The sequence below is a fragment of the Platalea leucorodia genome (genome assembly GCF_965183815.1).
Source record: "Platalea leucorodia genome assembly, chromosome: 3".
Taxonomy (NCBI): Eukaryota; Metazoa; Chordata; class Aves; order Pelecaniformes; family Threskiornithidae; genus Platalea; species Platalea leucorodia.
Window position 1 is genome coordinate 63,838,569 of NC_138825.1, and position 55,676 is coordinate 63,894,244.

General features: G+C 44.0%; 1 protein-coding gene across 2 annotated transcripts; it reads left to right on the forward strand.

Moving 5' to 3' along the window:
• Positions 1-576: 576 nt before the first annotated feature.
• IL20RA (interleukin 20 receptor subunit alpha) lies at positions 577-27,131 on the forward strand (the record flags this gene model as incomplete). Of its 2 annotated transcripts, XM_082305601.1 has the most annotated exons (7): positions 577-661; positions 15,378-15,507; positions 17,380-17,558; positions 18,230-18,405; positions 20,012-20,156; positions 20,705-20,844; positions 26,141-27,131. In XM_082305601.1, 7 exons carry the CDS (start codon positions 577-579, stop codon positions 27,077-27,079), a joined length of 1,794 nt encoding a protein of 597 aa, XP_082161727.1. In that variant the 3' UTR covers positions 27,080-27,131. The 2 variants fall into 2 exon arrangements, with proteins under 2 accessions (XP_082161727.1, XP_082161728.1); XM_082305602.1 differs by lacking the exon at positions 577-661 and having other exon boundaries at positions 15,474-15,493.
• Positions 27,132-55,676: the final 28,545 nt, after the last annotated feature.

The window sequence follows — 55,676 nt, forward strand, 5'->3', positions numbered from 1 at the left end:
GCGCTGCATGCTCCCTTGTGGGCTCCCTCACCTCCTGCTCTCACTGACAGTTGCACTGAGCAGCTCCACACAAACGCAACGAGAGCTCTGTTCACAACAAAACCATGTTATTTCTCGTTGTCCCAGAGTCGCTGAGGTGGGAACGCACCTCTGCAGACCCTCTAGTCCAACCAGGGTCAGGTGAAGCAGGCTGCTCAGCTCCGTGACCAACTGAATATCTCCAAGGATGGAGACTCCATAACCTCTTCCCCTGTCCAGATGTGCTATTTAATGCAAAGCAATGGGAAAAATCGGACATCTGCACACCCAAAGCAGAGGTGTGCTTCAGCTCCCTCTGCAAAAAAAGGGGTATAACAACACCACGCAGCCCGCCGCCTGCCCCCACGGCCCCCGCGGGAGCGCCTCGGCCCCCGCACAGCGCAGCGCTGCCCGCCCGGCTCCGGCTCCGGCTCCGGCTCCTCCTCCCCTCCCGGCGCGCCCCGCCCGCCGCCCGCCGCCTCCTTCCACCTGCGCGGCGGCGGCAGCGGCGCCGGGGAGCCGGGCCGTCCCGTCCCGGGCCGGGAGATGTGAGCCCCCATGGGCGCCGGCCAGCCGCGGCGGGGGCCGGCCTGGCTGCTGGTGCTGCCGCTGCTCCTGCCGCCGCCCCCCGCCGCCCATACAGGTAGGTGGCGGCTCTGCCCAGCCCTGGCCCCACGGGGGATGCGCATCCTTCCCCAAGCCGGGGGTGGGAGCCGGGCCCTCCGCGCCGCGGGTCCCCGGGGCAATGGCGCTCGGTTATCCTGGCACGCCGGCAGGCAGAGCTGGCCCGGCCCCGCGGGGTCATCGTGCCGATCCGTCCCGTCCCGTCCCGCCCCGTCCCGTCCCGCCGTGCTCCCTCAGCCCGCGGCCGGCCGGAGCCCGCGCCGGCGGCCCGGGAGACGCGCGGCTCCGCAGCCCGGCCCGACAGCTTCTGCCGCCGCCGGTCGGGGCAGGGCCAGGGCTGGGGCGCTGTGTGTCGTTCGTGTTAGACAGCAGTGCCTTTATTTCATGTTCGTGTTTCTGGCCTCCGGTACCTCACTGGAAGAGGACTGGATATTTCTGTAATGTTGCCTCGTCTTTTCCTTTTCTCCATCGTTACGCTGGAATTAGGTTTTACAAGCTGTATGTTAATTCTCTTTCGTGCTCTTGAGATGGGCCTTGTTATACGCATCGGGGTAATTCTCCGAATATCTTCGGTGTTTGTATCTTCCTCTGTGCTTGACAGTCACCAAACCCAGGAGTCCTACCTGAGCGGTCAAGAGACAGATTAAAACAAAAGGCAGGGTGGGTTTTTGGCAGAGAGATTCAGCTCATATGGCAGTGCCCTGAGTGGCTCCCATTCCCTTCTCCCACTTGTAGACCAGAGCACTCCTCCGGTAACAGCCACGCAGAAGGAGACGGAGCAGAAAAGGTGGCCACGGGCTGTGGGAGCAGCTCGGATAGCAGGCGGTCTAGGGCACGAGCAGTGGTGTTACCAAGCTGGAATGAGCTTGTAAACCGTAGCTGTTGGATGTGTGTGCATGGTGGGTCCCCTGCTGCTGTTAAAAGCATCATACACGATTTCTTTTTTTATATCAGATCTTCTGAGAAACCTACTCTGTCTTCGTGCTCTTGTTCTCTGCTGCAAATGTCACCTCTGAAACAAAATACATAAGGACAGAGTCTGCTCCCATTTAAATCCACAGCAAAAATTTCGGATCCTGTGAGAGCTGGATGGTAGGAAGGACTGTTCTTCATATCCTGAATGCTCTTGCGTAGCACTAAGTACTGGGTCTCAGTTAACTCTTTTGATAAACTACTCCATTATGCATCAGTGATTTTGCGTGGCTTTCAGAGGTTCCAATGCCAGTTTCTTTTTAGGTAACTGACCACGTCGTTTTCATCTGATTTAAGTCCACTGATCATCAGTGCAAGTGTTCTGAAAAATCTGTATAACTGGCATTCAGTTGCCCTTTATAAAAAAAAAAAAACTTAAAATTTGATTAATACTGGTTTGGCTTCCAAAGAAGGTTTAGAAGAATGTCAAGGGAGTTACGGTGGTTTTGTCTAGCGGTTGTTCAAGGGAGAAGGGAATCTGTTTGCACATTCCTGAGGTTTTAGCTGGACCTAATTTCAGGTTTTTGTTGACAGCAATACCAGCACGGAAGGGAGAGCCGTGCCTTTCAGTAAAGGCTTCGAGCTTCCCTTTTCACCTTTTCAGTGTGAGACAGTAAAAGTTGTTTTAATTCAGCCTATCAGTATTTTGCTAATAATGGAAAAAATTATATGAGGTGCAGAACTGTCATAGCAGTGTTCCTCCTCTTTCTCCAAAGTGAAGTGATAGGTAGAGGAGTCTCTTTTGGCTACTTTCTTCCAACAGAAGCAGCCTGGGTTGCCAGCTGCAAGCAGATGCAGTCCTGAAAATACTGTAGTTGTCCTGAGGGCTTGATCTGGTGCTGGAATAGGAACAGGCTGTACAGGAGCCCAAGTGCCATGGAAAGCAGTTTTACAGCAGGACTTCACAGACTCGAGCTCTTGCATCTTACGGGATCTGTGCTGTGCCCGTCCTTTTGGGTTCTCTTGTCGAGTTCCTTTCTGAACTCTCTGGCAGCAGCATTTAAATACTAACTGATAGTTGGACCTTTGCGAAACACCTTTCGTCTTTGCTCTGGTGTGCCAGTGGGTACAGTCTTACTCTTACAGGCTATCTGAGCATTACCTGGTTTTGCACAGGACAAAAATTTGACTTGCCACTGCACTCCAGTGGGATTTTTGTAAATTGGTGTTTCACTCCCTGTTTAAAAATCTGTACCCTAGAACAAATGAAAAAGCACGGAAAATGCAAAACGGAAAAGCAAATGGGAAGAAATGAAAATTCCTTGTTTAATCAACAGGATCAAGAAATGTAGCATATTCTTCTTTACCACATGAGAGAACTTAGCACTTTTGCATGCAACTCATAAGGATAGGAAGGAACATCCTGAATTTTGGAAGTAGTAGAATCTCAATCTATTAATTTACCAAGCTCCATCCTAAATCCTTCCCCATACTCCTGATGGAGATTGCCCTAACCTCATTATTCTGAAATTAGAGAAACCTTTAAATTTCTAGCCCATAGAGTTCAGCCTCTGTCTTGTAGATCTATACAGAAAAAAAGAATGCAACAGATGATAGTACAATATATACTTATTCTGAGGAAAGGGAAATGAGCCCGAATGTTGTACTGTAAAAACAGAAGCTTTTTGAGATATTTAAGGCGTGCTTCCTATTTTTGTTCAGGTAAGGCATGTGATTTTTGAAGCCAATCTCTCAATTAGTGCGCTTACTGTGCTTTTGTCGGTATTGTGACGCAGTCTTGGAATTGGATTTCTTCTGGATGAGGCTGCCCTGGAAGATGTGCTCCATCAGCATAGCTAATGCAAGTAGAGCTAGTCCAATGTTAAAAAGAAAAAAACTGAAACATATATAGTGTAGACAAGATTTTCTCAATACCAACATTTTCATGTAACAAACCTGCTCATATTGGGTCTCATTACTCACTAACGTAGACATAGCCTTAGATCCCACTGGCGTTGGTATGTGGCTATACCAACTACGTTTCTTATGATGAGACCTTGAAAGCTTCCCCCTTTTGATGTTTTCTAATAGTTGCATAAGTTGCTTGGTCTGCATTGACGCACCTGATTTAATTTACTTGTCTTTCATCTTCCACTTTATCATATTTTTACTAATAAATAGACCTACATTTTGAGAAGCAGCTTGAGGCTTCCTTTAAGCAAATTTTGGTATATGTTTTCTTTCACAGTGACTAGAGCGCTGAAATGTACAAACCATCCCTTTTGATCAAGATGTTGTTCTGGGAAATACAGAGTAAAAGGATAAAAGGGGTCACGGTATGGGCTTTGAAGTTACGCCATTGAGCTGGATTTCAGGGACCACACTGATGCCCAGACATACTTTGTCATGTTAAAACCATCCATAAGGCAGGCAGCATTCCAGTGCTAATAATGCACATCCTTTCCTTCTCGCGTACCCACAGTGAATCCTTGAGAAGGTTTCCTGATGACAGCGTACACGCAGTGCTTTAAAAACTTAAAGTCCCTGTGTGGATGCTGCTCCTGGATTCGAGAGGAGGGGAGAGACTGCGGTTTGCAATGCACTCCCTCCAAAGACTGCGACAGCAGAAGCGACTTGCTCAGCTTACGCTGATAGAAACAAAGCCTGAATGACCACTTCTATTCCTGCATGAATAACACCTCTGAGCACCAGTCATCATTTGTGAAGGACAGAAGTGAAATGCTTGGCTCCAAGTTGAACAGTGCTGAGGTGTTTAGGTATTGACACAAGGTGATTTAAAGTACATTTTGGATCTGAGAAGAGGCTACGCTGTTGCGTTGACACAGCCAGTAAGTATTGGCTAAAGCATTAAATAGTGTACTGAAACGTCAGCTTATTTCATATATAAGGCATGCAGTGTGCCCATAATAAATACGCTAATCGCCCTGTGAATATACTCTGTGATGTTTATGTCCTGGGAAGTTTATAGATTACACTTGGAGTGATGGCTGTACATTACCCAAATGCAGTAAGACCTCACAGAAAATTGTCTTCTTTGATTAGCTAAATGATTCAAAGAAGAAAAAATATGTTCATGCAACAGTAGAGATGAGAAAAGCAGTGGGGAAAGATGTTGTAAAATATTATTATTTTTGAACCCTCAGAAAACTTGACTATTTTGTGCATGTAGTATTTTGTATTACCTAGTGTATGTCTACGTACTCAGCAGGATTGAACTGCATTTGTGATGGTGATAATCTGTGTGTTTACTGGAGAGGGTATTAAGCTTCAGTAATAAGAGTGGAACTATATGGCAGGGCTGAGCTTGTGTTTTTATATGGTATTTCCCATCTCTCTGCCAGCGTGAAGGAGAGAAGAATAAATGTAACATGGTAATAAATAAAAATGGATATTGGCATAAGGAGAACTACGGTATATGAAGAAGGAGTGTCATGTTCATGTAGTTGAAAGGTTTATCCTTATCTTCTCATCTCCAACTTCTAATCTCACGCCAGGCTGTTTCAGGCAATGCTGTGATCTGTGCCCTGCTGGTTGGCTTTGCTTATGATTTCCACAACTTGACAAATTCTTATTGCCTGTTAATTAGGAATGGGAATGGTTAAAGGGGGTAGTTCATCCTATAGAGAAACTTGGAATGCCATTGGGATTTGTGATTAAAGTCCAAAATTTAGATGTGCATTGCGGTTCCCCATGCGAACATTTAGGTTCACCATTCTAGCTGATGACCTTAGCCTTCCGCGGCTGCTGTTCTCTAGTGGCCTCTCTAGTCTTAATTCCAAGAGAAACAAGTGGTTAGGATTACTCAAGTCATTTGTGCGTGTGTGGTTCCAGTTTATGTTTGTTTTTATAGTTGTGGCTTGTACAGATTGATTTCTGCTGATTGATTTCTCTCCGAGAAGTGGTGTTGATTATCTAGAACTACAGGATTAATAGCTAAGAGAGAGAAAATGAGCCAAACAAGAGCTCCCATATTTTAAGAAGTTGAGCTCTGTAAGAGCCTGAATTCTGGAAGCCAGGCCCATCTCTAGACAGAAAAGAGGTTTTGTTAGAGAGCTGTGTATAAAAGATGTACAGATCTGTTTGTGCTTTATACTTGGTGTACCATTAATTTGCAGGTTTTTATCCACTGCTCATCCTATGTTGAAAAAAGTACAGTAAAACTAGATAAATCAGAAAGAAATGGAAACAAGTTGTAGGACTGGAGGTGTAGGATAGTTTACATATGAAGAGATTAGATAAACTGTACCTCTTTCTCATGGAAAAAAGATGACTTTTCCTGTCTGCCTGGCTACTGCAAGAGTATTTTAAGGTCAATGAAGGGGCAGGAGGAAGACTGTAGTTCCTTCTTTCCTTCTTTATACTCCAGCACCTTGAGTTACATTTCACCTGATAGCTTAGCTATTTTTCAGCCTTCCATTTTCTGCTCCCATTTCAGTGATGGGAACAGCCATGTGTCCAAAGAGAAGTAAGAGAAGATGACTGTTGCTTCAGGAAGTGCAAGGATCTTGCACGCTGTTACCAAGATTTATGCCTTTGAGCTTCATCACGCTCCTTGCATAAAAACCCACAGGACTGGGTATTACAGTTCTTAGATGATAGGAGTTAATTTATTTCCTACTGGTTTCTTAAAGGCTGGAGGGAGCAGTTGAGTTGCACAAGACTTCACTTCTCTTGGCTTTCCTTGTCTTTTCTGAAAGTACATCAATATCCTGCTCTTAGGAGGTACTGCAGTCAAAATAGTAAAGTACAGGATGTGGCTCAGAAGCACTGAAAACTAACTGAGGCACATGTAGTTGCTGACAGGGCTTTTCCCCACTGCAAGAAGGTAGCAGACAGACACAGAAGTAGACTTGTTCAGCTCTCTGAGTCTAAATCAACTTGCAGTAGCTCAAACATGACTGAGAGCTAGCTTCTCTCTCAGCCCAGGCGACGGTCAGGCTCCTCCTGAGCTCATCAAAGTGCGTTGGCTGTTCCCTTGATCGTCAGCGACGCCGCTCTGTCCCTTGGATCCAGCTGTGCACGTTACCACCTTTAACGCCATTTCTGAGGCAGTCTTTCATAACTTCCGTCTAAAAGGCGTAGGTGATTATGCTGAATAACTTCCTCTGTACAGCAAAATGACTTTAAATCTGTAGGCAGGTAAATGAGTCTAAAAATCATGACTGGTGGTTTTAACAAAAAATGTTGAGTACAGGAAAGATAGTAAAAATACTACTATACCTATAATTAGATACTGACTTGTTCACAACTGAAATTACTGTGGGACACTCTGAACACTCATACAGTGCCTCAAAATACACCAGCCCGCACCTGACAGGAGACCAACAGAAATGGGTGGGTAGCCCAGGAAACCTTCATTTCGTGTGAGTTCTTTACAGGCAGTTGCTTCCCAAAGGCACTTACGTCCTTGATTGTCTGTGGGGAGAAGCGTAAATGTGGGGCACAAGAGGGAAGAATAATTCTGTGAGTGCTTTGAGTAGCAGAGGTGCTCAGCAGGCCGCCTCATGTCTGCTGGGGCATCTCCAGCTCTTCTCCAGCACCGTGCAAGAGATCAAAGATAGATCCATGCTGGCTGTTCCACAGGGTGAACTTGAAATTGCCTCTTGCTGTTTGCAAGCACTGGCTGGGGACTGGAAATAGGCCGTTTATGGTCATTCGGACAGGGGTGGCTGTGTGCCCCATCAGCCTGATGGCCTGCGAGAGATGAGGCATTGCAAGCTTGCTACGAGTGTTGGTCCTTCCTCTCAGATCTTGGATGCAGAAGGTGGTGTTTGACTTGCATCTTTTGAGGATTGCCTTTCCTTCATCCTCCATTGACACCACGCTTGATCTCCTGCCCAAGGGAAAATGTGGATTCAGAAGAGAGGATTTCACTAATTAAATTAATTTGGGCTCCAAGAAAATCAAAATCCCTTCTCTAGACAAGCCATCAGCAGGTCAGAGAGCAAGAATCAACACCTGTTAGGCAATAAATATAATGCTGGTAGTTCTAACTGGACTGCTGTTGCCTAATAGATATTAGCAAGCACTAAATGATGAAAGCCAAAACTAATTTTTGCTTGGTTTAGGTGTAAAAATTAGATATTTTATGTAAGGATGGATTAGGAGTGTTCCAAAATGTGGTGTATCAGAATTCGGCCGATAACTGTCACACAGCATAATTTTTACAATATTTCAAGCAGAAAGCTTACTTAACCCTTGTGTATTTCGAAAAAACAAATGTAAGATGTCAGAGGCATTCTAATTAAGCTTTAATTTTCTTGGCTATTGGGTTGTGGAAAATCCTCAAAATGAAATGCTGGAGAGTTGGGCTATTTTAGTATTTTATATAACTTCAAAGCATCTGTTTTAAAAAGCAGCTATTGTGTCATGAAATTGTGTCAACAGTGGGCTTTTAAACTTAATTTTGTGCTTTTTGACAAAAAATGTTTTTGCATTCCAAACTTAACAAAAACTCATTCGATTTGATAATTAAAAAAAACCCCAAACACAAAGCACCTCTGATGGATTATGACTCTGAAAGCCTTGAAGGGCTTGTAAGTAATTTTAGACAAGCACACCTTGAATTTCACTCACCTTGCTTCAGGCCAGTATTGATCACTCAGAATTAATAGAAAACACACCTGCCATAACTTTCTCCTGTTGGAGTGCATCAAGGAAAGGTTTTTGCAGCAGGGCATGGTTAGGTAGTACAAGCTCTGCTCTTGCACTTGCAAACCTTCAACACAGTGGAAAGAAAATTCACTTTATTTCATTTCTGTCATACAAGTTAGCAAAAAGGAATGGATGTCAGCTGCCACAGCCCTCTCCAGCTGTCTCCTAGCAAGCCTTCAATGGACTGGGAAGAGTTTCTCCTCCTTTCTGAAGCTGGATCTTTCTGGACTGAGCCTGGAATGTTCTTTGACCAATATGCTCTGTATAGGTGTTTTTATAAGTTAGGACATGGTTTGGATAAATAAACGCAAGGCTTCACATGGAGGAGGGGGGCATGTCAGGGCAAGCCGCAGCTTCAGTCCCCCTTCTGCATCTCTCCCATTCTTTGCGCTGTATTTCCACTCGCACTCTTTCCCCACATGACCTCCAGGGGTTCACCTGTTTCCAATGGCAGCCTGCCTGTTTCTTCAAAAACAAACCCCACGTGCCCCAGTCTCGTCCTTCTCTCACGTTTCCCCACCTCTTCTCTCACGCTTTTCTGTCTGCTCCATCACCTGGTTTACATTTGGTCCCTCGACTCCATTTCTGTCCCCATCTTTCTTTCCCCTGTGCCCCTTCTGAACAGGGAGTGGCGGGCTCCTGTGCTGGGAGGGCAAGAGGGTGCTTTGTGGTTAGCTCTCGCGTGCTGTTATGACTCGAACAGGAAATCACCTCCGTGCTCCTCCCCACATTCCCACCAGCGCTGCTCGAGTCAAAGGGTTTCGCTAGCCCCGCTTCGTACCCAGCGGTCCCAGAGCTCCAGCAACCCACCAGGAGTAAGGCAGCTAAGCTGTAATGACAGTGACGACGATGACGACGACTCCTCCTCGTTATCCAGCCTGTTGAGTTTGAGTCTAAAAGAATCAGCACAGAGGAAAAACTTTCAAGCCCACTTAACTATAAAAAAGTTAACTCATTTGTTTAAATTGTTGCTAAGATGACTAATAGTAGGTAATGACATTTGCTAACGTGTATTCCTGGCTTTGCTGGGTTTCCCTTCCTCTCTGTAAGTTCTGATCTCTAATTTTGGCTCCGTTGCCCTGTGGTAACCTGTTCCCCTTGGTGTACTCCCTCGCATTCCTGCATGGCCAGTGCCATCTTGCTTGAGGCTGCAGATGTGCCACAAAAGACAGCCCCAGCCCTTTGCTAGTGAGTGCCACTAAACATGATGCTGAATGGACACTTGTTCTGACTGAGTATGACTATTTTTATATTATGCTTAGGTATGCGTTTAAGGGAATGTTTTTCACTGAGAGCAAGGTAACCGTTGAAACAGATGAGCTGGAGAAAGAAAAGAGAGCAAAAATTCCTTAAAAAATGAAGAGCAGCAGCAACATAGAAGGAGCAAGCAAGATTTCACAGGAGTTTGGTGGAAGTCACCCAAAGCTGAACAGAAAGACTAAAGAAAGGACAGTGGCTTACAGCATCGCCAGAAGTGAATGTTTGGTGTCCTAGATTGCTCCGAAATTGCTTGATGCTTCACTGGTGGGTCTAAACTCCCAGTGGGGAAAGGTGAATCAGGGACTCGGCCTGTTTGAGAGGCTGCCCTCTCACCGAGGTGTGTGAGCATGGATTACATCTGTGGCCTTGAAATGGCACCTGCAAATGGTGAGGCACAGGGATTGCCTGCAGCAGTGCCTGTAAATTCGGCGCCCAGCACAAAGGAGCCGCTTCCATCAGAGGTTTTCCCAAGGGCCTCTTTCATATAAGAAAATACAACAGTAATTGAAGCCAAAGTCTCTGTCATTGTCAGAAAAGGAGTTCCTCATTTAAATTCTGAGACGATCACAGGGGAGGAGTCCCCAGAGTTTACTGCTGTGACTATTTGGAAAAGCTGTGTGGCAGCAAGGCTCACCTTTCTGTCTTAATGCTTTCTACATCACTCACGGTCTTAAATTATACCTTACAGTTGTCTAGAGAAGCCCTGTGACCTTCTTTGTTGTTTTATTTTATTGGATAATTGGGTGTTTGCACCCTTGTAGCCGTGCCACAGTAAAATACAGCAGATGATTGCTCTGCTTGAGAGCGGTGCAGTCAGCAACAGTACTTATACAGGAGGCATTTCGGAGCGAACAGGTCAGTTTTCAGTGGGTCCTCTGCCTTCTCCCCACCCCAGAGCTATAGCCAGTGTACAGGAAAAAAATATATATATATATTTTTATGTATTTGTGTATTTTTACACTTTGCAGGTGCTAGGGTACCTAACTCAAGTGCAAAGTTAACAAATCTCTTCATAGTGAGAGGGCACAGGTAGTTGCAGCTGTATTTCTTCTGTAGCATTGAGATTAAACACAGCTGTTTGTCACTGAGTTAGGCAGCAGTGTCTCCTAGCAGATAAAAAGCAGGTACACTGAACGAATAATAGTTGTAACGTGGAAATTATGTGTGTTTATATTTGTGTATATGTGTGTATATGCATGTGTGGGTAGATAGATAGATACAGACAACTGAGTTTTGAATAGCACTGACTTGAGCAAGGCATGTACCTGGCAGGGAGCTGTACGCAATTAAAACTGACCACGTTTTTAAACCCAGCCGACACCGAGGAGATGAGGCACCTGCCATGCAGTCTTTTACTCATGTGAATAATCTCACTGACGTCAGTGGGTTTTTTTGCTCACATGTGAAGGTGTTTTCAGGCTAAGTCATGCCTATTTAATGGTTGGACTGAATGATCTTAAACATGCTTTCCAACCTAAACGATTCTATGATTCTGTTTCGGAGAGTCTTGCAATAGCCTATTGTAAGATCAGAACTTGGCTCTTTGTGGTGGTGGTGAAGTTTGCAAGCCTTTATTATTACCTTCTTTCCAGTCCAGGTGTGCAGAGTCATGAAGACATAAGGAATGATATTTCTCAAGGTTTCATTTACAGCGTTTCCAAAGACAGTAATAAGGGCTTCAGGTTTTTCCATGCAAGAAATAAATAAAGCGACTTGGTTATACTGGGAAGTAATGACAGCCATTGCAGAATATCAGTGAGACGGACTAAACCTAGCAAAGGAACGTGTATGGTTGATTTCTACTGTCATGTAGGCCAGTACAAACTGAAAATACTCCATGTGACACCCATGCCATTAATCCCAGTTAATGGAAATAAAATCAGAATATAACTGGATATATTGTGTTTAAAGACAAGATTCTGAAATAAGCAGCTGATGGACATACTTGAGTCCTTTCCTGACTGATAACCATGGAACATACAAGGTCTATGTATGATCTATTTTCTACGCATGCCTCCTGATAGTATTGAGCGTCGAATAGACATGAAGGTGTTTATTCTTAACTCTTCCTGGAGAAATAGGGGAGTATGGTAGTTTTATTCTTGTTTTACAGATGCAGAATTGAGGAATAAAAAAAAACTTGCATGATTTGTTGTAAGGGCAAACAGAAGCCTTTATTAAAGGGGCAAGACCAGAAATGGAAACCAAATCTCTGCTTTCACAGCAAATGGAAAGTTAACGGTCTGAGTCCCTCTGCCTTCCAAATCGCACTGAGCCGGGGGCAGGTGGGAGCACGCCGGCAGTGTTGTAATGCTTTAGATCTTGTAAAGATAGTGTCTGTGGCTTCTGCATGCTGAGATTGGCTCATCTGCTGCAGTCAGTGTTTCTGTTTTGAAACTTCATTTACCACAGCAGAAACCACACTGGGAGGAGGGAAATTTTTAAAAAAAAAAAAAAGACAAAAAACCACCTTCACATGTTACTAGTTTAAAAGTATCTTAATGTAACAGACAAATGCATGACTCTGGCTACTTTAAAATATGCTCGAGGAATATAAATGTTTTTATGCAAGGAAGGACAAATGTCAAAAGGTACAGGCAAACAAAAACTTCAGAAAACCAATTGAAGTAATTTCCCTTGTCTGTGATTGAGCTGGCTGCCTCTGGTCAGTTCAATTTGGTGACTATGGATCAGCCTGATAATCAGTACACATTTTAAAAACTTTTAAAGGAAAAAAAGGTGTGAAAAGTGAGCTGTTTGTTAGGGATGCTGTTGGCTGTCCTGTACCTGATTCAGCAGTACCCCTACCAAATTTATTACTACACAGTGCGAAGCCAGACTTATCAGGTAGTATAAGAAGGCCTATCAAAATGGAGCCAGCAGTGACCTTAAGAGGTTGCCCAGTCCTTCCCACTACCCCTAGCTAGAATCAGCTAAACTAGTTTAATTTCTGGCAGATGTTTCTCTAATCTGCCCTTCGAAGGATCCAGCAGCCCTCCCAGGTGACCCATCCTCGCGTGTTGCTCCTCTTCCCACAAGGGGTTACTCCCAGTGCCTCCTTTCTTGTTGAAACTGAACTCCGTTCCTTCTCTTCCGTGTTCGTGGTGGACATGGAGCATAGATTATCCTTCTCATGTAAAGACTTACAGTGTTCCCCGCCACTCCTCCCTGGACAAGGTGCATCTCTGTTAACTTCTGAGGAAGCAGAGATCAAGGCTGATGGGCTTGACCGCCATCTCCACTGGAGGGAAAGAGATGCACCCAGTCTGGTCCATCCTTGCTAGGGAGATGAACGAACCTATGGAAGAGTTTATCTTCTTCTGCTCTTTGTGACCACTGCAAAGTAGATGCCTCACTCAGAGCCCAAGTTACCAGAGACAAATCTTCTCCTCATCTGCTGCTGTTTAAGGGCTAGAATTCTTTTAATCTTTCCTCTGGAGGTTTTTGGAGTGTTCAGTATATACTGTATTCTTTTCCAGACTCTGTTTTATTCTTAAATCTCTCCTTGCTGGGCTTTTTAGTTTTTCCTCATTGTTTTTTAATGAGAAGCCTTTTACAGCTTTGATTCCCAGCAATCTGGAAAATACCTACATTGTATTTCCTCCTACTTGGGAATTGCAGCAGAAAGTTTGTTTGTGCCTCAGTCCCTCCCTCCCTTTCTACGTGGATTGCCTGGTTGCCTTTTTCAGGGCTTAGGCAGGATTGCGTGGCTTGTGATTGGTTTTGTTTTGGTTTTGTTTCTTTTTTTTTTAAAATCTCTTATTCCCAGTTGTTGATTATGCAATTGATGGGTTTCCCAAAGTCTCCTACACTTTAATGTTGGGATGCGGTACAGTGAATGAAACTTGATGCATGGATGATTTCTCGTAGTCTATGTAATGCTGGTTTTGGTTTGTTAGTAGCTTAGTAGCATGCACATTAATTATTTAGGAGCTTCTCTATTTTACTGAGCAGGTGTTGCAAATTTTAGGCGGTTTTCTTCACTCTCTTGGGCACCTTCATCTTTACGTTTGGATTAGTTTCACCTAAAGCAGTTGCAGAGGACATTTATTTTGGGGTAAATCAAAACTTTTTATTTTCTAGGTTCTGTATCTCCCACTTGGAAGCAAATGTTAGAGTAAGGCAGATTCCTGGAGGTCTTTTTCTGCTGCTTTCACATTCCCTGACATCCTGAAACTTTCTTTATTTCATTATAACTGAGTCTGTAGTTTGAGCTCTTGCAAGATGACTGTCACTGGGCATTTCTGTGTCCAAATGTTCAAAGAAATGGGACTTTCCACATACTTTTTGTAAATAAATAAGCTTGCCCTGAGGACTATACCTGACAAAACTTGTTCTCCGACTAGAAAAAATTTGAAAGCCACTGAACACTAGCTAGCTGCTAGAGATAAAAGAAAGCAACATTAGAAATACCCTCCATAAACAGCTTTATGATCTGAAGATACAGATGCAGGCATATACCATAGTTTGTTTTGAACCTTAACGTACAGCTAGAGGCTTGGAAAGCCCAGAGTTTCCACTGAGACAGTTTAAAGTAATTGGTCTTTACAGAATTGCAAGGAGATTGTCTTAATAAATGTATGGAAGAGAAAAGCTTTTACTGTTTGGCTCAAAGACAGCTAGAAGTCAGCAAGGTAATCAGGAAAATGGCGTGACTTTTACTTACAAAAGCAACTACATGTTACGTACACAGGAGGATGAACACTATTACTCTAGTAATAGTGAAATATACTACAAAAACCCCTTAAGGTCTGCTTAAGGAAGTAACAAAGGTCAAGGACTGTTAATTCAGACAGGTTCTCACTGCTTGTGTTAATATGCTTTGTTTCCCCCTTTCTTTGTCTCTTTCTTATCTTAAGATTGCATCCCTTATCTTAAGATTGCATCCCTGGAGGAAGAGCTTAAAGAGTTTTGAAAAGTCCCGAAGAACCACAGATCCACTTTTTCTCTTCCCCATTATGCTCCGGTGGCCACTCGCAAGGAGAAGCTCCTTCCCAGCAGCTGCAGCTTCAGGGCTGGTCTCAGGGTTGCTCCCATGGGCACAGCTCTCATGGCAGGAGGTGCTGGGGATTGAGTCACAACTTGGAGCTTGGGATTCTGCCCCTGGGCCCACGGGCCTCCGTTTTGCAAGCAGTTTAGCAATGTGAGCATCTCCATTAAATTTATTAGATTAGGAGTGTGTATTAGGAAGTCATGAAACTGGGTTCTTAAGAGCCCCAGATTTCCTTGCTTATTCATTTCAAAGCTGGTGCAGTGAACAGCAACTTAGATGAGTGACCTAACAGTAGGTGTTCACTTTTGACTTTCTGGAGAATCAATGTGGTAGATTAAATGATGCTGGGGCTATGGTGATCAACCAGTCTCATTCTCCAGTGTGAATTCATACTTCTGTTCGTAAAGCTGTGCTTGTGGTAGATTCCATGTGTCTTTTTAAAAATACCTGGTTTGATTTTTAAAAGTCCACTCAGCTACAATAAGAATTCTACTGAAGCATCAAGGATATTTGTACAATTTCCAGTGCTAAGTTGTTCTGATACTCAAATACCTTTACAATTTTAAAAATGCGTGTCTCTTCTAGGCCGAACTTTTCTAGCTTTAGCTTCCAGTCCCTGGATATTTCCATGCCAATGTCTGTCATGAATGGCAAAGCCATTTTTGCTAGAGAAAAACACATTCATACAGATGGAATTTGGGATTGCACTAGCTAGGGACGCTTTTGAAAAAAATGAATTTCCATGGCCAACAACCTTGTGATTTTAATGATAAGAAAGGCAGTATGTAGAATTTTATGGCTTACTTAAAAATAAGTATCTTTTTTGATTAACTTGGAAGCATATGTATTTCCAGATTCTTAGTGTATGTTGTTCCTTTCTTATTTTCTTTCTCAGGAGAGTTGTATTGTTCTTTGCCCAACCCTAGGAATGTCCATTTTGAATCTATAAACATGAAGAATGTCCTTCACTGGTCAGCACCAGAAGGTACAGGAGATGGAGTACTCTACAAGGTGAAGTATTCAGTGTAAGTTGGCTTGTTTATTTTATCCCCCACTGACTTTTATTTTAGCATTTGAAGTAATAATTTAAAAAATCTTTATGCAAGACAGGGCTGCTAAAAAATAAAGAAAGGAGAACTAAAATGTGGGTTAGACTTGAGCAATGTGTTTTTTAACTTTTACTTCTGGTACTGCTTACTTCAGATCCAGTTAAAAAAATATACAAGGAGAGTTTCTTGCTATTAAAGAAGTGTAGGATGCAACATGGAAGCTTTCAGGGTGAGAAATGAGACAGAAGGACGAAGGAGGACTGTGCTGTGGATTGGCATCTGTACACATTAGCCTTCTGTACACATTTAAACAGATCTGGAGATGTAGTATTTAATAGAATATTAACAGCACCCAGTGTTTTGTTGGTCTTTTCTAACAGACCCAACTCCTACAGATTCCTTCTGATCCTACAAGCCTTTCTAGTCTAGGAGAAAATACACTGAAGTTACCAAGTATTATAGAAAACCAAGTAACGTGATTGGAATCAGGCCCTTCTGTTTTCAAGGTCTGTACCTTTGTAGGACATCAAGGAATGTGAGTGAGGATCAGAATCCATTTCCTTTATTCCCACCGAGAGAACACTGGGTCATTCTGCAGGACAGTGCTGGAAGTTTAGGTTATAAATAGGCATAGCAGTGTAGTCATGGATGATGTAACGCTCCCAATCTTTACCCCTGATATGAAAGCTTCCCTCAGTCTAGTAATTTTTTCATGACACTAAAACAAATTGAGATCTCCAGAAGTTTCCCATAACTCATACTGGCTACTAAAAAAAGCAAGAAGTTGCTTCTACAGTCAGAGACCGCAACCACTTTTGCCCAGATCTTGCTCGCTGTGCTAAGAGAGGAGTGACATAGTCCACCTCCTAGAAAAGGGGAGAGTGCTCAGTAATTACGGAATGAACGATAATTGTGTAGAACGTAAAATGCTCAGCAAGCACTAGCTACGCTGACTCTGCAGGGTCAGCTGGTCCACAGAAGAGTCTAGTCATAGGTACGGCCATCTCTCACACTGAAGACAAAAATATTCATATGTGCTTCTACCTGCTTAGGAGAGCAAGGCCTTGAGCTAGGTGGAAAATGCTGGTGAGTGATACTGTCCTGCAGTCATGTAGAAGCTGCTACATGCCCTTACTAATTAGCAGCCAAAGGGGAATTCTTTTCAGCATAATGTGAATTTGAGGAGCAGGAACTTCTGAGTAAATCCAGGCAGGAATTTTCCAAGGAAACCTTGATTTCTTTATAAGAGTTGGTCAGTCCTGAGGCATTCTTGGTAGCATGTATATGCCCCTTTTTCAACTAGAAGGGTTTTGAAGTTCGTTATATTCCAATGGAGTCTTCTTTTAAACAAGAAAAAGAAGTAAAATTCAGCAACGAGTAGTCTCCTGTCCACTAATCTTGGAGACCCTGAGCATCATTTGTCTCCATACACCAGGATAAGCCACCGACCATTCTGACAGAACGCTTTGTCTCTACATAAAGAGTTATCCTGAGTCTGTTATCCTGTGCTTAGAGTTTAAACTAAAGCTGTGGAGACTGAAGTTGAGAGATAATTGGTCTGTGTAAGCAAAACTGGACTTAGATTGGTATCAGTAACATCCCAGTTAGTAACATCCCATATAGCCTCTTCTGGATAGGGCCTACTCTGATTTATTTTTCATGAAAAACTTGTGGAAATCTTGTGTTTTATCTCAGCTGAAGTTGGGAATTCCTTGAAATCGCAGATTTCTGCAAAACAAGCAAATTGTTTTATCAGCTGTAATATCAGTTTCTGTGCTGTATTATCAGGTGACTAATATCATGGCAATAGCTTTTGTACAGCTCCTTTCTCGTTCTTTTTCAATATAGATACGGTGTTGGCAAATGGATTAGAAAGCCAGAATGCAGGAATATCAACAGAACATGGTGTGACCTCTCCAGTGAGACCTCTGACTATGAAGAACAATACTACGCAAGCGTTAAAGCCTTCCTAAATGGGATGTGCTCTGACTGGATGGAGACCACACGATTCAACCCTCTTACAGACAGTAAGGAAAGCTAATCACACAGCCAGATGTTCAATGGCCTTGTTTAATACTGTGTGCTCAGACTGCATGTGCTTTCATAGTGTACGATACTTTAATTTTAACATGAGGTTAGATTTTTTTGCAGTTGTTTCACATTTATGCTTTTGGCAGAAGTAATTGAAATAATCATATTAGAATTTGGATATATGTGTGTTATATATATGGTCTTATATATACTGAATACTCTTTTATGCTATGGTAAAGCTTTACTCAAGGTAAATAAAAGCTGTGGCACATCCACAGTATAAAGAACACTGATTTTGAAAAGGCTCTCTTGAACCAAGCAGTAATCATACTCTAGAGCACAATATCTCTTATCTGTGCCAGATAATCTGAGAACATACTGGTAATTTAGCTTGTTTTAGCAAATTGAGTTTCAAGGTTGTTTATCCTGTGAAGTCACAGGAATTCCTAGGCAAAATTCCAAGTCAGTGTTCACCTTCTCACTGTAAAGGTCTTCTTAGTTATCTGATAAAATAATTTTCTACCAATATAAATGAATTGTTCAAGTCCTACTTAGACTCTCCAAAACATTACAAAAATTTAATATCATCCATTTCAAGAAACTGCATGGTCAAATCAGTGTGCCTCTGCTGCATTTGACTGCTTTTTGTACATGTTCATTTTTCCAGCTAAAATTGATCCACCCATGGTAAGTGTATCTTCTACTGAGAAATCTATTTTAATCGTTCTGACTGCTCCTGAGAAGTGGAAGAGAAGTCCTGAGGAAGAATCCGTATCTCTGCTTCAAGTGTATCCTGGCCTGCAATACAACGTGTCTGTCCTCAACAAAAAAACAAAGAAGCGGGTAAGCTTTGATAAGGCTGTAGAACTGCACCAGTTAAATCTGTGCTCTGTGCTTCCAGAAATGTGCTTGGTCTGTAACAGCAAGAATCGAAATAGGATTCACAGCCTTAGAGGAATTGTAGGATCATTCAGGTTGGAAGGGAGGTCTCTAATCCAAAGTCCTGTTCAAAGGAGGATCGGCTGTGAGCTCAGACCAGGTTGCTCAGGGTTTGTCCAGTTGCATCCTGGAAACCTCCAAGGACGGAGACCTGTTCCACTGCTCGACCGTCCTCTCGGGGCAAAAAGCGTTTCTTTATATCCAATCTGAAACTCCCTTTTTCAACTTAGGTCCATTGTCTCTCATCCTCCCACCATTCAGCACTGTGAAGAGCCTGGCTCCATCTTCTTAATGATTTCCCTGGGTCATCCTGGGGGCTGCTCTTAGGTCCCCCTGAAGCCATCTCTTCTCTCTCAGGTGGAAGAAGCTCCAGTTCCTCAGCCTCTCCTCACAGGGCAGTGCTCCAGCTCCAGCCATCTTGATGATCCTCTACTAAATCCACTCCAGTTTGTCAGTCTTTTCTGTATCAGAGGGAACAAAACTGGACAAAGTATTCTAGATGTGGTCTGACGAGCCCTGGTGGACGGGGATAATCCTTCCTCTCCATCTGCTGCCTCTTCTTCTGTTAACACAGCCCAGGATGCTGTGTGCCTCCTTTTCTGCAAGGGCACATTGCTGGCTCACATTCAACTTGCTGCCTGTCCCCAGTCCTCTTCGAGCTGCTCCCTAGCCAGTCAGTCTGCTGGCAATACTCGCGATACATCGTGACAAAGTGCATCCTTTGCCACCACATCTAAACATCTTTATTCATCTGTCTCTGCAGATTTATGTTTCATTAGCAAGTTCCCAGCATAAACACAGTAGATGAGGATCAGTTCAGTGATCAGTTACAAAACCATTCATTCTTCTGTTCCCATGCTCCAGGCACAATCTCTGTCTGGCAGAGCTCTGAATTTCCTGAAAAGAGGCAGAAACTTTACACCAAAAAAGATCACCTTCTGTCAAAGGGGATATTAAAATGCCAAGATTAGCAATTAGAGGTATACAAAAGGGTTTTTTTGGTTTTCGTTTGTTTTTTTAATAAAGACGCTTGACGTAGACCAATTACCTTGAACTCCAAGATCTACAAAACACCCGTTATTCTACGGCTCCTATCTTTACCAGAACATCCCAATTTGAAAGATTTTGTGGAACTGTACCATGTGCTTTTCATTGGCCTATGCATCAGGACAGGGCTGGAGTGATGGCTTAGCTCTATTGCAACATGAGCATGAAAATGTGGGCTAGTGGTGGCACACAGTCCTACTTCATATAAAGCATGAAATTGTTCGGTAGTGGTAGAAGAATGATTGAATGGAAGATAAAACATTCAGAGAGGATGTGACCTAATAAATAACTTGAGTTTTGATTGCATTTGGGGAAAAAAGGATGCAGCTGGCAGTTCTTGCAGTACCATTATTCTTTCCAGAAAATTTGTGTGCTTCTGACACATTTTGTGTATAAGATCTTTACTTTTCTGTAAGCGAGGAGGTAAAGGGGAAAGAAAACCCACTTTTTTTGTGTCTTCCAGTGGTTCTTCTCCGTCAGCAACAACACCTTGGTTGTGCCCTGGTTAGAACCTGGAACAGCGTATTGTGTCAGCGCACAGATACATGTCACCACACCACTTTTGCACAGTGGGTTCTCCAAAGAATATTGCATTGCTACTTTGAAAGGTATGTGTAAGCTGGCAAATGACAAAAAGAAGATGCAAGTTAGAAAAAATCATGGTGATTGAGTTTAAGTTTTTTATGTATCCGTTCCGAGAGTGAAAAGCTAGCATTATTTCTCCCCTCTCTGTGCATTTGTACTGATGAAAAAATCTTTGCCTTTAACAAAACATATCTGGGGTCTACTGTCTGGAAGGTGTGACAGTACCTCTGAACAAAAGGTTCCGCATTCTTTGACTCTTAGTGAATGGAGAATACTTTTTCTCCTTGAATGAGGTTTGGGAGTGGCAGAGCTGGGTCAGTCTGAAGTTAGCAACAGGAGAACCTGAGGGAGGGGTTGTTACTACTTTTTAGAATTTAATTTATAATTATTTAGATAATAATAAAAATTTGTCGTGTAGCTCAAATGTAATTTTTTAAAATTTCCTGCAAATTCCTTGTTTATCTAAAACGTTTGTATCCCATATCCAAAAAGCAATGTGATGAATGCACATTGCTATCTGAATACATTAAAAAGTTGCTCAGTACAATGAAAACTTTTGTTTTGTTAACAGATAAAACAGCAGATGAGACTATAACAATCGTATTTGGATATGTTCTGCCTATCATGCTGGCTGTCCTTTTTATTTCAATGACATGCTATTGTGTGCACAAGTACATTCACGTCAGCAAACAGAAACATCCAACAAACCTGGTAAGTGTCCTTTGTTGCTGGATGATGCTGCCAGCCTTGGCGCTCCCAGCAGAGCTGTGCGTTTTCCAGGGCTCCGAGTCAGCTGGGAGAAAACCATGGCTAGCTGCAAATAAAAGCTCTCTTTGCCACTCAGATCAAGAAAAGAACACCACATTGAGGGTTATTAAATGCAAGAAAAACAGAGTAATAACTCAGGGTAGCAACTGTGTCTAAAAACATGACCAGATCTGAAAAGATGGCCAGAGCAGAGTTGTTCGTTTGGGAAGAGTCATTGCCATAAACAAGGTCCAAGGTGCACTGAGGCAAGTTCTGTTAGCCAGTCAGCACTCCCTAAATTTATCTAGGAAGAAGCACAGTAGAGATTCAGTGAAAAAAGTTATTAATTGGTTGAAATCAGAAACAAGAAGAGAAGAAAATTAAGCAGGGCAGAAACCCCATGATGTTTTCTTGCACCATTACTGGGTATTACATTTTACCATTTAATTGTGGTTGTGAAGGATTTCGCACATGTGCATCATACAGATAATCTAATCTGGATTTCAAGAATACTTTCAAATACTGCTCTATTTCCTAACACCCAAAAATGTACCAACAAACGTATTCTGTTATTTAGACAGCCTAAATACGCTTCCTACGTAAAAATGTTTGCAAGTTTCTTAGAAGTGCGAAGTTTGTTAATTTTTAGAAAGAACTCATAAAGTCTAAGAAACACTGTTGGTTTCCAGCTCGGAGCTTTCTCACAGCTACCTCTAAACAAGTTGCTCAAGCATAAACATGCAATTACAATAATGAAGGAACGCTTTGATGTTAATCCAATCTGCATGACATGGGAGGTATAAAAAAGTTGGTTTCAACACACTGATCTTTCTGAAGAAATCTAGAGCAGCGCAGAGGTGATAGGAGAAATATTCACAGAGGGACCGAATGCTTCATGAAGGGTTCAGAAGGAGCAGAGCAGCTACTGCTGCAGTGTGTTCAGATGGGCACAGAGACACCTCCTGCACCTGACGAGGCACCAGCTTTATAACAGAATCATGGAAACACAGAGTGGTTTGGGTTGGAAGGGACCTTCAAAGATCACCTAGTCCAACTACCTTGCCATGGGCAGGGACATCTGTCACTAGGTCATGTTGCTCAAAGCTCCATCCAGCCTGACTTTGAACACTTGCAGTGATGGGGCACCCACAACTTCTCTGGGCAGCCTGTTCCAGTGCCTCACCACCCTCATAGTAAAGAGTTTCTTCCTTATGTCCAATCTAAATCTACCCTCTTTCAGTTTAAACCATTGTCCCTTGTCACTACAAGCCCTGGTAAAAAGTCTTTCTCTGTCTGTCTTTTCTTTATTCTTCATCCTGCGACGCAGGGCATGGTAGGGGTGGATAGCTTCGTATCCCTGGGAGAGCTAGCAGGACAGAGCTCTTTACAGCCAGAGAACATAAAGGGCTACTTAGTGAAGAATTTCCACTCAACAGCAGACTAAACTCCAACTCCGGGAGTCTCTTCTTTTATAAATGTATTATTTATATGTTGGGGGATTTTTAATGTCCATTGCACTTTTTTGTGACCACCTTGAAAACTTTAGGGTTTTTTTTTTCCAACTCTGGGTTCAGTTCATGTTAATGTAACACATAAATATATACCTGGTATTTTAGTGATGCTCACTGCTTTTCCCAACCTCCAGGCTATTCCACATGGGTACTCCGTGTGGTCAGGGCGAGGTGGAATAAGCAGTTTGTTTTGGTCCAGCACTTCTGACCTGGGAGAACTTTCAGACTACCTGGTACATAGATTAGTGATCTTAGTCTTCTATTCAAGCTTGAAAACACTGAAGTGCAGCTTCTGGTTGTTTTTGTATTGCACTTTCCGTTACTGACTGCTCATACAGTATTTATTTCTGTTAGAAATACTACTTATTTCAGAAAGATTCCTGTTGTTTAACTAGATGATTTATCATAGAGTCACAAAAGCAGCCTGTGACAGACTGCACAATGCAGGCTCCATACACTGCACTTCAACCTTATGTATAGCTTCCTCTCTGAAAGGAAACCTGATATTATTTAATTCTCTGTAAGCTATGCCTTAACATGGTGCCTGACTCTGTGCTTGTGGGATGTGGTTTTGACTGCACTTCCTCTTCACTGGTTAAAAAGAATGGAATCGATTCTGTAATCTGTGACCCAAGGACAACTCTGATGTTTTCTCCAAAGTCACTTGAGTTTGTGCTGGTGGAAACAAAAAAAGACTTTGACAGAATTGTTTTAACCATTATTTTGACATGGGGAGGATGAGAAAAGGGAAATTAGAGCTGGTCATAATAGTTTCATGTTGGATAGGATTAAAAAAGTGGCGCATGTTAACACTTCTGGAGGTTTATATGATGAACTTTCTTCTTCCCTAAATTGACATATTGAATCCTAACAAGGTCTAGCCTAGCCTTACATTTTAAAAATCTGTAACAGTATAATAGAACAGAATAGACTATTTCAGTTGGAAGGGACCTACAATGATCATCTAGTCCAACTGCCTGACCAATTCAGGGTTGACCAAAAGTTAAAGCATGTTGTTAAGGGCATTCTCCAAATGCCTCTTAAACACTGACAGGCTTGGGGCATCGAGCACCTCCCTAGGAAGCCTGTTCCAGTGTTTGACCACCCTCTCGGTAAAGAAGTACTTCCTAATATCCAGTCTGAACCTCCCCTGGCACAGCTTTGAACCATTCCCAGGTGTCCTGTCACTGGATCCCAGGGAGAAGAGCTCAGCACCTCCCTCTCCCCATCCCTTCCTCAGGAAGCTGTAGAGAGCAGTGAGGGCGCCCCTCAGCCTCCTTTTCTCCAAACTAGAGAAGCCCCAAGTCCTTAGCCGCTCCTCATAGGACATGCCTTCCAGCCCTTTCACCAGCTTTGTTGCCCTCCTCTGGACAAATTCAAGGACCTTCACAGCCTTCTTAAATTGTGGGGCCCAGAACTACAGGCAGTATTCAAGGTGAGGCTGCACCAGCGCTGAATACAGCAGGACAATCGCCTCTTCTGACCGGCTGGCTGTGCTGTGATTGATGCACCCCAGGGTGCGGTTTGCCCTCCTGGCTGCCAGGGCACGCTGCTGACTCCTATTGAGCCTGCTGCCAACCAGCACCCCCAGATCCCTTTCTGCAGGGCTGCTCTCCAGCCACTCCTCTCCCAATTTATACTTGTGCCCAGCATTACTCCATCCTAGGTGCAGGATCTGGCATTTCAACTTGTTAAATAATCATTGCCCAGTGCTCCAATCTAGATCCCTCTGCAAGGCCTCTTGTCCCTCAAGAGAGTCAACAGCACCTCCCAGTTTGGTATCATCAGCAAAGTTGCTAATGGTGCATTCAACTCCCGCATCCAGATTGTTGGTAAATATATTGAACACAACAGGCCCTAGAATTGAGCCCTGAGAAACACTGCTGGTGACCGATCACCACCCTTTGAGCCCTGCCATTCAGCCAAGTTCTTCACCCAGCGCACTGTGTACCCACTCATCCCACAGTTGGACAACTTGCCCATAAGGATGCTGTGAGGGAAAGAATCAAAAGCCTTACTAAAATCCAGAAAAACTACATCCACCACTTTCCTTCATCCACGAGGCAGGTGACCTTGTCATAGGAGGATATTCAATTAGTTAAACAGGACTTCTCCTTTGTGAACCCATGTTGACTGTGCCTGATGATTGCATTATTCTTTAAATGCCTTTCAATAGCACCCAGTATAATCCTCTCCATGATTTTTCCAGGTACTGAGCTTAGACTAACAGGTCTGTAGTTCCCTGGGTCTTTCCTCATGCCCTTCTTGTAAATTGAAATAGTGTTGGCTAGCTTCCAGTCAGCAGGGACCTCCCCAGACTCCCAAGACCTTTGGTAGATGATCGAGAGGGGTCCTGCCATAACATCTGCTAGCTGCTTCAGTACTCTGGGATGAATCCCATCAGGCCCCGTGGACTTGTGAACATTCAGCTGATACAGCTGGCCCCTTCGTCCACAATTGGAAAGTCACTGTTCCTGCACTTGTGGCCCTCCAACTCACGAGGACTGGGCATCCTAAGGTCTATCAGTATTATAAAAGACTGAGACAAAAAAACCCAACATTGAATGCCTCTGCTTTCTCTTCATCCCTATTAGTCAGATGACCATCTTCAACAAGTACTGGTCCAGTGTTTTCCTCTTCTTGCTGTTAACACACTTGAAAAAGCCCTTCTTGTTATCTGAAACAACATTGGCCAGTTTCAACTCTAGTTCAGCTTTGGCCTTGTCTTCTCCCTGCATATACGAGCCATGACTCTGTAAGCGTCCTGTGAAGCCTGACCTTGCTTCCAGAGATCATACAGTTTCTTTATCCTCTTGAGCCCCACAAGGAGTTAGTTCCCTGTTCAGCCAAGCTGGTCTTCTGCCCTGCTTGCTTGACTTATGACACAGTGGAATTGCCTGCTCCTTTGCTTTTAAAAGGTGATTCCTAAAGACTGACCAGCACTCGTGGGCCCCTAAGCCCTCAAAAGCAGATTCCCAGGATACTTTGCTAAGTAGCTCCCTGAATAGCTTAAATTTTACTCTCCTGAAGTCCAGGGTAGCAACTCTGCTGCCCTTTTTTCTCATTACACTGAAAATTTTGAACTCAACCATTTCATGATCACTGTGGCCAAGACAGCCGCCTACCATCACATCCCCCATGAGTCCTCTGTTCACAAATAGCAAGTCTAGGAGGGCATCTTTCCTAGTTGGCTCACTGAGTACCTGTGACAATAATTTATCTCCTACAAACTTCAAGTATTTCCAAGACCTGCTCATCACAGCAGTATGATATTCCCAGTTAATGTCTAGGAAGTTGAAATCTCCCATAAGGACAAGGGCTACAGATCCTGAAATTTGTCCTGATTGCCTATAGAATAACTCATCAGTGCTTACATCCTGGGCGATCGGTAGTAGACACCCACTACAACATCTCCTTTGTTTTCCATCCCCGTAATCCTTACCCAGAGGCTCTCCACCACATCATCACTAACTGTAAGGGCTGCACAATCAAACAGCTCCCTTATATACAGTGCGACACCTCCACCCCGCCTGCCCTGCCTATCTCTCCTGAACAGCCTGTAGCCCTCCATCCCAGCACTCCAGTCATGGGACTCATTCCACCAAGTCTCACTAATACCAATGACATCATAGCTCTGGGAGTTGACCAACGCTTCCAGTTCATCCTATTTGTTTCCCATACTGCGTGCAAGCAGCAAGATAGTATTTTTATTACACTTTGCTCAAATAAAAATATTTTTTGCTTTCCAGGTATGGCGCTACACTGACAAATGCAAGGAAAGGGTTTTCATACCATGTGAAAAAATAGTGGTCAACCTTATCACTGTTAACATGGATGAGTACAAGCCATCTCAGGAATCCAGTCGTCTATCAGAAAGGAAAAGTCCCTGCTATTACACTGTTTACAGTGGCACTGAAGGGAAGGATTTGCCTTCAAAAGCAATGCTGGAAACAAAACACTTGCTTGATATTTCACACGAAGAGATTTCACACAAAGAGAATATTTTAGCAGAAGGGGACCAAACTGGGAACTGGCCATCTTATGGCCAGACTGGAACAAAGAATACTTTGAGACAGAAAAATGCAGGGATTGTAGAGTATGAAAACGATATAAGGGCTGAAGACTTCAGTTCTGGTCAGAAACTAGAAGACCTCAGCTTGAAAGAGAAGACCTCTGCCCCTGGGGGACTACTAGGTGAGCCACAGATTGGTTTGGGGGACTTGGTTAATATGAAAACAGGACAGCTGTATTGTCCCCAACTAGAGGTGAGGGCACCAGACCCTTGTTTGGGACAGAAAATGGAGGAACTTAATTTGAAGATGGTTGATGCAGGAGATGAATTGCCAGGTGAGACCTGTATCAACTTGGTGGACTTGGATACTGACAAATCTGGGCAGACATCCTATCCTCAGCTGGAAAAAATAGCACAGGGCCTCACAGAGAAAGAGGGTCAACAGACCATATTAGTAGATTGGGATCCTCACACTGGAAGACTGTATATTCCTACCTTGTCCAGTATTGAAAATCAGGTGTGTGAAGGCGTATTCAAGTGTGATGATCCTGACAAAGAGGGGATTTTGTCCAGACTGTATGAGAAAGAGGTATGTGATGAATCATCAGAGGACCAAGAAATGTACCTCCTGCAATTCAAGGAACAATGGGGACTGCATGTAGAAATGGAAGACTGAACAGTAATTTTCTAAAATATTCTAAAATGCGAAGTCTTGTTTCCTTTGCCAAAGAGAGCGATGGACTCAGTGGAGAAAACACATCTTAATGTATTGAAGTTTTTGGAACCATCACAGTCGAATAACTTATTCATGATAGTTACTTATAACAGTTTTCAGATGTGATATAAGTGTTTTCAACTCCCATCATAAACCCCTCAGGTAAAATATGATGGTTATGAGATTCTCTGCTTTTAAAAAATATATATATTTTTACAGAGGATGCTGTTAGGATTTTCACATTGTAATTCCTACCAAAACAAATGATCAGTGTTTGAAAGCAGTTACTTTTAGCAAATAAAAAGCAACAGTATGACATTTTGCTGGGCTATTTCATGTATCTTGACACAATGCAGTCTTTTCTAGGTCTCACTCCTGCTATGTGTAATGGTTTAGCTGACTTCCGCGGAAGTTAAGGGCATTCCAGTATCTATTTTGTTTCTGTTTTATAAACATTGTTCTACTTAATGAAGTTCTTAGGTGTTTCTTTTGAAAGACTTGCCTGAGGTGTGGGGTCCTGCCTGTACTGTGCCTTGCAGATATGCAGCCATTAACAGTTCTTTTAGCAGGTGTACCTACAGGCTCAACAGACATAAGGGAGAAGAAAGCAAGCATTAGTCTTATTTTCAATTGGGGGAAAATGTAGCATGGAGGGATTTGGTGAAACAACCTTACTGGACAGACCGTGTGTCACTCAGCCTTAGACACTCACAGTATGGCATCTGCATGGCTCATGTCCTGCAAGTGCCTGTTGCTCTCCGATGACTTTAACAGCAGGCTGGCGTGACTACCTCAGATGGAGAAGTCTGCCCCAGGCACACCGCTGCTTCTTCAGACACATCCCACTTGCCGTGGCAGACCCAGAAAGTGTACCTGTGGGCTTGCTTTTCTTATCTGGTGTCCTGACCGGGACTTCTGATACAAGTTCACTTTTTTCCATATCATGTGATATTTATTTAGGATAGTAAAATTACACGATATTCTAGAAATCACTTAATAGGGCAGGTGGTACTTTTCTTTTCAAAGCCTGTCTGTCACTTTTCTACTTAATGGACCTTTTTTTAACACCAAAAAAAAATCACAGTAATGATTTGTTTGGTTTTGAAGAGGAGAAGCGAAAAAAGAGAAAAAAACTTGTACCCTCCAAACTAGGTACATGGTTAGGTGTATTTTTGAAGGAAGACCTTTATCAATATCTTTTCTCTCAGGTAATGTTTTTGTTGCATGACTTGGCATTTTCTGTGACAGTAAAATATTTCACACTGATGACTCCTTATCTATCTGATGTAAAAAATGTCCTCAACTGTTTTTATAATAAAGATATAGATCATGTAGCAATGTTACACCTAAATACTTATATCAATACATTTGTGCATCGGGAGGTTCACAGAGGAGGGTTATAGCTCAATGTGAAAGAAGAAAATAGTTGGAGAGGGTCACCTGAACAGATGCGAAAAGGGCAAAATTTCTACTATTATAGACCAGCCTCATTTAAGCCACCTGAAATCATTCCCAGTATTTCCTGAAGTTTTCTTAACTAACCTCTTTGCACATAGTCTCTTAATTGTCATTTGCAATGTGGGGGCTCTAACCCAATGGTAGGAAACAATTATTTACTTTTTTTCTGTATTCTGTTGAATTGTATACAGTTACTGCTGCCCTAAGATCAATCGCTTGTGTTTAGGATCTGTCTTCCACAGGGAAGGATGAGGATGCTCCAGCTCCCTCAATAGTTTGCTCCAGCTGCCAACCAACCTTCCTTGAAGAGGAAAGTATCCCTTATGTTTGGTTTGTATTTCCTCTGGCCTTATTTGCCAGCTGCTGGTGTCTGCTGCTGCTTATTTTGTTAGATAAACAAGTCCTGCCCCAACAGTTACTACGTGCAAGGACACTGACGTGCCGTAATCAAGTCATTGCTGATTACAATTTGAAAACTTGGTAACTAAACCATAGAATCTCACTTCATTCAGTTCTATGGTCACTGTGATCTCCTTTCTCGGCATCTTACCCCATTTTTTTTTACTTTTCAGTTACAATTAAGTTATACAGCATTTATTTCCTCTCTTGTACTTGAAAAGGCATTGCCCTCTTGATTAGCATTACTTGTGGTCAGGGCACAAGATAGATACTGAGATTCTTGCAGTCACAGATGCATTTTCATGATAAATTTATGCTTTGAAATAGTAGTTAATTTTTGGACCAAAATATTTGTAATAGAAGTTTGCAGCACTTTCAGTGTTGCTTGCTTTTGATCTGAATTTGCATTGAATTCAGAACTGATACTAGATTATGCAAACAGTCCTTCTTCGTATTTATAAGATATACTTTCAAAGTGTTCTCAGGATAATCACAGCAAAAAAAGCTGGGGGGGGGGGGGAAGTAAATTAAGCTAAGAACTTTCTTTTATATGCAAAAGAATGTTTTGGGTTAGCTAGTCAAGTTCTGGAACTGATGAGGCAGAAAAAATGGTGCCAATTTCCATCAATATAATACCAGTAAATTGTTGATGGCTTTTTTTAATATCTTCAGAGTTACTCCTATTTTGCCGTAAAATCTTCTAATTATATTAAACAAATTAAAGTGATTAGGTGTGGTACTTTCAGCAAGCCAAACAGTCAGCAAGGAGCAAAATACTTCCATGTAAAATTGTAATTCTACCTACAAGATTTCAGACAAGAGGCAACTATTAATTACATAGAAATCCAAGCAATAAGGGAGCTGACATGTTCCTAGTCTTTATTACATTTTACTAAACTTTGGTTAGCCACATCTAATAGACTTAATGAAGCCAAAAGCGAGGTCATATATCTCAAAGCAAAGACTACACTCAAACATAAAGCTACTTGCAGACTTAAAATCAATGATTTTGAAAATTATGTGGGAGATTAATAGAACTAAGTAGCGGTATGTTGAGGACAAAAGGTTGTCTATTTCTTGACTACAATGGCAATGAAAACAGAATTTCACCTGTGTCTGCAGGGCTGATATGACCACTACTAGAAAAACTGCATCCAGTTTACAAAATAAGCCAAGCCATGAAGATAGAAGGCAAATACTACTACAAAAGGCTAAGGCAATGCTCTTTCAAGCTTGAAAACAGGAAGTCTAGCTATCAAAATGAGATCTAATGGTGATGAAACTGATAGCTAGGTGTGGGCACACACAGTTTTAGAAAAGGAACTATCATTTCTAAGTGTGGTTTTGCTGCCTACAACTTAGAGAGAGTGACAGGGTTCTTGAAGGAGAGACCGAAACAGGCAGCTGAGTGCAGGATACCTGCGGTCTGATGTACAGCAGCCCTGGAAAAAATACCACACAGTGAGAACGAGCAGATGGAAAAGTCCAAATACGACAGGCAAAAATGCAGTATGAGTTGTGTGCCTGGCACGATAAGGACTGCAGCCAGAGTGCCTGCCCAGTGCATGAAGTTAGCCAGCTGAGGAATACCTGATGACTGCCTAATACTTGACACAGGATCACCTGTAATGCGAAGCATAGGGAAATGATCAAATTGTTAGAAGGAAAACCAAATTGCACAGCCATTTGATGCAAGCAGCTGGATTGCCTGGACTTCACGGGGCTCTCTGATCACCCCACCAGAGGACCACTAGAGGAGCATGTGTGGCTGGACAAGGCTGCGATGAGGATGCTCTCTGCAAAAGTGGGATCAGAAAGAGTTCTTGGAGTGGCCTGCTGTGGGTAGAGGGTAAGCAGGTGCATTTTGGAGATGCCAGCAGTGCATTAGCATCTGTGATGGTCCAGTAATTTGCAACACACTGGTACTGCAGTGGTTAGAAGGAGAGGTGGGCTCTGGAAAGCGTAGCTAACGCTGTTAATCAGATAGCACAGATTTTCCTATGGATACTAAGGCAGGTCCAGCAGGAGCTCTGAAAAACATTCTCAGGGTCTAGAAAACACACAATATGAAAACATCCTGAGCAAGGAAATACTTCAAATGACATTATTAATAAATGACTGCACAGAAACATGCTCAATTTCTACTGATTTCAAATTAGATTTTAAGCTTATGCTTTAGCACTTCTCTAAAGAGGAATAAATTCCTGAATTTGGGACTGACAAAATCTATCAAAGTTTATCAGAAGAGAGTTAAGTCAAGACTTCCATAAGGTCTAACCTGCAAATACAGGCTTAACCAGACGAAATGATTGGAATGTGAAGCAAACGAAAGTTAAAAATAGAACAGCAGCATGGTTCAAACATTTTAAAACAAGGACAACGGACCATTTACTGTGAAAATTCTCCAATGCCTGTCGCTCTTTCAAACAAGCGTGTCTTTCTTCAACAATAATGCTAACAGATGGGTGACATTTCTTGCCTGGAATATGCTGAATGATATAATGATGCTCATATGCTGTCAAGTCTTAAAACTGATTAATCATTTTTTTTGCCCTTTAAATAAGAAATGTTGGCTCATCTGTACAATGGAGTTAAAAAACAGTTATTCCAAGCACCATATTTTTAAACAATTGCAGTTTCTATGTCTGATGTGATTCATTCTTGCAAAGTCAAAGATTTAAACCTGTTCAGCTATCTATCTCCCATTGTCCATTCAAAATACCAGTGCTCTCCATAAAAGGAAGACACAGCAACAAATCAAGATTTTTCTGCTTTGATTTTGCATATAGGTTTCAAGCTTCATCAGCCCAGGATCACATAGCAGTAAGTGTAGGAAGTTGTTTTCATGTTTAGTGTCACCTAGAAACCATAAAGTTTTTTGGTAATTTGTACCAGCAATAAGACTAAGCTGGTCTCCTTAATTTCTCACTGTCTTTTCCCTTTCTGGTACAAAAAAAAAGAGAACAAAAAGTACAGACTTCCGTTTTTTTAAACCTCTAGAATCAGTTTAGCTGAGACAGATTTTCCTGGACTAAGTTAGGTTTTAAGAAGACGACTTGCTCCTTAGCACCACATAGCTATGAAAACCCTCGCTCGCCAAGAGAAGACACACATTCCAGTAGTGCTTCTTCAGCTCTCGGCTTTTACATCCATTCTGCTGGGGGGATAATATCCTGCATTACAGCAATGGTTTTTAATCACACTGTTCCTGCTCTGAATGCATGTTGCTTGCCACTGCTCTTTACAACACTGTAAGGTCTCTGCAGGCGGAGAAACCTGCAGAAAGGGAACAGTCCTAATTCTGTGTGACTTGCAAGATAGCCTCCTAGGTCTCACTCTGCCTTACTCATTGCCTTGTCAAAGTTACAAGGAGTTAATCATCCAAGTAGAAAACTAGCACTGCTCCTCATCTCTGACACCAGCTTCAGCAAATGCTGTCTGCTAGCATCCAAAATTACTGCAGTGGCTCCCTTAGTGCCAAAACCATTCTCATTTCACAGAAACTCACCCAGGTACTGGCTTTAGCAGCAGCAGCCCGTGCCATAAACATGCATCATCAGCTCTGCCTTCCAAAAAAGTGGCATTAAGAAACAACGTCTCACAGCTGTTCAAAGTAAGTCAGCATGCTGACAGCAGCGTGGCCCAGCACCAGGGCAGAAAATTGCTTTGGGTTTCTAAATTCTCAATGATCATGTCATTGCGGGCAGCTGGGAGTGGAGGAAAGTGTTCAGCAGGACCCTGTACTGAAATCAGCAAGGAACTCTAAAAAAGTACCCAGACACCTTCAGTGTGACAGAAATCAAAAGATTTAAGCATTTTTGACTGTTACGGATTAGGAAAGTTAGCACTTCAATACATCATTTGTGTATTTTAATTTTGGCCTTGATTTTTATTTCTGTTCATATTTCAGGCCCTCCAAGCATTTTACAGTCATTAAATAAAGAGGAGTTGCTATTCCAGTTTTACAGACAGGGAAACTGAGACATGGAAAGGCTAACATGGCTTGAAAACCATCCTACAGTAAGTGTGGGGTGCAGGGCAGAAGGGGACAAAACACAGATCCCCCTTCCCCAATGTCACGCATTAACCACTAAGGCCACAGGTCCCCTCGCCAGTATGTTACCACAGTGCAGATGATTGCTCTGAATTGTTCAAGTATAAGGGCTATACACATACACAGTTTGGCTTGAATTAAAAGAGTGAAATTTTAAGGTGAAAATTTAGTATTTGAACCAGCTGCAGAGTCCAAAGACGACCAACAAGAAGATCAGAGGTCTGGCAAACCCGACCTCTAGGCAAAGTCAGCCAAACTGATCTAGGAAAACTACTCTCTAGGGAAGACACCATAACAAGCCATGCCATGCAGCCATCTTAATGTGGCATTAATCTCTGCTGTGCTGAGTGGAGTGAGCTCCCCATTGCCCTCATGCTGGCCCATTCTGTCCCACCACCTCATTAATGCTGACATTAATGGTGTTTTGCTGGATGTGGTTTGTTTGCTTTTTTATTTTGTAGCACAGCTTTCTTCCAAGGAGACCGGTGGAGTAGATAGCCTGGGAAGAGTGGACAGTCTTTAAGAATTAAAAAAAAAATAGATAAACATCAGTCAGGGGTGATTTAGATAGAGTTGATCTTGCCCAGGAGCAGGATAAGAATCAAATGAACTGCTCCTGTTTTGTATCAGTGAGTGTTGCCAGCCAATGCTACTCTACAGCAAGCTGCACCAACCCAAACAGCAAAGAAAAATCCCACTATGCAGTCAAGCTGTCGGTGGGACTGCTTCTACACCGCTCCTTTGCTCTTGGCCTCAGATGAGGCATGCGTTGAGGGAAGCGGTTCTGCTCTTGCAAACCCTCTGTATGGGCTGAGATGGGGGCCTCTCCACCAGTGTTCAGGTTTCTCAGTCATGCCCTTCACTACCTGTGCCAGCTTCCAGGCTTCTGGTCTTTTAAGCTCTGGATAGCCATTTCACACTTAGCCCAGTGCTCCTCCTGAATGAGCTCTGCTCTGCAAGCTCTCAAAGATAAAACTTCTTTCACCAATACTCTAACTGTTGGAAAATGGTTTTATGTGTTTCTAAGTTTGCTTAATTATTCTCTGTGCAAAATAAGCAGTTGTTAGCATATTTCAGTACATCTGTTTCTCATCCTGTCTCTGGGAAAATCATGTTCCTTAGACTACCCCTTGCTCTTTGTAATGTAAGCACCGTTACACCTACAACAAGATCACAGGGTCTCAGCTTGTGCAACATAATTTAGAGACTGTTTACTCGTCTCCCACTGAACTTAAAACCAGTGTGCTCTATTTATCTCCTGCTAAACTCACTAACAGAAACACCCCAAAATAATTGTCCTTCTAAAATGAATGTGCTTATGTTTTCCTGTGTGGTGACAGAGACGGTTTACTCTTTAAGCAGTTACCACAGATTATATGCATCCTAACAGAAAACAAAACTTTAATTGTTTTTACAATTAAATAGGTTTTAAAGATAAATCTTAAAAACTCTTGGGGTGAACTTTTCGCTGGTATGCACAATTGATGTTGCATAGCTCACAGATGATGGAATCAGGTGTTTATTATTTACCCAGCTCCATAAAGACATAAATACAAATTTTAGTAAACTTCACAGAGCTTTCATGGTCAATCAGAAATTTTAAACGCCCCCTCCCCATGTTTTTTACCTGTGGGAGAACATGGTTAACAGTCTGTTCTGCTGCTCAATGCTATTCTCTATCTTCTTCCCACACTCTGTTTTGCCATAGAATCATAGAATAGTTTGGGATGGAAGAGACCTCTAAAGGTCATCTAGTCCAACCCCCCTGCAATGAGCAGGGACATCTTCAACTAGATCAGGTTGCTCAGAGCCCTATCCAACCTGACCTTGAATGTTTCCATGGATGGGGCATCTACCACCTCTCTGAGAAACCTGTTCCAGTGTTTCACCACCCTCATTATAAAAAAATTCTTCTTTATATCTAGTCTAAATCTACCCTCTTTTAGTTTAAAACCATTACCCCTTGTCCAGTAGTTCCCAGGGTCCTCCTTTCTACCCTTTTGGAAAACGGGCACAATGTTTCCCCTTTTCCAGTCACCAGGGGCTTCACCTGACTGCCATGACTTTTCAAATATCACAGAGAGTGGCTTGGCAACTACATCAGCCAATTCCCTCAGGACTCTGGGTTGCATCTCGTTAGGTCCCATAGGCTTATGTATGTTCAGGTTCCTCAGGTGTTCATGAACATGATCTCTTACAGTTGCAGAGACTTTGTTCCCCCAGTCCCCGTATTACAGTCCATCCACTCAAGAGGTGTGGGAAGAGAGGTTGCTAGTGAAGACTGAGGCAAAAAAGTTGTTGAATACCTCAGCTTTCTCCTCATCCGTTGCTAACAGTTTGCCAGTCTTGCTCATCGGGGTGGGGGGGTACACTTTCTTTGACCTTCCTTTTCTGGCTGACATACCTGTAGAAGCCCTTCTTATTATTCTTTGTGTCCCTTGCCAAGTTCAGCTCCAGCCACGCCTTGGCCTTCCTGACCCCATCCCTACACAACCGGGCAGCATCCCTATGCTCTTCCCAGGATACCTGTCCCTGCTTGCACTGCCTGTGCATTGCCTTCTTGCTCTTTAGTTTGATCAGCAGGTCTTGGCTCATCCATGCTGGTCTCTTGCCTTCCTTTCCTGATTTCTTACACCTGGGTATCAAGAGTTCTTGCACTCTATGGAAAACGTCCTTAAAGATCTGCCAGTTTTTCTGGGCCTCACATTTTTAAGCTGTAGCTAAAAAGCAGCCTGAGAGTAGGGCAGCAGTTATCAGTCAGGAAGGGATAGTCAGCAATTGTTCAGGGATAACCAGCAAAATTAATGTCAGCCAGTGCAGTTGGTTGTGGTAAAGATGGGATGTGTTGCCAAAGAGCAAAGGAAAATAGTAAAAGCTGTTTAAGGGTTGTTTTCTGTTCTACTGAATCAGGGATTTAATCATCATGGAGATGAGCAGAGATGCCCTGTGCCTGCTAGGCCTCCCTGCTAGGAGCTTTCTACCCTCTTCTTTTTGGCAGGAACTTGTTGCAACCTGGAAATAGGAGTGCCTACATCCCAGAGCTGACCCACCAGGATTCTCAACATGCAGTAACAAAAGCATTTGGCAAAGGGCTCCAAATTAATTACAGCTACAAGTTTAGCCTCTGCCTGAAGCTGGCACTCAAATGGTTTCTGTAAGGATTACAAGCACAGATACTTCTAGGGAACACTAGGGCCAGTGATAGGAAATCTGTCTCCTTCTTCTTTCTCTCAGTCTCCTGCTCACTAAGGGACTTTATTGCAGCTGCTGAGAAAGGGCCTGAAGCAATGTCACCTGCAGCAATGTCACCTGCAGCAATGTCACCTGCTTTGCTGAGCCTCTGGAACCAGCAATGAGCTGGTCTGTATGCTCCTCTCCTGCCGAGGAAGCAGAGGTTTGTCAGCAAACTGATGCCATGGCTTTTAAAACATGAATGTGAGCATGAACCTAAAAAAACCCAAATGTTTTTGAACATGCTCTCCAAACCATCTCCTGTATTCATCATTTGATGGGTAGTCCACAATACTTTTGGGGCACCTTATGCCACTGGTTAAACATTAGTTTACTTGCATTTGTGTCCTTCCTATATTTGCAACATCCTTAACTCCTCATTGCCATCACAAATATTTCATCATAATCTTTTGGGACAATTGTACTTCTAGTTTATGAAAAACGCAGGTGTTAGAACTACCCAGTCTCCGGGCCCTTGTCAAAACAGTCCCAGGTTTCTGTAAACACATTCCAGTCTCACACAATGAGGTGCAGCAAGACGATCACCTTTTACCCAATTAGTAAACACAATTGATTTGTGAGGCAAAGAGAAAAGACTCTTACTTCCCTTATGCCAACTAATAAATTTCTCATAAACAGGTCTCTCAGGAGGGACTAGCTCTAGCCCGCTTACACCATTATCTTTAACAGAAACCTTTCCGTAATCAACACAAGTTTGATCTAAGCCTGCTTCTAAAGAGAAATCAAAACCTTTTCTTTTTCAAAATGCAGGGTATGCTTATGGAGTAAAAAAATACTCCTGTTTTTCAAGATTCTGTCAATACCATTAATAAAAAGAAGCTGACCCAAGATTAAGTGACACAGGGCAGCCAGCCCACAACCTCCCTCTAGAGCAGAACAGCTGTGCAACATTGCATCACAGCTGGCCTTAGGTCTGAATACTACATGCTCTATTTTTTCCTTTCTTCTGGCAGTGGTACATTATTATAGCAGTAGATGTTTTACCCTGTTGCTTGTGCCATGCTATGTTCCCTCAAGTCTCTTAAGGTTAACACCAGTTTTCTTGTCCTAGTTAACCTCAAAGGAAATCTCAGCAAAATCTTGACATTTTAGTGCTTCTCTCAGATCCAACGTGCATCCTGGCCAACTGAGCAAGCAGGACATTTAGAAGCCCTTGCCAAATTGCCAGCTTCCTTCTCAACACCACGTGAAAAAGAAGAGAGAGAGAGAGATCCATTGCTTTTGCCAGGGCTGGAGAGTCTGAAAAGCAGCATGGTCAGCACCCGAGATCCTCAGTGATTGCACTGAGTGCTGGACACTTCTGCCAGGGATTCCAGCATTTGGAAGAGAAACTCCACCTTCTCCCATGAAAGGAGGCTCAGTCCTATGTTTGATGGAAGATGCAATGAAGACGGAAAATGGGAACTGAAGATTTTGTTCTGAATGCCTGGAGCAGTCTCTAACACCAGATAATTTCCTGACATTTCTGTGGCATTCGGCAATGCAGAATCTCCCATTACTAGGTGTCTTCTTAATACCTGTAATTGTTTGGAAGTCCATCCTGTAAAAGCAAAGCCATCCCACCTATCATCTGGAGTTTGTGCAGTGATCAGGTCATGTTACTACTGGCTGCCTTAAAAATTAGTGTTTTAAGGCCCAACAGAGATGAAACATGCGTCTTCAAGGCTCCTGACTGATCCAAAGCCAAATATTCCAGTAAATGGCAATAATCAAAATCCATTAAGTGGATGGACCAGTTGTGGCTTGTTTTCCCTAGCTTTTTACTGTTATGTTTTTCATTAGTAGGAAGGCAGATCTGTTCCTCATAACTTCATTAGCATTTATCAGAAAGCTGTCTGCTATTGTGAGGCCATCAGAGTTCCTGGGAAATATGTATAAAGACCAAAACAAGCAACCTCATTGAGACTAGGTTTGTAAATTTGCTTATCTTCTAACTTCTGGTCACCATGACACAGGGCAGATGGCTAGATTTCTTACAGTCTGATTTGATTACTACTTGTTTTTATGTCTTCTGCCAGAGAGAACATGAGACTCCACACTGAGTTAGCTGGGAAGGACCTCATCCTAACAGTCTCACCAAGGTAATCTTGTTACTCCATAATCCAGTGCTTTCTCCAGTGCTCCTAGTAGTAAAGAAACATCAAAAGCCACACAGTTGAAATTCAGTTAAACTAAGCACTTGAACTAGGTAGTCTGAATTTTATCTATCAAAAAGAGAAATCTCATAGCAACAAGCACAGTAGAGATACCAGCATGGACAAGTAGCTTCAGTTAGGGATGGAAAACTGTTAGCAGTTCAGATCCAGGACAGGGATTTAGCATTTAATCCTTAGGCTTGCAACACACTTCACTAGGACTTCAGGCAAACCAAATTATTTCTTCCTGTTTTCTATTTCTGCCTCTATTACTCTGTGTTTATTATTTAGAAAGCTCCTCAAACCTCTCTCAGCTTCGGTCTGCCTAGTGCAATACATGTAGGGACTCGGTTTCTGCCTCGAGCAGTTTTCGTTCAGCTGGAGCAGAACTGAAGGGAACAGGAGCATTTTGGCTGCCAAAACACATTGCAACTTCTTATAACAAACACCAGGAGCTGCAGGGGAAATCCTTTGATTCATTCTTTAAACCACGAAAGCTGCTTGGCAGAAATGTGTCACGCTACTGAGTGGGGAGGCCAGGGCAGCGCCTAGAAGCCTGGCTCCAGGTCTGTGAACGCCCCGAGATGAGGAGACATCCCCACTTTCCCAAAGCCCTTGCTTTCTCAGAGGGAGGGAGGATGTCCAAGTGCTTTGTACATTAAAGAAACCACGGATGCTTGAGTCTTCCCACGCGACAGCTGCTGAGCGGTGCCAGCACACCCAGGGAAGTTGCCCATTGAATGAAAAGCTCTTCACAAACAGAATAGGAAGTTAAAATCACAAAATGGATGGACTAAGGGGATGGACTAAATCTGCTGCAGCTTTTTGACATTTTAAAGCTGTTGCTAGCAGTGTGGGAGGAAGTAGAGAGCCAGACACTCGTCAGTCACAGTTTCAAGGAGAGCAGATGACTGAGAATTTGGTCACACTGACTTATGCTGAACCCCACTGTTCACTCCCTTTTTTCTCAGCCACTCCTTTTCTGTGTTATTTGTCCAGGTTGTAAGAGCTTTGGAGCACAGTTCAGACCCATCTCAACTCCTGCATCTTTTCAGTAATATAAAAAGGACAAAAATGGCAGAGTAGCAGATTCAACATGAACCTTCCAGTGTGTACTGAGCAGATCTACAGAGCCAAAAACTTGGAGTGGGTGAAATCCGTGTGCTATTTTGATATCTAAAAACATAAATCAAGTGGGTGTCTCCCAGATTAATACATTACAAATACAGTAATGTTAGAAGGCTAAACCTGACAGGCTGCTCCAAAGGAGCATGAGTGTGATATGTAACTGAGGCTACTGCATAAACCTGGAGCAGTCTTGGCTCTGTGACTATCCACAAATGAGCACACACACTGCTTGGACTCACTTCGATCCCTACATTTGCATTCGTTTCTGAATGAGACCTCTTTGGGAAGGCTAGCTCATGATTTTTCATCTAATCTCAAGGACTGCTCATAATCTTGTCTGATTTCCATTCATCAAAATTAGTGTCTCTAGCTAAATAGTTTTAGCTGGTTCAGCTAGCTGGGTTGTTTTATCTATGAGGCATCCAACATTGCCAGGAATTTTCCCCTACAGGAAACATCAGCACAGCTGAGGCAAACCTCAGACATGTTCATCCGGCTGTACATCCAGAAGTTCAGCCATCTCCAAGCAGGCCAGCAGAAACTAGAGACTGAAGACAGACATTCATATTCAGGGAGGAGAGTCATCTTTTGGTGGGTGGGGGGAAAGAGGAGTGTACGAGCACCTGCCGGTTCAGCCGCAGTACTGAGCTGGAGGCCTCTGGCCACACTGCCACACGCAGAACAAGGGCAGTCTTGGATCTCAGCGGAGGTGAATATCAAGGAAAGATTTGCTTCTCAACTGGTTTGTGTTTCAGCCTTTCAAAAGCAGAAAGCAGAGCAGCCAAGACATGCTCTGTGTCATTTTCCTAAATATATTTGTTTCTATGTGTTTTTTCTTTTCCTTTTTATTTTTTTCTCTGGGCCGTCTGAGGTTTTGGGCTTATGGGACCTTGTTGTGGGTTAACCCCAGCCAGCAGCTCAGCCCCACCCAGCTGCACACTCAAAACCCCCCAGTGGGGTAGGGGAGAGAATCGGAAGGGTAAAAGTGAGAAAATTTGTGAGCCAAGATAAAGACAGTTCAATAGGTAAAGCAAAGCTGTGCGTGCAAGCAAAGCAAAATAAGGAATTCACTCACTGCTTCCCATGGGCAGGCAGGTGTTCAGCCATCCCCAGGAAAGCAGGGCTCCATCACATGCAGCAGTTACTTGGGAAGACAAATGCCATAACCATGAATGTCCCCCCTTCCTCCTTTCCTTGAGCTTTTATTGCTGAGCACGATGTCATATGGTAGGGAACATCCCTTTGGTCAGCTGGGGTCAGCTGTCCTGGCTGTGTCCCCTCCCCACCTTTTGTGCACCCTCAACCTAATTGCTGGGGGGGGGGGGGGGGGGCAGTGTGAAACAGAGAAACATCCCTGTGTTATCAACAGTGTCTTAGTCACAAATCCAAAACACAGCACCATCCCAGCTGCTAGGAAGAAAATTAACCCCAACCCAGCCAAAACCAGTACAAACCTGCTAGAAACTCTTCCAAGGACAAATGGCAAACAACACAGCTCAAAGCATGACTGCAGACCCAGGACAGACAGCTCACCTGCCCTACCTACACCCTTTCTGCAAGACTAGCTAGCCTAGCATCTTGCTACAACAATACTTTTAATGGTCCTAGTCACCAAACAGTCATGTCTTTGGCATTGGTATCTCCGAAATGCATTTTACTTTGTAACTATAAATTCAGAACTAGCAGAACTATGTCTGCACTTGCAGAACAGGTAACACCAAGGGACTGAAAGACCGGCTTCTCTGCACACAAGTTTTCATGCTTTTCCCTATTCTGCTAGTCAGTCTAGTAAAGACTCAGCCACAAACCTTGTCCATGGGGTAAAGGTAAATCATGTCACCCAGGACTTCTTGAAGAGGTCTTTTAACGAGGAAGTCTGCTGAGTGTGACACAGCACACGGAGAGGTGCAGATCCAGGGTTCTGGAAAGTTTCAGGACTCGGTTACTGCCATATTAGCAGTTTAAATAGGAAAACCTGAAAACCTTGGAAGAACACACGTCTAATATACACTTGGACTCAAACACCTTCAAGACCTGGCATACATGACCACATGAACTCCTTGCAAACCTTTTTCCCTCTCCCTTTTGGTCCCTAGGTGAGCAGCTGCCTCCAGGCTTGTCAGTACCTTCCTCCCCACACACATTCAAGGGAAATTTTAAACCAGCACAGTTGACAGCTGGACTTGCCTTACCCACAAGTAAATAAACTGTCCTTGGGATCCACACCCCTGCAAGGCAGGCTGTTAACAAGCGTTTAGGTGGGGCGACAGCTTTTTCCATTGCGGCACTTGTGTGTGCGCCAGTTATTTTGAAGTGGGTTAGCGCGCTGAAGGCCTGGAGCCCGCTGTGCCCTCCGCGCCCCAGCCCTGACACTCGGCAATGCCTGCGGCCTGCTCCCGCCGCCCTGCGCTTGCAGAGCTCCTGCAGGTGGGCGGGAAACCATCAGGAGTTTCCTTTGTACTTTTTTTTTTTTTTTAAAGTTTACAAAAGTTTCAGTATATTTTCTGCTTAAGTACTTGGTGCCTATTTGGAGAACGTTATCCTTGATCGAATTTTGAGAAGTTACGGTGATATTTTAGCATGTACCCACAATTTATTTCTATTCAGCTTGCTTAGGATGCCCTGGCAGGGACAACGGCAGCCTCCAGTGCCCGACTAAAACGTTTGCCACCGGCACCTCTTTGCCACAAGACAGCCTTTCTCTTTGAAGCGAAGCCGGTAAGTTCCCTTACTCCTTAAGACACACGGGTTTTTAAAAACGACCATTCCGCCCAGAAACGCGGCTCCCCCCGGCCCCGCGGAGCGCAGCCCCCGCCCCCGCCCCCGCGACGGGCGGGCTGCCGGCGCGCGGAGCCCCGCCCCGCCCCGGCCCCGCCCCCGAGGCCGCGCGGCGGGGCCCGGCGGCGCCTGGCGCCACCTGGCGGCCGCGGCGGGCGGCGGCGGGGCCGGGTCCTCCTGCAGAGCAGCCCCTGCGGTCTGGGGAACAACCGACCCACCAGTTCCGCCTCCCCACCCCTCAGTTGTGTGTTTCTTCTGTGTTTTTTAACACTTCAGCGCTTTAAAAGTTCTTAAAGCCACGCACTAATGAAATGCACCCGCAAGGTGCGAGCGTGTGCAGCGGTGTGGACTGCAGGACTTCTACCGGATCTTGCAGTTGCTTTATTCTCATGAAGTTGCGTTAGCCTCAGTATCCCCAACTGCATCCACTAAGGATGTCAGAGCAATGATTTCACACTACACCAACACACTGTATTTGAGGTGAAATACAGCCATTACCACACCTCTACACTTAGTTCGGTAAAGAAAAGCAACTACTAGGTCAGGATGCAACTGCAGCCGTTTTACCAGGCAGGTTCTAGCAACCTGACCTGGTTTGGGGCTAATCCTCTGGGATTAAGATCCCTTGAATTCAGGAACCATCTCTAAATACTATCTGTAGTTAGGACTTGCAATTTACACCACCTCAGAGGAACACACACATTGCTTAGGTCTCGCCCTAAGCTGGTGAAAACAGCTCCAGCATCTGCTCGGAAAGCATACACCTCGAGCCAGCTCTGCTGTGTATCCTCCAAGTGAAATAAAGTATAGTCTCTCCCTGGCGGGTATTCTAATTGCATGAGTGCGCCTAGGTTTGAAATAGCCTTAGAAGGTGTCCTGGTTTCAGCTAGGATAGAGTTAATTTTCTTCTTAGTAGCTGGTAGAGTGCTGTGTTTTGGATTTAGGATGAGAATAATGTTGATAAGACACTGATGTTTTGGTTCTTGCTGAGTAGAGTTTACACTAGTCAAGGACTTTTTAGCTTCTTGTGCTCTGCCAGGTGCATAAGAAGCTGGGAGGGAGCATAGCTAGGACAGCTGACCCAGACTGGCCAAAGGGCTATTCCATACCATATGACATCATGCTCAGTATATCAGCTGGGGGAAGAAGAAGGAAGGGGGGGGACGTTCGGAGTGATGGCGTTTGTCTTCCCAAGTAACCGTTACGCGTGATGGAGCCCTGCTTTCCTGGGGATGGCTGAACAGCTGCCTGCCGCTGGGAAGTAGTGAATGAATTCCTTGCTTTGCTTTGCTTGTGCGCGGCTTTTGCTTTACCCATTAAACTGTCTTTATCTCAACCCATGAGTTTTCTCACTTTTACTCTTCCGATTCTCTCCCCCATCCCACCGGGGGGGAGTGAGCGAGCGGCTGTGTGGTGCTTAGTTGCTGGCTGGGGTTAAACCACGACAGTCCTTTTTGGCGCCCAACGTGGGGCTCGAAGGGTTCGAGATAATGACAGATTTAATTGGAATGTGCTAGATTGAATTCATAGTTGTTAGTGCTGTTTAGGTATTAATCAGCAGGCTTCTGTACTTGCCATGGGGCTTGCTTGCCTTACTGTATATTAGAGTATAGTGCTCGTTAGTGGCTGCTTTTTGCTTTTGCTACTTGCTGAACTGCTTATCATCTTACTGTGCTGTGCCTGGGAACATTTTGATAACAACAACGGCCATGCCCTGGGCTGGCAGATGGCCAGGGCATCGCTGCTGTTTCTGCGCTGCTGTACTGGACAGGCTGGAACTCCAGTGTGAACTCGAGTCAAAGGGACTGTGACCTGTGGATGAGTCCATGTGGGAGCAGGACACCCCGAAGCGCCTGTGGACGTGGATAAGCCCATACCAGAGCAGGTATGTCTCGAAGAGTCTGTGGCCATGGTTGTGTCTGTGCCACAGCAGGTATACCTCTGAAGGGATTGTGGCCCAAGGATAAGTCCACGCTGGAGAGGGTACACCTCGAAGCATCTGTGGCTGTGGATAAGTCCGTGCTGCAGCAGGTACACCTTGAAGCATCAGTGGCTGTGCATGAGGTCATGCTGGAGCACCTCAAAGCGTGTGGCCATGGGTAAGGCCATGGTGGAGCAAGTTTACTTCTGAAGAGACTGTGGCTGCGGGTAAGGCCATGGTGGAGCAAGTTTACTTCTGAAGAGACTGTGGCTGCGGGCAAGGCCACGCTGGAGCAGGTATATCTCTGAAAGCATTGTGGCCCATGGAGAAGGTCATGTGGGAACAGGTGCACCTCTAAGTGACTGTGGCTGTGGATAAATCCATGCCACAGCAGGTATACCCCTGGAGAGACTGTGGCTCATAGACAAGGCTCCACTTGGAGCAGATAAACCGCTAAGGGACTACAGTCTGTGGATAAGTCCAAGCCGAAGCAGGGGCAAGGGGAGGAGTCCATTGCAGTGTTAAACCCAATGGTCTGGTCCAAAGGGGCCAGGGGTGGAGATTGTAATGGAAATACCTTTAAATTGTTGTAACCCAGGATTTGAGTTGCATGTTATGAGAATTACTATAACAGGAACCCCTTGTTGCTAGCCAGGCTAGGAGTAAGGGGAGGAGTTCATTGCAATGTTAATCCTGGCCCAAAGTGGCCAGGGGTGGAGATTGTAATGGAAATACCTTTAAATTGTTGTAACCCATGATCTGAGTTGCATGTTATAGGAATTACCATAGCAGGAACCACCTGAACAAATGGAGGAGAAGCCTTACAAGAAGCAGTGCAAGTGCAGCAGTGACCCGACCTGAGCTGGCTTTGGTGCCCAGTAACTCCACGCAACACACCACCTCTCCTGTCCTGAGTGATCACCATCACCGATGGAGCCCAGTCACGGACTAAATGAACTCAATGGACATTATGTGGACATTTGTGGATGTTTATGGACATTTTACAGACATTTTACAGGAGTGGTCCATAGAATAAGTGGGGTGGTGGTTAATGAGGATGTATTGGATAATGTGGGACCTGAGCATGACGTAAATGGTATGGAATAAGGGGTGGATACTGTCCTGGTTTCAGCTAGGATAGAGTTAATTTTCTTCTTAGTAGCTGGTAGAGTGCTGTGTTTTGGATTTAGGATGAGAATAATGTTGATAAGACACTGATGTTTTGGTTCTTGCTGAGTAGAGTTTACACTAGTCAAGGACTTTTTAGCTTCTTGTGCTCTGCCAGGTGCATAAGAAGCTGGGAGGGAGCATAGCTAGGACAGCTGACCCAGACTGGCCAAAGGGCTATTCCATACCATATGACATCATGCTCAGTATATAAGCTGGGGGAAGAAGAAGGAAGGGGGGGGACGTTCGGAGTGATGGCGTTTGTCTTCCCAAGTAACCGTTACGCGTGATGGAGCCCTGCTTTCCTGGGGATGGCTGAACAGCTGCCTGCCGCTGGGAAGTAGTGAATGAATTCCTTGCTTTGCTTTGCTTGTGCGCGGCTTTTGCTTTACCCATTAAACTGTCTTTATCTCAACCCATGAGTTTTCTCACTTTTACTCTTCCGATTCTCTCCCCCATCCCACCGGGGGGGAGTGAGCGAGCGGCTGTGTGGTGCTTAGTTGCTGGCTGGGGTTAAACCACGACAGAAGGGTTATTTTTCTCTTTATTCTTCTCAGAGAGAGGAATCTGTGACAAATGTCCTCGCCCTGGCAGGATTTTGGAAAGGGAAATAGATTAAATGCAGCTCCTTTACCAGCCACCATCTCTGCCCTAAATCGTACACAAGACTCACCAAGAGGCTGGCTGAAGTAACACGTGGAAAGGCAGGATAAGCCCACGAGGCCCACGTGCATAGGTTTGGGAGAGCGGCTCCCAGGAGGGCGCACGCATTGAAGCCCACTTTACCTGTCAGGTTCCTTCCTGTTTTCACAGTCATCACTGGCTTCCTCTTTCCAGATAGCAGAGATGTAGCCTGAGATTTTTAATAATTCCAAATGCAGTCAGTTCTCACTATTTTTCATTATTTCTGAGATTTGTATTTCTCATTTTCCTAAGAAAAAGTGAGCACAAATCAAAATCCAATAAAGATTTTAAGCGCAGGAACCCACGCCAGAGTGGACTCCAAACCCTGATCTGGTGCCCAAAGTTGCTATTTAACAAATAGGGACAGTTAGGTGCCTGACGGGGTGCCAGAGCAATCCGTATTCAAGGCAGAGAGCCCATTTTAAGTCACAAAGCCAAGTCACCAAACACGATTGTGCAAGGGGAAATCTCATGACTTTCTGGGCTGTCAGCACCTTGTGCTAGGTGTGAAGGAAGGAAGCTCCTACACTCGGTACCCTGAGCCCTGAAATACCTTCTGAAAATAGGTAGTCAAAGCAAGAAGGGCTCAGTCTTCTCTTAAGCAGGATCACTAGGTGGTAATGGTGTCACCGGTGTATTTGAAAGACTGGATCATTCACCCAGGAAGTGGGTCGCAGAATTTAAGCTCTTCCTCTGCCCAAGGAGGGATCCAAATCCGTGCTGATTTGAACACTCCACACACCAGGAACTTCTGAGGCTATATAGCAATTCAAGGAGGAAGAATTTCCATCTCTCTTGAAGAACACAAGAGGAAGCAACCGTGTCAGTTCTTGTTAGCAAAGGGAAGTCATGTGTTCTTGTCTCTGCTCTCAGAACTGGTTACCTATTTTATTCATAAATGTAAATGCTACCTACAATGGAAAGAATGGTGACTCCTCTGGATGTCCTGTAGGACAACACAGCAGCTAACACACAATTAGTGGCGAGACCAGACTTGTCAGTGTGTGCGAGACATTCTCAGAAAAGGCAAATTGATAAAGCCCTTAGGGAAATTTAGACCAAAAAAAAAAAAAAAGAATTGATTTTTGGATCCCAGTCAGGCTCAGACATAATTGAAGTATATCTATCTCCTGCCAAGACTCAGGTGTCACCAAATCTGAACCTATCTATATTTTTTGCCATTTAAATACCCCAATTCCATACACTCCATACCTCCATCCATTGAAGAAATATTTTCAACAAAGTATTTTTTTCTTTCAACAAAGGAATAGGAACCACAGAAGACAGAGAAGTTCCACAGCAAAAGTTGTCTCAGGGAAGAGCAGGATTCATAGTAACCAGGTAAGAAAAAAATCCCATACTATTACAGTTTGAGAGACTAGAAGGACTTGAACAACCAGGCATAAACTCAGGGGTAATCCAAGGGTAAATCAATGAAGGGGGTTATATTTAAGACTGGACCAAAATGACCCTAGATGTCCTTAGCAGTTATAGGTTCATGTCGATAAACCAGGGAACAGAGACTCAACAAAGTCCCTGAGAAGCTAATCACAATCACCATTCTGCAGATCAGAAATAGTTAGAATAGAATAACATTTTAGTCAGATCAAATAATAGTGCAGATAAAGTCAAATTTTGCTTCTAGTTCTTCATGTTTTAGGTTACATATGGGGGAAGTTCCCACTCTTGAGTGTGGTCTATAATTAATATGTTTCACACAAATTCTGGACCATCTCCTTGTTTCCTGCATGGTCACATGCAGGCACGAGTCCTCAAAATGAGCGGGAACATTTTGTTACCATCGTACTGAAAAATGCATGCTGACAGCAATCCTCTACGTCCTGCCACTCTTACAACGAGGAGACCGTAGTGCCAGACCATGAGGCTGTGAGGCCAGGGAAGTGGCGACGCCTCACATATGGTGATGGGTAGGATACGTCCTCTACAATGAGTGTTTTCCCCTTCTGCTGGAGCAATGCCACAACAGTGCATTTGAGGCCTGGAGACAGTGTTCACCTTGCACTAGCATTTGGGCATGTAGCCACAATACAGTCCTCTTAGTTTCTGTGCTGGTGAATCAAAAATAGCAAATTATAGTGCTTATATCTTTTTCCTCATGGAGCTGCTAGAAAATGGGGACTCTGTTCCTGGAAGGACAAGTGTCATGGTTTAACCCCAGCCAGCAACTATGCACCACACAGCCGCTCGCTCACTCCCCCCCCGCGGTGGGGTAGGGGAGAAAATTGGTAGGGTGAAAGTCAGAAAAACTCGTGGGTTGAGATAAGAACAGTTTAATAATTGAAGTAAAATGAAAGAGAATAGTAGTAATAATAATAATAATATAATACAATAATAATAATATAAAGCAAGTGATACACGACACAATTGCTCACCACCCACCGACGATGCCCAGCCCGTTCCTGAACAGCGATTGCCTTCCCCTCCGGCCAGCTCTCCTCAGTTTATATACTGTGCATGACGCCATAGGGCATGGCACAGCCCTTTGGCCAGTCTGGGCCAGCTGTCCTGGCTGTGCCCCCTCCCAGCTTCTTGTGCACCAGGCAGAGCATGGGAAGCTGAAAAGTCCTTGACTGGTGTGAGCACTACTTAGCAACAACTAAAACATCGGTGTGTTATCAACATTATTCTCATACTGAATCCAAAACACAGCACTATACCAGCTACTAAGAAGAAAATTAACTCTATCCCAGCTGAAACCAGGACAACAAGCTACAAACAAATGCCCTGGAAGATCAAACTGATACTGCCCAGGTTCCCTGGAACAATTTCAGATCACTGTGAACAGCCTGATCTTACTTTAAATCAATGGATCAAGAATCACAAATTTTCAGAAAGTATGAACACCATAGGTAGACTGAGGATGTGGACATGCTAGCAATCCTGCAGAGATAATAATACCAGTAATTTGTATTTTGCTTTGAGTTTACTTTCTTTTTAAAATTTAAATAAAAGCAATCCCTTTTTCAGAGAAACCCAAATAATCAAGAGATCTGTCAAGACTCCTCAATCGGTTTTCTCTTTGAAGATAAATAGCGTGCTTTTATGTTCATACGCAGAATCCTCTGCTACGTAACTTCAGCCCATCGGAGACACTGACAGTCTATGAAAAACAACCAAAGGGGCAGGAGGCCAGCTTTAATCATTTGTAGCTAATACACTAGCAAGACTGGAGAGAATAATTCTACATAGGAAGTAGAAAGTACTGTATTCCTTACAATTACCCATCTTCAAAGGAAAGAAAGGCTTTGGTGATATAAAAAAATAATAGTGGTGCTGTAGTTATGCCATATTTGCTGCATCCTGTGTGAATTAGTTTCATTCAAGTATGAACTGTGTTGGTGGCTTTCTAATTTACATCATGCCTCTGAACGGTTTTCTATAGTGCCTTTTGAGAAGAACTTGGGGGTTTAAACAAATTGAATATTGTTCTCTCTTTCATCATCCGGATCCAGTCAATGAGTCAGTTTTTTATAGCCCTTCTAAAATTTCATTTTATTTTTAGAGCGCAGAACTTTTTTTGATTTGTTGGAGCCTATTCTTTTGCAGACACACATTGTTCAAGAAATCACAAGTGGCTTCATATAAACACATAAACACTGTAATGCGATGCAATGTATTACAGCTAATATCAGATTAAGTGGAAGAGCTACCTGCTGTTCAACATATTTCAAGCCTTTGCCATGCTTGTTACTTTGGGAAGGGATGGGGTGAGCCAGGAGCTGCATTTGCTGCACAACACGGCAGCGACAGAATGATCCTGAGGAAAGGATTTGCTGTGCTGGGCCATGACAGAGCAAGACTGCTGCTTTCCTGGGCACAGGGCAACCACCGGCCGCCTCTCACGAAACGCAAGCCCTCCCTTGAGGGCTCCAGCTCCAAACTTCAAATTCCCAAATCCTCCAGCTCTCAGGACAGGCAAATAGTAGCCTGAAGCCTGACCCCACTGAGGTTTTTTTCCTCTCCCATGGACAGTCCCCGACTGAGGACCACATAGGGAGTCTCTGGGGAAGATAAACTTGGTTTTCCCCATTCTTTTGCAACTTTCTGATGGTCAGTACCCCATCACTCTCCATCTACAGCATATGGTGCTCACATCCATTTTCTGGATGTGAAAAGCTCCTGGAGGCTACGTTGTTCCCCGCTGTAGAAGCAGTTGTCTGTGACAAGGACAGCAGGTACACTGTCACAGATGTCTGGGTAGCTACTTCTACAGGTCCCATAGTATGCTCTCTGTTATCAGGAATAGTAGATAGCCTCGTTTAAAAAAAAAAAAAAATAGACAAAATAAAACATTACGGAGGCACAGAAAGCTGCCTTGCCAAGGCTTTCAGGGCCAGGCATATGTGTGAGTTGGGCAGCTCAGGACCAGTACAGCTCTGTTGACATGATGCTACACCCATGTAAATCAGTCCAAGTAATCCCATGCTGTCACACAGAACTACCTCAGATGTCTCTGCACCTGAGGCAATCTGTACTTTAGATAATCTTCCCAGGAACAATAAGGACTTGTTGAGAGTAACTCATACACTAATCGCCAGAGCGGACTAACCCAGGAGTGTCACAACCCATTTTACAGAGGAGGAACAAGAACTTCAAAGCCCTGCAGATGGCTTTGGAATGGCAGTGCCCGGTTTCGAGGCTCCCTGTTGCCTGGTGGAGTCCTCTGCCTCCGAGGAGGGACACAGGCCTGCAGGTGGCTCAGGGCAGGGATGGGTGCCAAAGCGTGGGAGTGGGAGACTCATGCTGCCAGCCAGGACCTGCTAACATAGGAAATGCTAAACAGGGCAGTGCATTTGAAGATCATAGTTGGCAAGGTATTTCATTTCTTTTGTTCCCTTGGTGCCTATGATAATTTCTCCATAGCTTGAAGTTTGCCATTTGGTAATTTTTGCGTAGCTACTGAGGACTAACCTGTCCCCTCTACATCCTATAACTGCTCACTCTTTGTTATGTTACCACAGAAATATCATCTCCAAAACGTAGTTAGTAGAGAGCCTCCAAAACACAAGGGATTTATCATACAGAAGTATAGCATAGACTAATACTTAGTAGTGAAACACATTAAACATCTTTTGTCACAGTATGAAATTCAGCATGAATTTTACAAATGACCACACATTATTGGTCTGTTTGGTCCCATTAGAGTCATCTGTGAAACTCCCATTAACCAAACAAGAAGCAAGCAAGAAAAGCTGTTTACCACTCACACTCCATTTGTCTTCTAAAGTAAGTGATGCTCATACATGCCCCAGTCTATATGTGATCAGTGACTCAACAGGCAGGAGCATTTCTCTGAAACAAGAAACAGTGTTAAAAAAAACCCACACTCTACTCTGTCTTACTCGGGTTTACAGTCAGAGGCAGAATTTTTTTTCTTCTACGAAAGAGTGAAAAGTGTTGTCAGAGGTAGCAGCAACATTTTCCATCTGCAATTGTGCTGGTTTTGGCTGGGATAGAGTTAATTTTCTTCATAGTAGCTAGTGTGAGGCTATGTTTTGGATTTGTGACCAACACAGTGTTGATAACACAGGGATGTTTTAGTTACTGCTGAGCAGTGCTTACACAGAGTCAAGGCCTTTTCCGCCTTTCTTCCCCCCCACCCCACCAGCGAGTAGGCTGGGGCGGCACAAGAAGGTGGGAAGGGACACAGGCAGGACAGCTGACCCCAACTGACCAAGGGGCTATGCCGTACCGTATGATGTCATGCTCAGCAGCTCTACAGGACGACTCGCTGCACCTTCTTTACCTCACTTCTACACCTGTGAGCTCTCTTCATTAGTTCATCTTCCTCTCTTCAGATACAAGCTATTATGAATTGTTAAAGAATATTGCATAACGTATTTTACTAACAAGAGGTTACCCACGGTTGGAAACCCATGTTAGATGAGGCAATGCTATCTATCTGCCCTGACAGGTTTGTGAACTGTGAGCAATTTTATTATGCACTTGATGCAGTTTTATCTCCTAGTAGCACATACAGTTGCAGAGGATCACTCAACATGTTATTTTGATTGCAAAGTCTTTGGGCAGAGACCCTCTCTTGTATAAGCAGAGCCTAACACAATAGGGACCTGATTTTATGTCCTCCAGATACTTCTGGGATGCAAATTCTGTGTTTTATCAGTCCACAAGATTGAATTATTCCTGAGTCCTTCCCCTACCAACCATAAAGTTGGTATAATCCACTTGGTGTTGTGTCAATTGCTTTACAAAATTAAACCTTTGTGCATTTACTGCAAAAGCACAAGGAAAAAATAAAAGCTACATGCCCAAGGAGAAACACACCCCCACACCCACCCACCCCCCACACACACACACCCCCACACCCACACCCACACCCCACCCCCCACACACACACACCCACACACCCACACACACCCACACCCACACACCCCCACACACACCCACACACCCCCACACACACCCACACACACACCCCCACACACGCGTCCAGGTGTTTACAGAAATACTCTTCAGCTGCTGCCTGTCTCTGAAGTCCGTAGTCGTTGAATCTTCTGCCACCGGCCAGACACAAAACCACTTCAGTCAGACCACGAACCACCTACAGCACTTCAGTCCTACTACCAGTTTCCACCTCTTCATCCAGCCATTGCCAGTAAGACCCAGACCAGGTCCCCCCATCACCTCACTCTTTGGTGAGCACTGTAGTAGCGTATCTAATTTGGGCAGACATGGAGAGATGAGGAGCTGAACCAGCTGAGATCCTTGGCTCCAGGAAAGGGACCAGAATGAAGAGTCCCAATGGGAACAAGTACGTACTCAGCTGCTGAAACAACCTACAACCCTGCACCAAAGGAGCGTGTGTTGGCATGTTCTTGGGTGGGCTCTGGTCTCCTTGCTGCAGCAGTTTAGAAGATTACCATGGTGACTTTGACTGTTTCACTGTTTCGCTGAGGCACAGGAGGCAACTGTTGAGCTCTGAGCTGGCTGGCACAGCCAGAGGGTGCAGGGTTCAGGTCCTGAGATCAAGCCTTAGGTGCAACACATGACTGCCTCCATCCTGCTTTTTGCAGCCCTGTTGGCTACACATAGTTCAGGAAAGCCTGCATCTCATCTACTCAGCATATCTACATGCCTTTGACCCCTGGGAAGGGCTGGTCACCTTAATGTAAGGGTGGGGATCTCCACAGGGGGAAGAGCAATTAAAATCAGATTTTGCCATCCGTGGCCATGTGTCTTTGTACCACTGTTTGTTTTGTGCCTTTGGAAAGTTCAGCCCTGCATGTGTTCAGCTTTTAATGCTTTAACAGATCTTCCAGCCATGTGAATCAAATTGTCATTGAATCCAGTCATTTCAAATCAGATCAAGCATTAGTCTTCAAATTAAAATGTTAAATATAAAAATCAATGGAAGCATTTTACTGTTGCACCCTTGGGATTGTTTTAGAGATGCAATTACAGATTTCAGTCAGCCGTGGCTGACTGCAGAGCCCGGGAGTATCTCTCAGTCTAGAGCCATGCCTCCACTTACCTTCTGCACACACACATGGCCGTTGCTCATCTGGATGACATACTCCTGGGCTGAGCACACACAGCATAAATTTGATGCCTGAACATTCATCTGCAGCCCATGGCACATACACATTTTGTGCTACTGGGTCAGCACACAGGCCTCACCAGCTGGGAAATTTCTGAAAATGAAGTACTTCTAGATTGGTACTGGGCTGTGTGCATCTTACTGGAGACCAAACCATCCTTGAGTGATCACTAGGGAAAAACAGAGCAGAAGGACAATGAAGGAAGTTTTGATTTAGAATCCTAGAATCATAGAATCGTTAAGGTTGGAAAAGACCCTTAAGATCATCGAGTCCAACCGTTAACCTATCACTGCCAAGTCCACCACTAAACCATGTCCTCGAGCACCACGTCTACCCATCTTTTAAATACCTCCAGGGATGGGGACTCAACCACTTCCCTGGGCAGCCAGTTCCAATGCCTGACTACCCTTTCAGTGAAGAAGTTCTTCCTAATATCCAACCTAAACTTCCCCTGGCGCAGCTTGAGGCCGTTTCCTCTCGTCCTATTGCTTGTTACTAGGGAGAAGAGACTGACCCCCACCTCGCTACAACCTCCTTTCAGGTAGTTGTAGAGAGCAATAAGGTCTCCCCTCAGCCTCCTCTTCTCCAGGCTAAACAACCCCAGCTCCCTCAGCTGCTCCTCATAAGACTTGTGCTCTAGACCCTATTTAGTACAGCCTTAAGCCTGGCTAGATCGAGGTTCATCTCTGTTGACTTTAGGCCTTCAAAAGTCTGGGCATCAGGACTTACAGAGTATTGGAGGTGTCTGGCTCTGGGCTGTACTGTCATTAAAAGCTCATATATGTAGAATTTGCTATAGGATTTTGCTCTTTTAAAACTGTGCTCTGCTACCACACGTAAGATCCAGCTAGATCCATCATCCAGATCATAATCTTGAGCAACTTCTGAGTATTCTTTGTGTCATAAAGTACCCTAAAGCCCTAGCACATCTCTTCCATCCTGCAATGCAAAGAGCTGGTGCCTGCAAAGGATGTGGTAGCAGAAAACAAATGGTGGATACAACAAAGGGGAAGCATGTAAGACTATTACCTCCTACAGCTGCAAGCCACTGCTCAGTGTTGCACAGCAAGTCACCAGCCCAATTCCAGTTAAGTGTTTTGTAGACATGATGGGTGGAAGTAGTAAAATGGAGGTTTTGATGACTGTCTATTGACACAGCTCCATGTTGTTCTTGTAAACTGGGGATCGTCTAGTAGCTCCTTGAGGGGGTTGGAGCAGGTACATCGTTCACTTACAGGGTATTCTTTTAGGAAGAGAGTGTAAGCGGGCACTGCTCATCATAATTATAAATATGATATGTCTGTGTGTGATTACTGTGGTGGTTAATAGCTGAGGAGGTGGGGAATTCCAGCAGGGCATAGACTCGAAAGCAATCATCTGTGCTGGTGAACTTTTTCACCAGAACTCAGTGGCCTTTGCAAGGATCTTTCTTTACTTCCAACCGTGCTGAGTCACTACTGTGGCACAGCAGAGGATAAAAACCAAGTCTGAGAGTGCAACAAAGAAATTAACAGCAGGTAAGCACAGTTGTTAAAATAAGGATCGGGGGCAGAAAGGAGTAAGTAAATTGCTGAAGGCCAGGTTTTCTAAGATCTTTGAAGATGGAGGATATCATGAGGAAACCTTTTCTTCCTAGAGAAGGCGTTAGAGAAAACATACAAATGATCATACTGGGTCAAACCAAAGGTCCATCTTCCCCGTATCCCGTCCTCAGCAGCGCCATAAGCAGGTGCCCAGGATGAGAACAGGAGGCTGCGCATGGTACATCCTCTGAATACTCTCCCAGACTCAACATATTTCCCTCTCAAAGGACTTCCTGATCTGTGGTTTTCTATATTTATTAACCCTCTGTGGAGTTCTCTTCTGTGTACCTATCTCATAAAGTAAACTTTTAGCTTCCACTACATCCTTTGGCAGCAAGTGCCACCAGCCTACTGCCTCCTGTATGCAGGGCATTTCTATTTGTTTTGAACACAGAGCTACAGCACAGTCCTCATATTAT